The sequence below is a fragment of the Citrus clementina genome, unplaced genomic scaffold, assembly GCF_000493195.1.
Source record: "Citrus clementina cultivar Clemenules unplaced genomic scaffold, Citrus_clementina_v1.0 scaffold_6, whole genome shotgun sequence".
Taxonomy (NCBI): domain Eukaryota; kingdom Viridiplantae; phylum Streptophyta; class Magnoliopsida; order Sapindales; family Rutaceae; genus Citrus; species Citrus x clementina.
Genome location: NW_006262139.1, coordinates 427,825 through 496,100, shown reverse-complemented (window position 1 = coordinate 496,100; position 68,276 = coordinate 427,825). Strand labels below are relative to the sequence as shown.

The 68,276-nt window shown below is 34.8% G+C and overlaps 3 protein-coding genes across 3 annotated transcripts; all 3 read left to right on the top strand.

Annotated features, from left to right (window-relative positions):
• Window positions 1-12,171: 12,171 nt before the first annotated feature.
• On the top strand, window positions 12,172-14,022 carry LOC18039228 (pentatricopeptide repeat-containing protein At1g73400, mitochondrial). The gene has a single exon (XM_024182167.1). It carries the CDS (start codon window positions 12,187-12,189, stop codon window positions 13,849-13,851), a length of 1,665 nt encoding a protein of 554 aa, XP_024037935.1. The 5' UTR covers window positions 12,172-12,186; the 3' UTR covers window positions 13,852-14,022.
• Window positions 14,023-21,540: 7,518 nt separating this feature from the next.
• On the top strand, window positions 21,541-22,242 carry LOC112097209. Its single transcript, XM_024181821.1, has one exon. It carries the CDS (start codon window positions 21,541-21,543, stop codon window positions 22,240-22,242), a length of 702 nt encoding a protein of 233 aa, XP_024037589.1.
• A 36,774-nt stretch (window positions 22,243-59,016) lies between these two features.
• LOC18039227 (phenylalanine N-monooxygenase) lies at window positions 59,017-61,222 on the top strand. The gene is made up of 3 exons (XM_006428203.2): window positions 59,017-59,208; window positions 59,582-60,463; window positions 60,578-61,222. The coding sequence occupies exons 1-3, from the start codon at window positions 59,017-59,019 to the stop codon at window positions 61,220-61,222; spliced, it is 1,719 nt and encodes a 572-aa protein (XP_006428266.2).
• The last annotated feature ends 7,054 nt before the right edge of the window (window positions 61,223-68,276 follow it).

The following is a 68,276-nucleotide window of genomic DNA, read 5'->3' as shown; positions in this document are numbered from 1 at the left end:
TTAATCGAAACAAAAAATAAAAAATAAAATCTCTAGTAGTCAAAATAATGATACGTCCCATTGTCCCGAATGTCCAAATATAATTTTTTTTTTTAAGGTGGAAAATTTTAAGTTAGATTTGATGTTCAACTACTAATTGATTTTTTTCTTTTTTAATTGACTAACTTCATCAAGTAACAGGACCAATTTTTGAAGATGGCCATGTCGAATTGGCGATTAATCTTGTTTAAGGTAGGAGATAAAAGATATTGACAAAACTTATAAAGAAATAATTGAATAAAATATTTTAGAAAAAATATCAACAATATTTTACTTTACTTATATTTCATTTTACTTTTTAAAATAAAAATAATTATTCAAAAGTATCATCTTCAATGCCCTCCATTAACCTCGTGTTTTTTATTTAGAATTGACAATCAAAATGTTCTGATCATAATTAGTCAATATCGATCAGTACTAACTATTTAATAAGGATAAAAAAGAATTATACTAAATTCCATACCAACTTTTAATCAAGACAAAAAAAATCTCTAGTAGTCAAAATAATGGTACACCCCATTGTCCCAAACGTCCAAATATAATTTTTTTTGGCTTAATGTTATTTTAATTTAAATTAACGAATCAAACAAATGTAAACCATAATTTTGTTAGTGATTGGGGTGTAGGAGTATCGAAAAAAGCATTGGGTTGAATTTTTCCCAAATTTGAAAATTTTCTATTTTTACGCATTTTAATTAAAATAATTTGTTATAATCGGAATTCCTATCGGCCGATCAATCTCGACTTTTGAATGGGGACTGTTTAGGGAATGAAATAGGGTGACCAAGATAAAGGTGTTTGCTCATACATTATCGTGCTCTCCTCAAAGTAAAAGTGAGCAAATGGTTGAGCAGATCATCTCGACCAGAAAAATATGTGGTGACCTCGAGCACATCACCTCGACTAGGATGTTATTGGTCACCTCGACCAGGAAGTCACCAAGAAGCACGTCATCCGCGAGACCAATTTCCTACAAGAAGCATAAAGTCATTCCTGCTATATTCTTGCTAAAGGTTGATTCGAGGAGACCCGGTCAACGACAGTTGGCGAGGCATGCTCTCCAGTCCGAGAATCTAGGCACGAAGGCCACGCAACCACCCATGACTACGGAAATGGAGAATCCACGTTCGAGAGGTGGGAGGATAACAGACGTAGGCTGCGAAAAACTGGGATTCAGAGGAAGCCTATAAAAAGGTAGCCAACGAAGGTAAAAGGGTTAGCAATTTTGATTCTAAAAGAGAGAAAACAACCTAACAGCCATAAGATTTGTGGCAAGCGTTCCCCGAACCTTCATATCTGACTTGAGCGTCGGAGGGTTTGCGCCGGGAAAACAACCGGCGTACTCTGACCTGTCTGTGTGCGCAGGAACCTCTGGAGAAGAAGCTTTACGAGGAGAGATCCTGGTCGTGGTGAAGTTGATCGAGCAGAGACCCTGGTCGTATAACGAGGACAACCAGAATCTCGCATCAACATTTTGGCGCCGTCTGTGGGGATCAGTACAAAAAGTCATATTGTCTCTACCAATTTGGATTTGGCCGAAGCAGAAGTAATCTGCAAATTAAATTGTTGGGAATGATTCTCGATTAAGCACTGCCCAGAGCCCAATGACCAAATTCGGGTATTAAAAGAATTTGCTCATTTAATTACAAGTATGAAGGTTTTCACAGTGACAATGAAAGGAAGCTCAGAAGCTGTAGGGGAAGTATAGTCACAACAATAGAGCAGAACGAAGTTCACAAAAAAAAAATTTACCAAAGGAATCAGACAGCTCATTTTCATCTGAAGAATATGCAGGGAATTCTGTTATGCAATTTCACTACAAAATGTCAATTTTGATACATTTGCGAATGAGGCAAGCTATGCACATGGAAGGAGACATTGATGCAAAAAGTTGCATCTTAATCAGGTCAGAAATTTTAACAAATTTATGTCTTGATATCTACATGAAAACATGCATTTGCAGCCTTTATTTGCAGCTATAGTATTTACCTACTAGTAATTTATCAGATGAGGATAGTTTGTACATGTCAAACTGATAGAGCTCATATTAAAGCTAGTGATATAACTCAATCAACTTGATATCTGGAAAGTTGCTCAATATGAGAATGATTTACGAAAGACCAGCAGCTAATCTAGTAAGGCAAGAGAGTGCCCGCTTCTGCTCGGTCAAACGAAAGACCAGTAGCTAATCTACTAAAGCGAGTAAGTGCCTGCTTCTGCTCGGTCAAACGAAAGACTAGCAGCTAATCTACTAAAGCGAGTAAGTGCCTGCTTCTGCTCGGTCAAACGAAAGACCAGCAGCTAATCTACTAAGGCAAGAAAGTGCATGCTTCTGCTCGGTCAAACGAAAGACCAGCAGCTAATCTACTAAAGCGAGTAAGTGTCTACTTCTGCTTGGTCAACGAGAGACCAGCAGCTAATTCTACAAAAAAATCTAGTAAGGCAAGAGAGTGCCCGCTTCTGCTCGGTCAACGAGAGACCAGCAGCTAATTCTACAAAAAATTTGCTAAGGCAAGTAAGTGTCTGCTTCTGCTCGGTCAGCGAAAGACCTGCAGCTAATCCTACGAAAATTCTACTAAGGCAAGAAAATGCCAGCTTCTGCTCGATCAACGAAAGACCAGTAGGCAATTTTACGAAATTTCACCAAGGCAAGTAAGTGCCTATTCCTGCTCAATCATCGAAAGACTAGCAGATGATTCCATGAAATTCTACTAAGGCAAGCAAGTGCCTATTCCTGCTAGGTCGCCTAAAGGACCAACAGGCTATTTCGTAAATTCTACTAAGGCAAACATGGGCCAACTCCTGCTCGGTCGTTTGAAGGACCAGCAGCCATATCTTGCAAAATTTGCCAAAGTAAAGATTTGCCCAAACCTGCTCAGTCGTGTGAGGACAATTGGGCAAAATTCGCAAAAACAATTCCTAAGGCATACAAAGGCTCACCAAAGTTTCAAAGCTTGTTTTATGGCGAGACAGAAGCCAAGCATGCCAGGATCTGCTCGGCCACGAGAAGGCGAGCAGAATCCCAATCCTTGAAGAATCAAAGGCATGCAAAGGCTGAAAGTCCCAAAGCCTGTTTTATGGCGAGACAGAAGCCAAGCATGCCAGGATCTGCTCGGTCACGAGAAGGTGAGCAGAATCCCAATCCTTGAAGAATCAAAGGCATGCAAAGGCTCAAAGTCTCAAAGCCTGTTTATGGCGAGACAGAAGCCAAGCATGCCAGGATATGCTCAACCACGAGAAGGCGAGCAGAATCCCAATCCTTGAAGAATCAAAGGCATGCAAAGGCTGAAAGTCCCAAAGCCTGTTTTATGGCGCGACAGAAGCCAAGCATGCCAGGATCTGCTCGGCCACGAGAAGGCGAGCAGAATCCCAATCCTTGAAGAATCAAAGGCATGCAAAGGCTCAAAGTCGCAAAGCCTGTTTATGGCGAGACTAGAAGCCAAGCATGCCAGGATCTGCTCGGCCACGAGAAGGCGAGCAAAATCCCAATCCTTGAAGAATCAAAGGCATGCAAAGGCTGAAAGTCCCAAAGCCTGTTTTATGGCGAGACAGAAGCCAAGCATGCCAGGATCTGCTCGGCCACGAGAAGGCGAGCAGAATCCCAATCCTTGAAGAATCAAAGGAATGCAAAGGCTCAAAGTCTCAAAGCCTGTTTATGGCGAGACTAGAAGCCAAGCGTGCTAGGATCTGCTCGACCAAGCGAAGGCGAGCAGACTCCCAAACGTTGTAAAAATTTACTAAGGCATGCAAAGGCTCACCAAGTCTCAAAGCCTGTTTATGGCGAGACCAGAAGCCAAGCGTGCTAGGATCTGCTCGACCAAGCGAAAGCGAGCAGACTCCCAAACGTTGTAAAAATTCCTGAGGCATGCAAAGGCTCACCAAAGTTTCAAAGCCTGTTTATGGCGAGACGGAAAGCCAAGCACACCAGGATCTGCTCAACCAAGCGAAGACGAGCAGACCACTAAAGTTTCCAGTCTTGATTCGTTTCACTCTCAACACTAGAAACTTGGGGACTGGTGTTTAGGGAATGAAATAGGGTGACCAAGATAAAGGTGTTTGCTCATACATTATCGTGCTCTCCTCAAAGTAAAAGTGAGCAAATGGTTGAGCAGATCATCTCGACCAGAAAAATATGTGGTGACCTCGAGCACATCACTTCGACCAGGATGTTATTGGTCACCTCGACCAGGAAGTCACCAGGAAGCACGTCATCCGCGAGGCCAATTTCCTGCAAGAAGTATAAAGCCATTCCTGCTGTATTCTTGCTAAAGGTTGATTCGAGGAGACCCGGTCAACAACAGTTGGCGAGGCATGCTCTCCAGCCCGAGAATCTAGGCACGAAGGCCACGCAACCACCCATGACTATGGAAATGGAGAATCCACGTTCGAGAGGTGGGAGGATAACGGACGTAGGCTGCGGAAAACTGGGATTCAGAGGAAGCCTATAAAAAGGTAGCCAACGAAGGTAAAATGGTTAGCAATTTTGATTCTAAAAGAGAGAAAACAACCTAACAGCCATAAGATTTGTGGCAAGCGTTCCCCGAACCTTCATATCTGACTTGAGCGTCGGAGGGTTTGCGCCGGGAAAACAACCGGCGTACTCTGACCTGTCTGTGTACGCAGGAACCTTTGGAGAAGAAGCTTTACGAAGAGAGATCCTGGTCGTGGTGAAGTTGATCGAGCAGAGACCCTGGTCGTATAACGAGGACAACCAGAATCTCGCATCAACAGGGACAAAATTTAATCCCAAATCACTATCAGTTATTTTAAATCAATTTTTTCTAGAACATATAACGAATCTCAGAATTCAGAAATTAGATCGAAAATCGCTTCTTTCAACCAACATCACTAATTTCATTACACAAGAATCAAACAAACTAAACTCACCGTTTTGGGATCATCAAATATGATTGATCTTCTATTATACTACGCTCTAAAGTCTAAGCATAGCAGAATAATCATCACCGTGATGTAACTAATAGCCTCGTCTATTGAGGATTTTGAAAATTTTGTTATCTTAATGATTATTAATTAGGCAAAAAATAGATAGCTTCCTAAAAATTTTAATATAAACTAAAAAAAAAATAAACTTCTTTTAAGTACCGAGTAAATAAGTCTATTACTATCAACTTATTATTATTTTGACAATTCATTGCCAATATCGAGTAAATAAGTAGGCAATATAATTAATTAAATTATTGCCATATAAAAAAGGGCCATTAATTAATGGGAAATTATCATTTGTATACCCTTAGTTTACTCCATTATCAAAAATAGTACAACACTTTGAGGGTGTATCAATCGTCTACCCTAAGTTGACAAAATGTATCAGTCGACCACCAAACCGTTAGTTGCCGTTTAAGTATGATGACATCAGAAGGGTAATTTGGTCTTTTCATATGATACAAGTGATAATTTAAGGGTATACAAGTGATAAAAAGAGAATTTAAGGGTATACAAGTGATAATTTTCAAGGGTAAAATCGTCAATTCACTGTACTTCCGTTAACTTTCAAACGGCAACTAACGGTTTGGTGGTCGGCTGATACATTTTGTCAACTAAGGGTGGACGATTGATACACCCTCAAAGTGTTGTAGTATTTTTGATAACAGAACAAATATAGGGTATACGAATGATAATTTCCCTTAATTAATTAATGTATGGCCCTGCCGACACCGTTAATTCCAGCCAATTGCCAGATATAGCAAAATGTTTGTATATACACATGTAAGGTAAAGATAAATGTGCCGAGTAAAGCAAACCAGCAAAGAGCTGGCCCATGTTTGCATATTGCACATAAAGATGCCAGCAAATAGCCAATTGCAATCTTAATTATTTTATTTTTATGTTTATATTGTTATTGTGTACTTATTGATTTGACTTGCCTCGATGATTCTTGTTTTTACCTTCACTAATTTATTTGATTTGCTGCCTGTTTTGGGTACCGTACATAACATACATATATCTTACTTCCTTAGGGAGTTTTTTTTATATCTTTTTCAGTTTGTTTAGATTTGACCAACATGTTAAATGTGCAAATTGGGCATGACTATGCTACTAAAAATTAAGCATCAAGCTATTTGCTAGTATTAATTTCCCTAACATCATTATTTTCTAGCTAATTGAACCCTCAATAATTTTGTTTTAAAGTTCCCAAAAATATAATTCAAATGTTTTTTTTCCCCAATGATTTAGGGAACTTAAGAGTTATTTAAAGTAGCAACGGTTATTATTCTATAGTCAATTTTATTTTATTTCCTTAGTATAATTCAACAGCAATTACATTATCTTATCATTCAATTAATCAATACCGTATTATTTAGGACAAAATTTTAAAACGTGCACTACTACGCTACTCATTACAAAAACCGTAAAGTAATAGAAATTTGAATAGGATTTTGCTATGTTACATTGAATGTACCATACACAATCAACAAGAACCACACAATTATGTGGGTCCCACAATTATGTGGGTCCCACAATTTATGTGGTTCTTGTGAATTGTGTATGATACATTCAATGTAACATAGGGGCTCCCATTTGAATATCGCTATTTTTATTAAAAAAAGGTTTTTTTTTTTCAATGGATAAAATGGGTTAAAAATTTTGAAGCAATTATTAAAGGGAATATGCCTAACACGCTGGTGACACAGGCAATCCACCAAAGTCCAAACCCACCCAAAGCTTGGGGTCACAGTTACGCCCGCGCAGTAAATGGTTGGTGAAAGGATAATTCGACATTAAAATATAAAAATACCCATTTTCAATTGCATTTTTTTTTTCTTCCATAAAATCTCAAAGCTATATGGTTCACGATTAAATTTTATAGAATTGTTATATGATACTGTATGATTTTTTTACAATATTGATAATGTGTTCTATTCCAGACCTTCGGATTTGAATATTTTAATTTTCACTATTAGTTTAGTTAAGTAAATAAATAATTAGTTAATTAATAAGTAATAGGTAATCTTTAAAAGTAAGCTGATAAATTCAAATTAAATAAAGATATTTATGAATTCAACGCGAAAAGAGAGAGATTGTGATCCATTATAATTCTCCCCCCCCCCCCCCCTCTTTTAACTTAGAGATAATTTTTTAACCAATTTGTTAGCTAATTCAATATGTCTAAAGAATTTATATCTTTTTAACTGTACAAATATTTTATATTGTTGATCAAAATCTAAAGGTGCACATTTATTAAATTATTAGTGTCAGACAAAAAAATAACAGTATTATAAAGAGATCTATTATTTTAATTATTAGTATCAATCTTATGTGAAGAAAAAAGTAAAAATTATATAAAGACATTTAAGTAAACTCGTAATGGTAATATAATTAATTTAGGGGTTGTCCGTTAAACATCTAAAATTTAAAATTTTATTAATTTCAAACTTTTTTAAAATTTATTTTTTTATTTTTGTAACTTATATTTGATTTTAAGACATTTACATCTGAATAGAAAAAGTAAAATTTTGTAACTTTTATTTGAATGAAAAAATGTATGAATGAGAAATAAATATTATATTTCAAAAATATCTCTATAAAATATATTAATTTCCTAAAATATAAAATCTAATCTCTTTTATTGTTTTGATTTATAAGGACATAAATGTCAATAAGCATGCTTAACATTTTTTAACTTTATAAAAACAAAAAAAGCCACTTATATTCATATATTAAAAAAAATCATTCAAATATTCGTATTCATATATATCTAGACTTCAAGAAAAATTTAGACTAATTTAGATTTCATATAATAAAATAAAGTCCACTTTAATTTAATAATCAATACTTGTTAAAAAAATCGTATATAGAAAATACTCTCTTTAGATGCTGTGAGACTGAATTTTTTTTTTTTTCCTTTAAGGGAGGCGGAGCTAAGATCGAGATATTTAGTTTTCATTTTAATTGAGATTTTTAAACAAGAAAAATGATTATGCATATAAAAGGTCATAGTTAATTACGTTTACATTGCTAATTTAATCATGGATGACAGGCTATACCTATACTCGTTTATATTTCAATTACAAAAAGGAATTCTTAAAAAATTCCGGATAAATCTTATATATCAGAAAAGTCGTTTTTAGTATTCTATGAGAGTTTTGTGATGATTTAACAAAATTTAAAAGAAATTTGTAACGAATCTTGAATTCAACCAAAAATTTAATGATTTAACCAAATCTCATTGAAGGAACTGGATTATCATTAAAATTAGTCAATATGGAATATGCACCTAACTTGTTAACTCAATTAGTCCATTTCTTGCTCTTGACATTTCAATTTGAATATGAGTTAATTAGCAAGGTAAATATTTATTTACTCCTTATATTTTGAATTAAATATTTATTTGGTCCTCATACTCAAAAAAAAAAAAAAAAAACAGAAAACCACTTTGTAAAATATGTTACACTTTGACTGTTACTTTTTCTTTCTTTTTATAGTAATACCCTTACAGCAATATTTTTAGGGATATTAATAAAAAATTATAATTTATCAAATTAACCTTAAAAATAACATAAAAATTTACACAAATATTTTTATTATTATATTAATTTTAAGATTAATTTGGTAAGTTAATTTTTTATAAAAGAATTATTAGTAAGATTGTTGCACGGTACAAATAACCACACTAATATTTATTGGTTAGTTTGCTAATAAATAATTATTAGTTAATTTTTAAATATATTTTTTATAGATTAATTAATTAATGTCAACAATATTTTTGTGATGATATTATTATAAAAGGAAAGAAAAAAATAAGGGTAAGAATGTAACATATTTAATTATAGGGGTGTTTTGAACTTTTTTTTAGAATATAAAGACTAAACAAATATTTAAATTAATATATAAGGACTAAACAAACATTTATTCTAACTCATTCTTATTACACTTGTATAGAATGAAGTGTTTAGATTTCCTTAAAGATACTTTTTTTAAAGATTTTCTTAAAAATACTTTAGTATTGTAATTTCTATAGATTAATGATACAAATTTATTTTGTACAAACTGATGTGGCGTTAATTCATTGGTTAAATTAAATATCTCTTGGTCCACAGAGTTTATTTCTATTATTTTATATTTTTATTCAACCAATGAATTAATGCTACATCAGTATGTACAAAATAAATTTATATAAAAATTTGTGGGTATGCCATCACTCTTTTCTGTATTATCCATTTGTAATTGACTCTTATTATCTAATTAAAAAGCAAATGTAGCCACCTTAAGAATTTCAATTCACGTTTTGTTGTTGAAAAGTAAAATTGTTAGACAATTCAATTCAATTTAAAAGTTTTAAATTTTGATATCTAATTGTAACTCATAATCTTCAATGAAAATGATTTTTCTAAAGTCAATCTTGGGGTACTTGGACTTGACTTCTAATTTTCAACATTTGTAAAACGAGATATATTTGCCCTTAAAAGCTACAAATACAAAATTGCCAAATCACCAAGGAAAAAAAAAAATTGACGTCAATCAAGGTAACCCACATAAGGTGATTGATAATGAGACATTTGGAATTCAGGTTGCTTACACATCATCAAAATGGAAGTGGTCCAACCTACCCCCTTTTTTTATCAACAAAATTATTGGAATTAAGTTGATGGTGCGATGATAGAAAATTATTATATTAACATGTGGTTTTATATAAGGAAAACGATCAGCAGCCTCTATCTGGACATTAGTTTACATTGGCTTAAATTTAGGAGAACAAAGCCATTGTGTAGGTTCCATATTTTAGAAAAGTATAATGTTTTCAGTATTTTCTTAATAATATTTTAATTAACAAACATTTTATTTTATGTTGTATATTATATAAAAGTCTATTTTAAACATCTCTCTAATTAGTAATTCAAGTATAATTAAGAATTGTTTTTATATAGAAAATCTATATTTAAGAATTTTAGTGTTAGAAAGATATAATTAATAATATTATCCAACCACCATCAATTCTTTCATCATCTCTCTTTTGAAGAAAAAAAAAATTCTTTAAATTTTCAGTTTTCTAAATAACTTAATTGTTTAACGTCTTAATCTTTGGATAGTAGATGGAAAATTTTTTACTCCATTCTCTACAAAAAAAAAAAATTTATTACATTCATTGACTCACTTAAAAAGAAAAAAAAATTATTATATATGTCACATCATACACTTAATTTAATTTAATTTAATTGTTAATACTTTGCTAATGACTCGCTTTGACTTTGAGAGATGATATAAGTATTGTGAATGTGAAAGACTGAAAGTTAAAGGATGAAAAAGTGGTGATTGAGAGAGTACTTTGGCAATGAAAGTTTAAAGTTTATTTTTTAATATGTGCCGATTTCTAGATTATTGTTGAACTTTATTATTTTAATTTTAATTATTATTAGATTTTATTATATTGGTTATTATTTATGGATTTCTAGATTATTTTTAGAATTTATTATGTTAATTTACTATTGTTAGATTTTATTATGTTGTTTATTGTTTGCTAATTTATAGACTCAAGATTATTGTTGTATTAATGGTGTATTATTATTTTATTGAATAATGAATATATAAGATAAAACCAAACCAAATCGAACTGAACCAAATTAATTTGGTTCGGTTCGGTTCTATAATTTAGTTTGCATTTGGTTCGGTTCGGTTTTATAATTTAGTTTGCATTTGGTTCATAAATTCATGAACCATTTGGTTTCAGTTTAGTTCAATTCTAGGGCTAAACCGAACCAAACTGAATAGTGCCGACCCCTATTTGTAGGTGCTATAATTCTAAATATTCTATTTGAAATTAATATTGTTCTTGTTTTACTCACGCTTATGATGGAAGTAATAAAATTTCTTCTAGACTTATCATTTTTAAGATTTTTTTTTAAATTTTTAGAATCTTCTTGATTATTATTGAAATTCGAAATATGCTTAAAGCCGAAACAAATTATGAGCTCCTTTATATTTATTTGAGTGTTGAAGTTGTTAAATGAAATGAGGTCTTATGGAAAAAAATTTGTTTAAGGCCATAAATACTCTATAATCGGCCCTACAATGATAAGTTTTTACACTGATTGCAAGTCTTTAGATCATGCATGAATGAATGGCTATAATTAGATAGACAAAATATTGTCTAAGCTACATTTACTGTAACTCAACCAGACAAAACAATATAAAAATAAGTAACAAAACAATAGGGTTAGGTGGGCCAATCGATGAATTTTATATAGTTCTAAGTTACAATAAATGTAACACAAAGACATAGAGATATTGAATGACATATAACATTTTCACACTACTTTGTTAGTTTTTTTTTCCATGTCTTCTCTCTTTTTAATGTGTTTCCTATTATTTTTTGAGAAAAGGATAGTAATGCTCTTGTGGTTTGGCAAAATAATCATGAAGACAACATTATTTTTAGAAATATTCACATTGATGAGATGAAATACAGTTGAATTGTTATAGTCAAAATACATAATTGCTCTAGAATGAGTCTAAAATGAGTCACTATGGCCATTTGAAGAAACAAAACAGGAGGATTTTCGTCACCATTTAACCAAACCACGGAAGCGTCGTTATACCGTCTCAACCTTTCGAACTTTAACATTTCTTGATGAAAAACATGTTTAATTTAGTAATTTTTTTTTTTTTTGGTCAGCAACAGGGAGCCTCATAATTTGTTGGATATCAACCTCTCTAACCAATAGCCACTTGGGCTTGAAGTCCTCCCATGCTCATGACCTTAGCCCATCTCGTAAGTCCAACTGAGGCCCAATACGCTGTCCTTGTTCGGGTCATCCGAACAAAAAGCCTTCAAAGCTACATCGGAAAGGTTCCAAGTTTAGTTTGCAAGGTGTTTGATGAAAGTTCTGAGTGAGCAGAAACAAGATTTTCTCCCTTTTTTTTTTTTTTTAAACTTAACTAGGCCCGGGTTAGTTTTGGTTTGCTCCATTAGCGTAGCCCCTTTCCTTTTGAAGCTTTCTGGGCAGGGCAGTAGCTCAAAGTGGAATAAACGCAGATGGGGTTATTAAAGAAGCTTTATCCGGAATTCATTTGAGGTAATTCTTGCTGATTTGTTTTTTCAATTTTGTTCTGTCTGTAGCTTTCTTTTTTTAAAAAAAAAAATTTGAATTTTGCTGAAATTTTAATGCAGATTTATAAAATTTTCACCAAATGAGGAGATTCTGCACTTACTTATTTGCTAGAAAAAATTCATGCTATTCAAATGTTATGAGTACATTGGTTCCTCTCACTGTCACTGTCACTCACTCTTCAACTCATCATCACCAACTACGATCATCAGTAACAGTCCCATCTTTCAGTTTGTCGCCACCCACTTTTTCAGTTTCTTCGCAATTGGATTGCAATGTTAGTAGTGATGTTAGATACTGGAGTTCCAGTTCTGTGAGTGATGTTGCTAAGTTGTATGAAGCTATTATCGATAATTCAAATGCATATGATAATATGGAGAAGGCACTTGACAGTCTTGGTGTTCCGCTGACTACTGATTCCGTTGTTGGGGTCCTTCAAAGGTTTCAATTTGAGGAGAAAATAGCGTTCAGATTCTTTATGTGGGCTGGTCATCAGGATAACTATGCCCACGAGCCTCAGGCGTATAATCTTATGATTGATATTTTGTCTAGTACTAAGTATAAGGCCAAGCAATTTCGATTAGTTTGTAGTATGCTGGACTACATGAAGAGGAATAACAAGGTTTTTGTTCCCATTGATGTTTTGCTAATGATTTTGAAACAATATACTGAGAAGTACATGACCAGTGTTCAGAAATTTGCTAAGAAAAAAAGGATTAAAGTGAAGACACAGCCGGAGATCAATGCCCTTAACTTGCTCTTGGATGCTTTATGTAAGTGTGGTTTGGTTGATTATGCCAAGACCATATGTAAGAGGGTCAAGAACAAAGTTAAACCCAATGCTAATACCTATAACATTTTGTTTTTCGGGTGGTGTAGGGTTAGAAATCCAAATAGAGGAATGCAGACGCTTGAAGAAATGATCCAAATGGGTCATGCTCCTGATAATTTTACGTATAACACTGCCATTGATACCTTTTGCAAAGCGAGGATGGTGACAGAAGCGGCTGATCTTTTTGAGTTCATGAGAACAAAAGGTTCGACCATCTCTTCGCCAACTGCAAAAACCTATGCAATCATGATTGTGGCCCTTGTACAGAATGATAGAATGGAGGAATGCTTTTCACTTTTGGGACATATGATAAACAGCGGTTGCCTTCCTGATGTTTCAACATACAAGGAAGTACTTGAAGGGATGTGTCTGGCTGGAAAGGTTGAGGAAGCTTACAAGTTCTTGGAAGAGATGGGCAATAAAGGTTACCCTCCTGATATAGTTACTTATAACTGTTTTCTTAAGGTCCTATGTGATAATAAAAACGGTGACGAAGCGCTTAGGCTTTATGGAAGAATGATCGAAGTGGGTTGTTGGCCAAGTGTGCAAACTTATAATATGCTGATTTCAATGTATTTTGAACTGGGTGAACCTGATGGGGCATTTGAGACCTGGCATGAGATGGATAAAAGGGGTTGTGCTCAGGACGTTGATACTTACTGTGTGATGATTGATGGGCTTTTTGATTGCAGTAAAGTGGAAGAAGCTTGCTTTCTGTTGGAAGAGGTTGTAAACAAGGGATTGAAATTGCCGTATCGGAAGTTTGACTCCTATCTGATGCAGCTTTCTGTGATTGGTGATCTTGGGGCAATCCACAAACTTTCAGATCATATGAGGAAGTTTTACAACCCTGTTATAGCAAGACGTTTAGCACTGAATCAAAAGAGGGTTAGAATAAGCTTAAGAGAGAAGTAGGAAGATAGAAATTTAGAATGAAGAACATGAATGAATCAACGAGAATATATGTACGCACCCTGATTAACATTCATTCATTCGTACAGTTGTGATTAATATGTTCATTTATAAATTTCGAGAGGATGTACATTCTCAGGTATTTGATGTAAAACCAATGCGAACGAGAGAAAAGACCAGAATTTTTGTTTAATGTTAGTGTTTTTGATTAGTGTAGCTTTCTGATAGGTTCACAGCTTTATTGTTTATGAGTTATTGAATTTGCCAGCTGTAATTGTGATTTTTTTTGGGAAAATGGCGAAAATGGCCTTATGATTGGTGTATAATTTTTTTTTTTTCACAAATTTAACTTAATTAGTTGTTGAAGCAGTATTTTCATTTGGAAAGAATTTGACTGCTGTAGGAGAGAGAAACTTACGAAAGGACTCTTGCGAGTGCGAGCTCTGGAGAACATTTTTGTTTCTGTAGCTGTGTTGCATATGCATGTAATTTGATTTAAATTTCCCTGACCAAGTTTTGGTTTATCTAATTATTCATGTTGCTGCAGACTTATCCATGTGGCTGGCAGGATAGACTAGGCCCTCCTTTGTAGTGCTGTTATATTTTCCATATTTCTAACATGCAACTTTGTGACCTTGCAGTTATAGATGATAGATTTATCCAAACAAAGTGATAGGCATGGGATCCATTTATGGATTTTGGAGGCAACTAGAAAGGAACGGAATATAGCCAAGCAAAGATACATCAAATGTTTGTCAACGAAATGTTATGTACTCTCCAGCTTAGGAATCGGTGAGTCAAAATCTCGGAAACCAAATATTGCTTCTGGCAATGTTTTGCACGTCAAATTCAATCTTTTATATAAATTTTGCACACTTATCGTTAGTTCTTTGTGGTTTTTGTTTCTATAGGTTTATAAGAAGTTTGTTTTATAAGTGATAATGGGTGATGTGACATATGGGGGGATATGTGTTGACACCACCGTTTTGTGTTTTATAAGTTTGTTTTAGTATTCTTGCTCAAATTTGTGTTTCCAATATTATTGGGATTAAAGGTACTGCCTTGATTTCCAGAGTTGGTAGGACGCTGACCTTGGCTTCCTTTATTGTTTTGGAAGTTCTTTGCGTCAAATTGATTACCATTTTTTGAGGAAGAGAAGCAGGTAATGTTAGTGATGATATTTCTAAGATTTTCAGTAGAGCAAAGTTCCTCTCGTTTGAGAAATGCTTCATATTTGCCAAGTTTGTTGTGAAGTTCATCAAAGCTGATCATGATTTCTCTCGCTCGTACGGCAGTTGCAAGTTCCTTGAATTGAGGACCCACCCGGTTGAGAGTGTGAGTAGTGAGGTATTGATCCGGAACAGGTGCTCCAATTAAAACCAATTTATCAGCAAGAGATTCGACTACTGGTTGTGAACCTTGACTGATGAGGCTGAGCTGTTTTGCTAACGCCATGGTTCTTGAGGATGAAGAATTCCTCGGCATGTCCAGGATTCAACAGAAGTTTTGCGTGGGCTAACCATAGTGACAACTCTGTGATTGAGAGAGCCAATGATGCCAAGCGAAGTGAGTTTGTCTTGTCTAAAGAGTATATTCAAGATTTAAGACTTTATTGCCATCGGTTTCAATTTGTAAGGGAGGACAAGGATTTGTTCCATCAATATACCCACGTAAATCTTACCCATAAAGCAAGACATCAAACTGTGATTTTTATGAATCGTAATCGAAAGAGTGAACTCTAATGGAAGTTGATTGACCACATTGATGGCTATAAGGTCGTTTCGGTTTAGGGATATGTTGGCAAGTGTTTGGATTGAAGAAGAAGCTGTTCAGTTTTCACTGGTCATGGTGAAAGTTAAAAGCTAAGAATCGAGGAGTCTTGTGAGCTGTAAAATGCTCTGATAGCATATAAAGTCAGAGACAAGGATTAAGAAAAGATAATTTCATTCCTCTAAAACCAAGCTATTATACACACTAGTACCTGAAACTGAAGAGGAAAGAGACAAAAGATTCCTTAGCGTAAGGGATTATAGGGATTACTCTAAAATTCAGGCACCGTCACTTGAATCATCTTGGTTTAGGGAGGGGATTGATTTTATCCTTTTTAAGTCTATAATTCTTTAGTCGTAGCATTTAGAGTACAATACTTGTTGCACCTAAATGTTATTTCTACTTACTTTCAATAGTAAAAAGATAATAATGGTATAAATTAAATGCTAGGTTTTCAACTCCAAATTATTTATTTATTATTATTATTATTATTTTTAAGATCAAAGCTTGCGCATACCATGAAGAGTTCGCTCTTAACCAGGTGAACATAGGTTTTAACTAAAAAAATCTTTACCTTTTACCTTAGAGAAAGAAACTTAATTAAATGTGAATTATATATCCTTAATAATTTCCAAGAAGAAAGTTGTTTTGCTTAATTAAATATACGCATTAGAGAACTCAGCTGCCAAGAAACCAACTTTCAATAAGGTAGTACATACACCAGACGGGTATTAAATCTAAAATATAGGGATTGTAGACAAGCATTTACCCGTTATTTTATAGCAGTTACAAATATGAATGGCAATTTGACCTAATTTTGGCCCAACTGATCTTACCTTAATTTTTCAAGCTTTAATCCAAAAATTCGGGTTTCGGGTCAGGTTCGGGCTAAAATTTTTAAGCCCGATCAAAATTCGAGGCGGGTCAGATCAGGCTTAAGTCGATCCGACCCGACCCTATATTAAAAAAATTAGCACATTAAAAAATTATATTATTACATTATTTGGTTGTTTTGTGAATTATTACTTAGTTCAAAATATTATTACATTAATTGGTTGTTTTGTGAATTATTAATCGGTTGAAAATATTATTACATTAACTGGTTGTTTTGTGAATTATTTTGTGATTAATTGTATTGTATATTTTGCCTTTGTGTTGATAATTATTTTAAGTTAGAAAAATCATTTCTTTTGGTTTATATTCATGGTACTATAACTAGAAAGAGAACAAAAATTGAAAAGCAACATGAATGAAATTGGGATGTGGTCATAAAATTACAAAATATTGACAAAATAATGCAACTTAAATTTATTAATTCTGAAAAAAATTATGGTTGGCCTGAATCGGGTCGGGTGGAATCACAAATGGTGAGGTTTTTCTTAGGGTTGGGCTTTTATTTTTATTGATCGGGTTTTTCTTATTCTTCTCAAGTTTTCTGGTTCAAATAAGTATTCTTCTCAAGTTTTATGGTTCAAATATTTTTCTCATTGTTCAAATGATTTTTTTTTTCAAGTTTTCTAGTTCAAATAAGTATTTTTCTCAAGCTCTCTGGTTCAAGCCAATATTTCCTTCTTTGTCTTGACTCAAGTATTTTTCTCAAGTTTTCTTTGCTTTTTGGTTCAAATAAATATTTCTCTCAAGTTTTCTGATTCAAATGAGTATTTTCTCACTTTTTTTATAAGGGTGATGTTTTGTATGCAGAAGCAGAGGCAACAGAATGGGGTGTTGGCATTGCTAAAGAGGCAGGTCTGCTGTCAGTAATTTTGGAAACTGACTCTCAAGTGCTAGCTGATTTGATCAACAACAAAGGAGGCAATATGACAGAGATACACTGGATCATTTCAGACATTCAAGCCCTAATGAATCATTTCAGTCGCTTTGTAGTAAGATATGTTCCTAGATTGTGTAATACTAATGCCCATTTATTAGCAAAAATGGCGTTACGAAAGACTGATCTTGTTGTTTGGAAGGAAAATTTCCCTCTAAAGTTTAAGCATATATTTTCTGTATTGGTTTAATGAAAGCTACAATTTCCTATAAAAAAAAAAGTAAGTATTTTTCTAAAGTTCTCTTTGTTTTTTGGTTCTAAAAATAAGTTTTGTGCTTCCAAATTAAGAGAAAAGCAAATAAAATGTTTGTATGATTCTATTTGTGCAATCTTTGATTGATTTTAAAAAATTTGATTGTGTCGCGCTTTCATACGGAGCTCCAAATATGAAGAACTGGATGCACGGATACCATGTATTGGCCGAACCTTTGTAATCTATTCTTTTCAAAGAATCAACTCTCAGTACTATTATTTTATCAAAACCTGTAATTTCATAGTTATACTAATTAGGATTTCATAGGTGACTCTGTTCATTAATCTTAATTTTTTTTATCAGAATGTGTTGGGACAATTGCGGAATGATATATTTCCAGTTACTAATTGCTGCTGTGTGATATGTTGGTGAAAGGAAGATTTGTTCTCCTTCTCATTTTCATAGTTTGTAGTAAATTAGTATATGTAATGTACTCTTTTTTTTTTTGAAACTGCAATGTACTCTTTTTTGTTAACAGATTGTGGTTCTTTTTCTAACTTGTTTAAGTTGATAATCCTCAATAGGAAAAACAAAATTTTGGTAAAGAATATATAGAACACCTAGTGCACATGGAAGTACATATTCTCAATGTGCACATGGAAGTGTACATTTGTTCTCCTTCTCATTTTCACAGTTTGTAGTAAATTAGTATATGCAATGTACTTTTTTTTGTTAATAGATTGTGGTTCTTTTTCTAACTTGTTTGAGTTGCTAATCCTCAATAGGAAAAATAAAATTTCGGTAAATAATATATAGAACACCTAGTGCACATGGAAATATAGATTCTCAAGGGATTAAAGCCTGAGATGCATTATGTGAGTCTTACTCCCATATGCTTTCTGAAGTACTTTCTTAGACAGATCTCAGTGGGAGAAAATATCCAATTTAGAATCCATGAGATTATCATCCAAGCACTAGGAGGTTAGATACCTTTTCAAATATAAGTTGATTGTGCAACTATTATTCCATACTGGGTTTATGATCTCTAATTCTCAGTTTGTTAGCATAAAATGCTACACATAATATAATTTTGATGATAAAAAATATGTGTCTTAAGTGATTTGAAAATATTATATTTCACATTTTCACTAGTTCTTGAAGGATAATGTTTATGCAAGTGAATCAAGTGAAATTAAGTTCAAGATATTCAACAGACAACGGCGTAATCAAGAATAAAGTTTAGAGTTCAATGGACTCATTATTGTTACAATTCTTGTAAAGCCGGTATGATTTAATATACGAATGGTCTAACATTTGAGAAGCCCAAGATTTTGTTTAATAAATCATTATTTTTTCATAAATCAAATGTTTTACAAGTATAAGCTAAGTATTTTATGAAGTTAGTTATTTTTCAAGATGTGGACTAAAATAAAAAATTTTTGCAATCTTTGATTTAAATAAATATTGTTTTGAATTCGGGGGTTGGACTTATTTGCAAACATTTGAAACTTTTTGGGCCATACCATAATTTATGAAAGTTTGAGAGCCTAAGTGTAAATATCTTAAGTGTACAGAGAGTTAGTGGCTAGCCGCTTGAGGAAAATTTCATATTTCTAAATTTTGGACTAAATTAAAAAAGTTTTGAGAACTTTGAAATCTACAAGTATTTTGTTAAATTTTAAAAAGGACTTCTTTGAAAAATATTATTATGTATTAGGCATATCATAATTTTAGAAAGCTTTGAGAATAACAAGTATTATTCAGAAATTCAGAAATTGGATCTTTTTACAAAGTTCTATGACTTTGGGGCCATAGTATAATTACTAAAAGTGTTGGGTAAGAATGTAATTTTATGAACAATATTACTGTAGCAAATTCGAATTTAATGGTAACTTTATTGTTCTGAAGTAGGGAGCCAGATAAATTAAGTGGCTAACCACTTACTTGCTGGAATTTGCTTATAACAGTTAGTTTTTGGACTTTAGCTATAAAAACTCAACTCCAACTTCAATTTTAAGACTTTTGCAAGGATAAACAAGTGCGAACAATATATTTTGAGCTTCCAAATTTGAAAATCATCATAAATTAAATTTTCATTGAGCTATTATTTATACATTTACTCCAAAAGAGAGTTCCTTATTGTAATATTTATTTTATCATCAAATTTGTGAGTGTTTAAGTGTGAGAAACACTTGAGTGAAGAGATTGGAAGATAATCTCTTGGTTGTAAAGGTTTATTGACACCTTAGAAGTCAATTGTAAAGAACTTGAAGTCTTGGGAGACTTGTATAGTGAAATCCTCAAGCGTTTCTCACACCACGTAAAAATTATTGTGTTTGCTCTCTCTTCCCTTACTATTTTATTATTGTGCTTTATTGAATTTATTGTTTTTGATTTGATTAAGGTAATAGATAAAATTGTTGTGTGAATTATTTAACATAAGTTATAAAATTCCAATTCACCTCCTCTTAAGTTGCATAACTTACATTTCACAGTTTTCATAAGAGATATTAGTTTTACAAGATTCAGGCCCTCAGTGATTGTTGCATCAGCAGCTCTTACTGCCAATGAGCTTCTGTCATGTGACAAAATATCTATTGTTAGTGACAGGGATCCTGTGTTTACAAGTAAGTTTTGGACGGAGTTGTTTAAACTGCAAAGGACACAACTTTGTATGAGTTCGAGTTATCATCCTTAAACCGACGGACAAACCGAAGTGCTGAATCGTACTCTTGAACATTACCTTCATTGTTTTACTGGAGATCAGCCGACTCGTTGGATGGATTGGATTGCTTGGGCTGAATATTGTTATAATACATCTGTTCATTCATCTACCAAACTCACTCCATTTGAAGTTGTTTATGTAATCAAACCTCCATCTTTACTTTCTTATACTCCAGGTGTTACTAAAGTTCAAGCTGTGGATGACACACTTAAGTCTAGAGATGAAATTCTTAAGTTACTGCAGCCAAATCTCCAGCTCTCACAAGATCGAATGAAGTTTCAGGTTGACAAAAATCATACTGAGCAAGAATTTGCTGTTGGTGATTGGGTTTTTCTTCGTCTCCAACCATATCGCCATTCGTCAGTTACTTTGCGAAGAACTCTCAAGTTAGCACCCAATTTTTTTGGTCCTTATCAAGTTCTAGCACGAGTTGGTCCAGTTTCTTACAAATTGGATCTTCTGGTTGGCTCGAAGATACATAATGTATTCCATGTCTCCAACCTGAAAAAGAAGATTGGCAATCTAACAACCGTTGCGCAACAGCTTCCTGCCTTATCGGATAATCTTGAGGTAATACCCCAACCAGAAGCTGTACTCGATACTAGAGTTATCACTAAAGATAAATATCGACCCAAGACTGAGGTTTTAAGTAAATGGAAAGGTTTGCTACTTGAGGATGAGACTTGGGAGAACAAATGGCGATTTTCATGGAGTTACCTAGATTTCAACCTTGAGGACAAGGTTCATTCCAAGGGGGTGGAATGATGTAAGCTTAATTAATTTATGCATGTAGTTTATGTGTGAGTTGGCTGCCACTTAATTTATTTATGCATGTAGTTTATGTGTGAGTTCGCTGCCACTTAATTTATTTATGCATGTTGTTTACGTAAGAATTGGCTAAGTGTTCCATTAGTGTTGAGTTTTATTAGTTGAGTCAGTGAGTTGTGATGGAAGTTAATTTGTATTTTAATTACTATCTTCTAACTGTTTCATTCAGTTATTGTAAGTTACATTGTCATGTAACTTGTGTTGTATTTAAACTAGAAAAGTGAATGAATGGAGGTGGTTATTCACTGAATAAATGCTTCTTTTCTGGAGAGAACGGTTCTCTCGAACAACAGTATTTTTCGTCCTTCTTTATTGCTTTTAATACAACTTAGAATATAACATCATTCCATGTGTAAGATTCCTTGGCTCATGCTTCGTCTCAAAACAGATTCAATCACTTTCTTCAGTGTTTCAAACGGCTTCAGTCGCCATGTAGATTTACCTAAAGCATCAAATAGGAGCAGCAGGTGCTTCACTTCAAAGAGTTGGCTTATTGAAATTGAATCCGTGAAATTGACTATCAGTCTTTTGCATCCCTTTTCTCTTCGTCAACTTCAACTGCCATCCATCAATAGCTTTCCATATTCTTCCAATGATTGGACTAATGATATAAATGATACTGACGTTGGTATTTTTATAATAATCAGATGTGTTTTATCATCATCATTCTGTCCAAATTCAGATTCTTCGCAAGTCCAAGCTATGCTTATTTATGGAAGAAATAGGAAATTGGCCTACGCTAGACCTGGTGATAAGGTTTGGACAAGAGTTCGTAACAGCAATTATTTTGATATCATCTACTACATAGATCAATTTTATGCTATTAATGGTTTAGGGCAAATATTTGCGATCAAAGGTGATTTCCCGGTGCAAATTGCTAAGCCACCTACTGAATTTATTCAAGTCGGTGATCATGTGGAATGTTTGTATTATTTGGTAGAGTCAGATGGAGCTTTGTTCGTTGTTTCAAGAAAAGAAGTACTGAAGCCAGAAAGACTATCTCCTTACACCTGTACAACTTTGGGATTTAATGTTTTCAGGTTGATTTAAGTAATAATAAATGGACCAAGATGGAGAGTTTAGGATGTAGATCCTTCTTTTTAGGGTTGAACTCTTCGTTGTCAATCAATGCATCAAATAATTCTTATTGTAAACCTAATTGTATATATGTTACCGACGATTATGTGCACGTATATTGGTACAATATTGATGAAAGGACCCGTTGAGCCCTTCTTGATGGAAGTAGGATTTGAAGATATCGGAATTTACAACATGGAAGATGGACGCATTGAGCCGTTGTATCAAGGAAATCTTGATCATTGTTTTGTTCCACTTATGTGGATTGAACATAGTTCTTAATATTGATCATATTTATCAGGTGAGAGATCTTCTCTTTGTTTATTTATGTATAAATATTTTTTGATAATAATTATGCGTGTTGAATGTAATTGCATCTATTTAAATACTAATTTGATGTGGTAATCCTATTGATACATCATAGGGCAGATGTACATTATATGGAGGAAGAGAAGTATTGGAAATTTTCAGCATGGAAGATGGAAGCATTGAGCCAAATTAGGGAAATTCGTTTCTTCATCTTAACTCTGGAGCCACATTATGTTTAGTACTCATCATCGTTCCTTTCAATAACAACTTTGATTTTCAATAATTGGTTAACTAATTTAGTACTTTGTGTCAATTTCATTTGAAATAAATTTTGGGATATAGTTTGTTATGTTTGCTTTCTTTGATGACTTTAATGTTTGGATCGGTGGAATTACTTATTGTTAATTTATGGTGGGTTTTTAGATGGATACTTGTTTTTTTTTCTCAGATATTATTGCGTTATTGTTTTGTTTTTAACATTTTTTAATAAGTTATTCACTTTTATTTAGGGTAAGTTATGGGTAAAGGTTAAATTATTTTTTTTATAACACTACAAGAAAAATAGCCTGAGAAAATTATGTGGTACTTAGCAGTGTCATTCTATAATTGTAGCCTGAAATTTTATTCAATTAGGCACATTCGACAACATTTAATGCAATTTAGAAAAATTTAAATAATAATATAAAACGTAACTACTATTTTGTTTTATAAGTATTTTTACTATGACAATTGTAAATATGGCACATTTCAAATATGGCAAACATGACTTAACTTAATGCCATTTCTAAGAGGATCAAAGACCGTATCGCTACCATGGATATATATATATATATTTATATATTACAAAATTAGAAATACTAGTCAAATGCAGTTAGCTTTACCCGCGGCAACTCAAATGGAACGATAGCTTGGAAATGTATTCTGAGATATAGTAATGCATGTTCTATGACTTCTCCAAGAGTTTTTATTCGTTTGAATGAATTTCCGTACATAACTTCTGTTACTCCACGGAATTAAAAGAAAGGCGAGCGAAGGTTACATAATACATGTACAAGAGCTGCCACTTGAGCTTCTCTTCCTCCTAAAACTTGGACATAACTGAAGATGAAAGGGTTTTTACAAGAGTAATAAGTTAGAAAAATACGTACCAGCGGAAATTCTATACCCATTTTGTCTAAGCAATCGAAACTGAAGCGAGTTATAATAGAGCTCATCATTTTCATTATCACAAAGATCACAATCTTGATAAGCCTCATGTATCTTTCCCAAGATTTCATCAATCTTACTTTCAAAATGGTAAGACACTCTAAAAGATGAATTGCATCAATCAATTCACGTGCATGTGAAGGCCTGTTGACAGCTTTTAGCATTCTTGTAATTTCTTTCTTCAGCTCTTGATGCTTTACACTGCCATCATCAGTTTCCTAACGAGGAAGAAGTTTGAAGAAATGAAGCTCTTAGTAGGGGGATGGAAACATTTTACACCTTGTATATAGTATCCTATATCTCGACCCAAAAAATATCATATTCAATACTATTATTATGTTGTCACAGTACCAACAACTCCTTAGTCGAATTGATTGACACCTCCTCTATATATATACATGAGAAAGGTGGAAAAAAAAGAGTGAAAGTTGTTAGAGTAGTACTACTGGAGAACTGTAAGTACTGATACATGTGCAACTTTAATGGTGGGGCGAATATCATTATGAAGAATCATTTTACCTGGGAGTCACAAGTCTATTGAAGAAAATGATCCCCCCAAATGCTTGGATGATAATTTGCAGAGCGACGAGTAGAATCTTTTCTAGCATTTTGGATAACTCTAGCAGGAGCGGCTGAAACTTGTAAAGACATTTAATTTCTGTTGCTTTCTGAAGGCTTTTGAGTTTTGAGAAAAAAAAGGTATTGCTAAAGTGGCTGGTGTGAGTATTTGGTGCCTTTTTGCTTCCGCATTTTATAGACTTGGCTGACAGAAGACACAGTAATAGCAATTTTTAACATTTATATCACTTTAATTGTTGAATCCAAATCAATCACTAAGACCAATTTGTAACCCCCAAGACCCACTCTAAGAAACTTGATCTTGTTCTGGAATTAATCACTAAACTAAATTTTTTCAAGAACCAAGAATACCTACTGAAAACAATCACACAATCTAAGAAAATCAGATCACACACTTTACACTAGAATTATAGTGGTTCGGCCAGTTTCTTGCCTACATCCACTGTGGAAAACGAAGCAACCCTTCTACTGATTTCAGAGAACAAGTTACACATTTCAAGAATGAATACAACTCAATAGAATAGTATTAGTAACAGAGCCTAGGATCTTTTATAGTCCTCTCAGAACTAAGTGAAAGAGCCCCCAGAGATCAGCTCACGTTTCTGGGTTCCCAGCCAAGATGATGAATCAGCTGTCTCCCGCGTGATCTAACCGAATTAACCAATTCTTGAATCTGCTCTGGGACACTTGTCAAAAGCTCATGCAATCTGCTAGCTAAAACGCAGATGTGGCTGCCGTTTGAATTAGTGAATCATGTGATGAATCACGTGCATTACTAATACATCCAGCCGACTTAACGTTTATTCCATTCAGCTTCTCTGAACTCTAATGTACGACAAGTCGTTATGTTTCATGACAAACAATTGACATGTCATACATATCCCCAAGTTCAGATTTGAGCTTCACAACTCCAACATTCTCCACCTTGAACTCAAACCAGTTATTCCTCAGCTTCTGTCTCCCACTTCATCCCAGCAGTTTTATAGCCTGTAGATTCCAACTGAGTTCATGCAGAACTCCAGCTTGGTTGCTGGTACAGCCTTTGTCAACATATCAGCAAGGTTATCATCTGTGTGAACCTTTAACAGCTTCACCACACCTTTAGAAACCTCCAGCCTGACAAAGTGCAGTTTAATGTCAATGTGCTTTGTCTTTTCGTGATGCACTTGGTTCTTGCTTAGGCAAATTGCACTTTGACTGTCACAGTGAACAGCCACCTGTCTTTTTTCAAATCCCAATTCTGGAACCATTCCCCTGAGCCATATTGCCTCCTTAAAGGCTTCTGCAGCTACAGTGTACTCAGCTTCTGTTGTTGACAGAGCAACAACACTTTGCAGTGAAGCTTTCCAGTTTATGGTGCAGCCACTGAGTGTGAACAAATAGCCTGTCAGAGACCTCATTTTATCTAGATCCCCTGCATAGTCAGCATCCACATACCCTTCAACATCAACTTCTGTACCTCTTTTTGCACCATAGATGAGGCCATAGTTAGCAGTCCCACTGAGATATCTTAAGATCCATTTTACAGCTCTCCAGTGCTCCTTTCCAGGATTAGCCATATATCTGGAAACTATACTTACTGCATGGGAGATATCTGGCCTTGTTAAGACCATGGCATACATCAAACATCCCACAACACTTGAATATGGAGTTGTGCTCATCTCAGCTTTTTCATCTTCAGCCCTTGGACATTGGTTACAAGACAACCTGAAATGAGCTGACATTGGAGTTTGAACTGGTTTTGAGTCCACCATTTCAAATCTCTCAAGTACTTTCTTTATATAGCAGTGCTGTGATAGCTTTAGTATTCCCTTCTTACTATCTCTTAGCAATTCTACCCCAAGGATCTTCTTGGCTGCCCCAAGATCCTTCATCTCAAATGCATTCTTTAACTGCTTCTTTAGTTCATTTATCTAATCCATGTGGTACATGCTATAAGCATGTCATCAACATATAGCAACAGATAGATCTTACCTCCATCTCTCAAATCTTTGTAGTATACACAGCAATCATAAGAGCATCTTTGAAAACTGTTCTCAACCATGAATTTATCAAATCTCAAATACCATTGTCTCGGGGATTGCTTTAATCCATATAGAGACTTTCTCAAATGACACACACAGTCAGCTTTAGCTGGATCCTCATAACCCCTTGGTTGTGCCATTACAATCATTTCTTCCAATTCACCATGAAGGAATGCAGTCTTGACATCCATCTGTTCCAGGTGCATGCCATTTACTGCAACCAGTGCTAACAAGATCCTTAAGGAAGAGTGTCTCACCACTGGGGAAAAAACCTCATTAAAGTCAACCCCCTCATTTTGTGTGAAGCCTTTGGCAACCAGCCTGGCTTTGTATCTAAGTGGTTCAACTCCTGGTATGCCTTCTTTGATCTTATAGATCCACTTGCAGCCAACTACTTTCTTCTTTTCTGGTTTTGGAATCAGATCCCATATATGGTTCTTGATCAGTGATCTCATTTCTTCATCCATAGCTGCAACCCACTTCTTTGAGTCCTTACTACTGACAGCTTCAGTGTAAGTCTTTGGTTCATTTTCTTCTATTCCCTGTGCTGCTGATAGTGCAAATGCAATCAAGTCTGCATATGCATACCTCTTAGGTGGCTTTGATTCTCTTTTCTTTCTATCTCTCACCAGCTGATAATTTCTGAGGTTATCATCACTTTCTGATTCACCTTCTTGTTCAGGCAAATCTATTCCAGGTGCATTCTCAGGCCTTGCCTTTTTGTCAGCTTCTGCGCTAGAGCTTGGAAGCTCCACCTCAAGAAAACTCTTCTTGTCACAATCTGACTCTCTCTCAATGGTTTGATTTTCAGTAGCTGAGTTTTGAAACATTTCATGTTCATTAAACACCACATCCCTGCTGATTATTGCCCTTGGTGGCTTCATGTCTGTACACCACAGCTTGTAACCCTTCACACCAGCAGGATATCCTAAGAACACACACTTAAAGGCCCTGGGCTCTAATTTCCCTTGTTTGACATGAGCATAGGCTGGGCAGCCAAATATTCTTAATTTAGAATAGTCAGCTGGTTTGCCAGACCAGAGCTCATATAGGGTTCTGAAATTGATTCTAGAAGAGGGACTCCTGTTTACTATGAAGCAAGCAGTATCTAGAGCTTCAGCCCATAGACTCATGGGTAGTTTAGAGTGGATCAACATACACCTAACTTTATCTATTAGGGTCCTGTTCATTCTTTCAGCTAATACATTTTGCTGTGGTATGTGTCTTACTGTTTTGTGTCTAACTATACCATGTTTTGTACAGAAATCATCAAAGTCCTTATTGCAGAACTCTAACCCATTATCTGTTCTCAGTCTTCTCACCTTTCTATTAGTCTGTGTTTCAACTAATATTTTCCAGTTCTTAAACTGATCAAACACTTGGTCTTTGCTCTTCAAACTAAACACCCAAACCATTCTTGAGAAATCATCAATAAGAGATAAGAAATACCTAGCTCCACCTAGAGAAGCTGTCTGTGCAGGCCCCCACAGATCAGCATGAATGTAGTCTAGAGTCCCCTTTGAATTATGGATACCAGTACTGAATTTCACTCTTGAAGATTTTCCTAGGACACAATCTTCATAGAATTTCAAAGGCTTTATCTTATCTACTCCTAAGACTCCCTGTTTTGATAGTTCAATTAAGCCTCTTTCACTCATGTGGCCTAACCTCATATGCCACAACATGGTTTTATTTATTTTCTGGTTTGACACAACAGCATCCCCTGTGACAGCTGATCCCTGTAACACATACAGACCATTGCTCATGTTCCCTTTCATCACAACCATTGACCCTTTCAAGACCTTTAAAGTGCCTGACTCAAGTTTAACTAGGCATCCTATTTTATCCAGCATTCCTAGGGAGATAAGATTTCTTTTGAGATCAGGCACATGTCTGACATCCCTTAGTTCCCTAATCATGCCATCAAACATTTTCAACCTAATTGAACCTCTGCCAACCACTCTACAGCTCGAATCATTACCCATTACTACTATCCCACCATCACAAGTCTCATAGTTTGTGAATAAAATTTTATTAGGGCACATGTGAAAGGAACAACCAGAATCTAAAACCCAATTACCTTTTGTTTGAGCATCAGTTGCTATTAGAACTCTAGCTAAGTCATAGCCATCAGATTCTTCAAATTCTGATGCAACAGCAGCATCTCCACTCTTCTCCTTTGCATTATTCTTCTTGTTTTTAAATTCAGGGCAATCTTTCTTGAAATGGCCCTCCTTATGACAGTGAAAGCATTTCAAGTTCTTTAGCCTGGATTTTGATCTCTTCTTCTTGTTCTTGCTTGTCTCTCTATTTTCAGTTCTTCCTCTTGCTGTCAGTCTTTCTCCATCCCTGGTTTCTTTCTTGATTGTAGCCTTGGAACTCAGAGCTTCCTTTACATCCCCCATAGCGAGAGTCTGTCTCCCATACATCAATGTATCCACTAGATTCTCATAGGAACTTGGTAGAGAGCAAAGCAGAATCATGGCTTTGTCTTCATCATCAATTTTCACATTGATGTCTTCAAGATCCAGGATGATCTTGTTGAAGGTATCAATGTGATCAGTGATTGATGATCCTTCTCCTATCTGCAAGGTATAAAGCTTCTTCTTGGTGGCTAGTCTTTTAGCCATTGACTTCTTTGTGTATAAGTCTTCAAGCTTCTTCCATAGTCCTGCTGCTGTTTTTTCCCCACCCACCTCTCTGAGTACACCATCCCCAAGACTTAGGATTATTGCACTGTGTGCCTTATCAAGTACCTCAGATAATTCTTCTTCAGTTCCTTTCATTGGCTTCTTGGATGATGACTCATCATCAAGTGCAACATCCAACCTCTGATGCACCAGTAAGGCTCTCATCTTGAGCCTCCATAGGTGGAAATTATTTTCTCCTGTGAACTTCTCCACTTCAAGTTTAGTTGATGCCATTACAGAGACCAAGAAACTAGAGATAAGCTCTGATACCAATTTGTTGAATCCAAATCAATCACTAAGACCAATTTGTAACCCCCAAGACCCACTCTAAGAAACTTGATCTTGTTCTGGAATTAATCACTAAACTAAATTTTGTCAAGAACCAAGAATACCTACTGAAAACAATCACACAATCTAAGAAAATCAGATCACACACTTTACACTAGAATTATAGTGGTTCGGCCAGTTTCTTGCCTACATCCACTGTGGAAAACGAAGCAACCCTTCTACTGATTTCAGAGAACAAGTTACACATTTCAAGAATGAATACAACTCAATAGAATAGTATTAGTAACAGAGCCTAGGATCTTTTATAGTCCTCTCAGAACTAAGTGAAAGAGCCCCCAGAGATCAGCTCATGTTTCTGGGTTCCCAGCCAAGATGATGAATCAGCTGTCTCCCGCGTGATCTAACCGAATTAACCAATTCTTGAATCTGCTCTGGGACACTTATCAAAAGCTCATGCAATCTGCTAGCTAAAACGCAGATGTGGCTGCCGTTTGAATTAGTGAATCATGTGATGAATCACGTGCATTACTAATACATCCAACCGACTTAACATTTATTCCATTCAGCTTCTCTGAACTCTAATGTACGACAAGTCGTTATGTTTCATGACAAACAATTGACATGTCATACATATCCCCAAGTTCAGATTTGAGCTTCACAACTCCAACATTAATATAATTGATTTCTCTTTTTAAATATGTGGATTAATTATATATAGCAGTATCTTGATAGATCGGTTTACGACTTTAATAATTCAATACCAAAAATGGAACCTAATCCAGACAAAGATTAAAAAAAAATGCAATTGAGAGACTGATTGGTAAGAATAATTCAAAATGAAGGGAACAAATAGTAAACATTCACCCCGCCCCCAAAGTTTTAAAATGCATCAAAACCCCTTCTGATGTGTCATATAATTATCAATGCTTTTGTATTTTTATTTGCTACGATCTGTGGTTTATTAATGAGATTGGTTTGTTTCGATTGGTGGTTAAGTCAGACTTTAAGAGTTATCCAATTGCTGCTGAGTAGAGTTTCTAGACGTAGAGAACTTTTTTCGAGCATTTCTGAGGTGCAGCAGTTGATTACACCTAAGTCTATAAAAGTTTTTCATGTGTTAAGAGATGCTGTAATTTTGCGGCTGCATTTAAACGTTTGGCAGGAGAAATGTCCCAGCCAAATTATATGTTTTCATTGAAGTATTCCCCTTAATTATATTACCCTTTATTAGGGGGAAAAAATAATTTGCTCCTCGTGATATATCAATAATAAGAGCAGTAAATTTAAAAGTTTTAGAAAATAAAACTAACGGAATATATTTAAATACTCTTTTTTCTTATATATTAAATTCTAAAATTTTTCAATAAATAATGTAAGTATTTGTGTAATAAGATATATCTATTGTATACAAAATAACATCTAATACTTTTTAATAAAACTATGTCCCATGAAAAATTTATCCATTATATCCCAACTTGTACTTTTTCAATACTATGTACAATACAAACACTACAAGAAAATGAGTTATTTCCGAGGGCAAATACCCTCGGAAATACTCAAAACCTCTCGGAAAAACCCATTTTCGAGTGGGACATGCTGTCGATCCTCGTTGTATTAAGTCTTATCAGAAATGTAGAATTTCCTATGAGTCGTCGAAGAAAAAAATTATTTCCGAAGGTATCGCCGTCGAAAATAGAATTAAAAGCCCTCAGAAATAAGATAAGATAAAACTAGTAGAATTTATTCTCAACTGCAACTTGCCCTCGGAAATAAAATACACACGGTCGGAAATAATCTTATCTTGTTGTTTAATGACCCCCTTATTTAATTCAATAATATTATTTCATTAATTTTTTATTTTTATCATTGAAATATCTATAATAGGAAAATAACGTAATAAACATAATAATAATATACAAAATATGCTAAATGTAACTTCATTAATCTCAAAAATTCATAAAATCACATTCATCATTCGAAAATACAACAAAATTATCAATTTTAAAGTATCTTTTACGTAAAAAAAAATCACAAATGTGTTGGATCATAAACTTGATCCAAGATGAATAAATCAAGCCCAACTCATGGAAGGTTCCATGAGTAGGTATGGTTGGTGAGGTTTGAATTATTTGTGTTAGGTGTGTTAGGTGTGGTTGGTGAAGTTGGTGAGTGGTAGGTTTTAATGGATGGTGGGGATTTGTTTATTAGTTGAATAAATGAATGGTTATGATTAGTTTGTTTCATGTATAAATACCCCCTCTCCCCTTTGGTTTAAACATCAAGTGAAGCAGCAAAATCTCTAAGGTGTAGAGAGTGAAAAATAAGAGTTGTAATTGGTGAGGAGTGTTGTTGAAGAAATAAAATAGTGTGTTTTTTGTGTGTTTTAATTGTTAATCCTCCAACAAAGTGGTATCAGAGCTAGTGCTTGATGTTATATATAGTCATATAGCATATCAAATCGAAGATCTCGACGAGAGGAACGTGACGTCGCAAAACTCATCCCGATCCGAGACCGGACGCGCCCACACTTGCCGCCGGAAGTTTTCTGTCCTGAAGCTGAGTCGACTCACCGAGTTGAACCAAGCTGAGCCGAACTGAACCAAGCCGAGCCGAGCTGAACCGAATCAAGTCGAACCGAGCCAACTCGAACTGAACCAATCCGGACTGAACCGAGACTACCAAGCCGGTGTTGACCGTTGACCGACGTTGACCGTTGACCAGCGTTGACCGTTGACCGAAAGTTGACTCGAGTCCTTCCCAAGGTTTTTCGACGTGCCGGATCCATCTGTGCATTCAGAATCTCCAAATTCTCACTCAATTTGTGAGTTATGGCAAATGGTGGTATGATGTCATTTCAAGTTCCACAATTAAAAGGAAGTAAGTTTGACAATTGGAGTATTAAAATGAAGGCTCTATTGGGTGCACATGACGTATGTGATGTCGTGGAGAAAGGCTTTATTGTGCCAGAAAATGAAGCCACTTTAACTGCGGCGCAGGAGGAGAATTTAAAAGACTTGAAGAAGAAAGAGAATAAAGCAAAGTATCTCATCTTTCAATCATTAGATGAAGATGCTTTTGAAAAGATTGCTGGTACAACCTCCTCAAAAGAAGCATGGGAGAAACTAGAGACCTCTTACAAAGGAGCGGAGCAAGTTAAGAAGGTTCGTCTTCAAACATTACGAGGAGAATTTGAGTCCTTACACATGAAGGCGTCGGAGTCAATTTCTGACTACTTTACTCGAGTTGTGACCGTTTCTAATGAATTAAAAGAAATGGCGAGGAGTTAAAAGAGGTAATGATCATTGAAAAGATACTTCGATCAGTAGACTCGAAGTTTGATCATATTGTTGTGACAATTGAAGAAACAAGAGATCTGGAGGATATGACGATCGAGCAACTTCAAGGAAGGTTGCAAGCCTATGAAAAAAAATAAAAAAAGAAGCAAGGAATCGAAGAACAACTTCTCAAGATGGAAGTCAATCCAAAGAAAAGAGAAGAAAGCTCCGAGAACGAGAGAAGGCACTATGTCCGAGGTAGAGGTCGAGGACGAGGTAGAGGTCGTGGTCATGGACGAGGTTGGAATTTCAACAACAACAACTCCAATTATGCCAAAGGAGAAAGCTCAACCAGAGGATGAAGCAGAGGCAATTCAAGATCAAGGTATGACAAATCCCAAGTACAGTACTATAATTGTCAAAAGTTTGGGCATTATGCTTCAGAATGCAGAGCTCCAAGCACCAGAATTGAAGAGAGAGTGAACTATGCTGAAGAGAAAAATGGTGAAGATGGCACACTTTTACTAGCACGCAATGACACAAGTGGAGGTCAAGAAAATACATGGTATCTTGACACAGGTGCTAGCAATCATATGAGTGGAAACAGAAGCATGTTCGTGCAACTAAGTGAATTTGTGAATGGCAGTGTCGCTTTTGGAGATGATTCAAAAGTACCAGTGAAGGGTAGAGGTAACATTCTTTTTCGTGCAAAAGATGGTAGCCACCAAATAATTTCGAATGTTTACTATGTGCCCAATATGAAAAGCAACATTCTTAGTTTAGGTCAACTTTTAGAAAAGGGCTATGATATTCACTTAAAAGATTATAGTCTTTTTCTAAGAGATGACAAAGGAAATCTAATTACAAAAGTGAGAATGTCAAAGAATAGAATGTTTCCTTTAAATATTCAAAATGATGTTGCAAAATGTCTCAAAGCCTGTCACAAAGATCAATCCTGGACTTGGCATCTTCGATATGGGCATCTCAACTTTGGAGGACTGGAGCTACTATCTAAGAAGAACATGGTGAAAGGCTTACCATACATCAATCACCCTGATCAACTTTGTGAAGGATGTTTACTTGGCAAGCAGTTCAGAAAGAGCTTTCCAAAGGAGTCAAACTCAAGAGCTCAGAAGCCACTCGAGCTCATTCATACTGATGTGTGCGGTCCATTCAAGCCAAACTCCCTTGGTAAAAGTAACTACTTCCTTCTTTTTATAGATGATCTTTCAAGAAAAACTTGGGTGTATTTTTTGAAGCAAAAATCAGAAGTCTTTGAAGCTTTCAAGAAGTTTAAAGCTGCAGTTGAAAAAGAAAGTGGATACTAGATTAAAGCCATGAGATCTGATCGAGGTGGAGAGTTCACTTCCAAAGAATTTTTAGAGTTTTGTGAAGCAAATGGAATTCAACGCCCTTTGACAGTTCCAAGATCCCCCCAACAAAATGGTGTTGCAGAAAGGAAGAACAGAACCATCCTCGACATGGCAAGAAGCATGCTTAAGAGTAAGAGGCTACCCAAAGAATTTTGGGCTGAAGCAGTTGCATGTGCAATCTACTTATCCAATCGATCTCCAACAAGAAGCGTGTGGGGCAAGACGCCATAAGAAGCTTGGAGTGGAAGAAAACCCAGCATCACCCATCTAAGAGTTTTCGGAAGCATTGCCCATGTACATGTACCAGACGAAAGTAGAGCCAAGCTGGATGACAAAAGTGAGCAGTTCATCTTCATCGGCTACGACAACAACTCCAAAGGATACAAGCTTTACAATCCAAACAACGGAAAGATCGTGATCAGTCGAGATGTAATTTTTGATGAAGAAGGAGAATGGGATTTTGGCTCTGGTGTGGATGACCTCAACCTCTTTCCCATTGAAGAAGATGATCATACACAGATAAAACAAGTAGACGAACAACAAGAGCCTGCCACTCCACCTATCTCACCAGCACCAACCACATGCGGGAATTCACCGCCGTCTTTCTTAAATGAAAGAACAGAAGAACGTACAAGGAGTCTTCAAGATCTCTATGAGGTAACTGAGAGACATGATAATCTTACTCTCTTTTACCTCTTTGCTGATTGTGAGCCAGTCAACTTCCAAGAAGCTGCACTAGATGAGAAGTGGAGAATTGCAATGGATGAAGAAATCAAAGCCATTGTGAAGAATAATACTTGGGAGCTTACTACTCTTCCAAAAGGTCACAAGGCGATTGGTGTCAAATGGGTGTATAAAACAAAAAGAAATGCGAAGGGAGAAATTGAAAGGCACAAGGCGAGGCTAGTTGCAAAAGGCTATAGTCAAAAGGCTGGCATAGACTATGACGAGGTATTTGCTCCTGTAGCTCGACTTGAAACTATTAGACTTATTATTTCTTTGGCTGCTCAGAACAAGTGGAAGATTTTTCAAATGGATGTGAAGTCTGCTTTCTTGAATGGATTCCTTGAAGAAGAAGTTTACATCGAACAACCATTAGGCTATGTGGTGAAAGGACATGAAGACAAAGTTTTGAGATTGAAGAAAGCTCTTTACGGGTTAAAGCAAGCACCAAGAGCATGGAATAGAAGAATTGACAAGTATTTTCAAGAGAAAGGCTTCACCAAATGCCCATATGAGCATGCTCTCTACGTCAAAGAAAATGATGGAGATATTTTGATTGTGTGCCTGTATGTGGATGATCTCATCTTCACTGGAAGTAATCCAAGCTTGTTTGAAGAGTTCAAGAGAGTAATGATCAAAGAGTTCGAGATGACTGACATCGGATTGATGGCATATTACCTTGGCATTGAAGTCAAGCAAAAGGAAGAAGGCATATTTATCTCCCAAGAAAGCTATGTAGAGGAGATTCTCAAGAAGTTCAAGATGAATGATTGTAAGCCTATAAGCACGCCAGTGGAATGCGGAGTCAAGTTATCCAAACATGATGAAGGCGAAGATATAGATCCAACATTCTTTAAAAGTTTGGTTGGAAGCCTACGTTATTTGACATGCACAAGACCAGATATCCTTTATGCTGTTGGACTTGTGAGCCGATACATGGAGAATCCAAAGACCACCCATTTTAAAGCTGCAAAAAGAATCCTTCGCTACATCAAAGGTACAACTAATTTCGGCTTGCTATACTCATTTTCTAATGACTACAAGCTTGTTGGATATAGCGATAGCGATTGGGGTGGAGATGTAGATGATCCAAAGAGCACCGCGGGATTTGTGTTCTTCATGGGAGATACTGCTTTCACATGGATGTCAAAGAAGCAACCAATTGTCACGCTATCCACCTGTGAAGCTGAATATGTAGCTGCCACATCAAGTGTTTGTCATGCAATTTGGCTCAGAAATTTGCTAAAGGAGTTGAGTTTGGCACAAGAAGAGCCAACTGAGATTTGTGTTGATAACAAATCAGCAATTGCCCTATCCAAGAATCCAGTCTTTCATGATCGAAGTAAACACATAGACACTCGCTATCATTTCATAAGAGAGTGTATTGCAAGAAAAGAAGTGCAAATCAAGTATGTAAAATCACAAGATCAAGCAGCTGATATCTTCACTAAGCCACTCAAGCAAGAAGACTTTGTAAGATTCAGAAGTTTGCTTGGTATCACAGGATCAAGTTTAAGGGGAGGTGTTGGATCATAAACTTGATCCAAGATGAATAAATCAAGCCCAACTCATGGAAGGTTCCATGAGTAGGTATGGTTGGTGAGGTTTGAATTATTTGTGTTAGGTGTGTTAGGTGTGGTTGGTGAAGTTGGTGAGTGGTAGGTTTTAATGGATGGTGAGGATTTGTTTATTAGTTGAATAAATGAATGGTTATGATTAGTTTGTTTCATGTATAAATACCCCCTCTCCCCTTTGGTTTAAACATCAAGTGAAGCAGCAAAATCTCTAAGGTGTAGAGAGTGAAAAATAAGAGTTGTAATTGGTGAGGAGTGTTGTTGAAGAAATAAAATAGTGTGTTTTTTGTGTGTTTTAATTGTTAATCCTCCAACAAAATGTATATACAAAATGATATCTTCATATCTTAAATATGTTCAATCATCCTCCAAAACAACTTCTTTAAATTCTGAATCATTTGCCTCAACTTGATCATCCTCATCCCCATCGTCATCTTCTTCCATCAAAACAATATCCTAGGTGAACGAAAGAATTTCAATCATTATTATTACCAAAACAGAAACTGTTATACTATATAACAAAGATGCTGAGATTAATGAGAATCAACTAAAAATAGTATAATTAAAAACAACTCTATATATAGATGCATAGTCTCCATTTCAAAAAATCTAATAATTATTCCCTCCACCTATATTATAAGCTTGTCCATAATCACTTAAGATCATTTCCTCATCTATAATTCATCAACTAACAGAGAAACGGCAAGTCTCCAATCATTTTTCAAAAAATATATTTGGACCGAAGAGAAACAATTGTCAAGAAACCCTGTCAATTTGGGCCGAAGAGAAACAATTGTCAAGAATATATTTTAATCAACATTTTTTTCTTCAAAAAATAACATGTTAAAGATGGCTTGAATTATTGCAATTTTCCAACAACCGAGATGATTTGGTTAATAATTATTATATAAACTAGTAAGAAAATGACAAGAGATGTTTTGTACTCAATTTTCTTGCAAACCCAGGCAGATGCATTTGTCTTTTTTGAGGTTAAAATAAAATAAATTTAAGAAGTTTCAAAATAATGAAACCAGAACGCAACTACTCCCACTTCTAAAGTCAAAAATTCAACTAAAAATTGGCAAGGAAACGCAACTTCTCCCACTTCTAAAGTAAAAAATTCAACAAAATATTAAATCACCAAGAACAAATGCAGCGAGCCATAGCTAGAGTCTAAATTTGGTAGAAGTAAAATAATTAATGTTATAATGAGTCACTGAGTCAGAGAAGAATCTTTGTTCAGGGGAGACAATTTAATTTTAACACTATAAATTTTATCATAATTATTTTTATTAATAGCTCCACTACAACAGATAAGAGAAATTAAGTGAGAAAGAGACTAGTTTATGAGTAATCGTCACCTATTGAGCATAATGAATAAATTCCTAAAACTCATCAGTTGATGGAAGCCAAAACCTAATCCCTAAATTAATTTGAAAAAAAAAAGAAATCAACTGCAGAATTAAGAGATTGAATAATTGAGAAAAGTGACAACAATGGGCATGTAAAAACATAACATAGTCGGATTGAAAGAAAGATCTCTATTTTTCCAAAGCATCGTCGGACTAAAAAGTGGTTGGAGATTGAGGGGGAGAGCTATTATCATGTGAATGTCTTCTTCTCTCTCTCTCTCTCTTTTTTTAATGAAATCAATATTAAAAAGTGATTGGAGAAGCTCGAGCAGTGGCGTCAATGGAGGGCCAAGCTAAATTGTGAAGTCTCTCGAACCTAAATTTGGGTTCACGTTTGAGTGACTCCGGTTCGTAATGACCGGGTCTAAACATTTCCTTAAATTCTAGTCACGTTTGAGTGATTCCAAAAACCAAGACAAAAAAAATGAGCAACTATGATTCATCTCCACGACCCCACCAAATACTTCCTCTTAATTCACCTGGTTACCAAAAAAAAAGGAAAATTTAATTGAGGGGAAATGATTTCAATATTATGATAGATTACATTATATATATATATATATAAAAAAGGACTAAAATCTCTTATTTGGCCAAAGTTTAACAATTTGATATATTTATGAGCAGGTCTCTTCTATTGGGACTAAAATAAATGAGTTATTTTTAATTGTTGGAAATATATGTGTTCTTATTTAATTTTTTAAGCAAGCAAAAATAAGACATTATTAAAGGTTCAATTTATAATAATTTAATTAGTCACTAAGGTTATGTTTTAGCTTTTAATTAGGCAAAGCCCATACACTCAAAGCCTTTATCTTGTTTTTAACTTTACAACAATAATGTATTTTCAGTATTACTCATGTATTTTCTGACCAATATATTTTTTATCAGCGAGGGTAATTTACCCTTGAAAAAACTAATGACTTTTTTAATGTATATCCGACAGCTCGACTCAGCCTTTGTAAAAAGTACCGATTATCGAGGGTAAATGAAGCCCTTGGAAATATCTCGTCGATAATGCTATTATTTATTGTAGTGAAATAAAGTTCAATAAAAAACTAAGTTCCACCAAAAGTCTAGAATAAGAAATAAATAAAAAAATCCCAAGAGTTGAGCACCTCCATCTTAGAGTTAAAGAGAGAAGTTGTCGATATATTATAAATTTTCAAAGTAAAGTATGATAATTTAATTAAAAATAAACTTTGACAATGCAACAACGGGTTTTTTTTTTCCTTAGGTCTGAATTTTACTTATTTTCATATATTTAATGTTTTTAATTTGTTTATTTTTTATTCCTTATTTCTGATTATAAGATGCTTAGATCTTAATTGAAAAGAATTAAATATTCTGACTTTTATCTAAATGGCAAAACATCTGAATAGAACTTTAATATTTCTCTCTCATTAATAACCCTATTAAATAAATTTATTTCCTATTATACAAATTATTCTTTTATTATTTTTTATCTCTTTTTTTGGTTATATGTGTGCATTCAATTATTAATTTTTTTAACGAGAATTTTATACATAATCGAACTTTAGGTAAGTTTGTTTTATAAGAGGTTCATCTCTTTGTATTAATATTTACTATTCTTATAATAAATTTTTAATTTTATTTAATACATTAATTTTAATTCAAATATTTAAACAATCCTTGATTTGACTTATGTAATTAACAAGAAAAAATATCATATAATAAACTAAAAATAACATTATAAATATCATATATTAATGTAAAAAAAATGTGTTCAATATATATTTTATTTTTCATGCTTTTAATGTCAAAATTATCAATTTTGTTTTTTTTTCATAAGAACTATGTTAATTGGCATTTGGTGGCGGATATATTAAGAAAGTGCGTGTCATGAGGAATTTTATGGACTCAAATATTCTTTTACAATTTTGAAAGCTATTCAAAGCTCTTTTTAAAATTCAAATTCAAAATGATAATTAGAAAATCAAGTTATTTGATAATCTTTATGAGCTTAACAAGTATATTTTAAGTTGCTTGTCAAAAAAGTGATTATTTAGTAATCTAGTACAATCATGATCTTTTCAAATTTGCAAAAAAAAATTCAAAGAATCAATAGTGTATTGTGAATTTGTAATGCATTCAGAAATTTCTTTTCTAAAATTTAAATGATTTTATCTTCTATTTTAAAGATTAGCATTTATAGAAATAATGAGAATAATGCTCTTTAATCACAGTCGAAGAAATTATCAAGACGGCAAAGGGAAGGAGAAAAGTTTGAATGTTGTTGAATAAAATTTACGGGCTGATGTTGAGAGAGAAAAATAAACTAAAAAGTAAATTATTGAGCGGGCTATTCAAACCCCCTCATTTGCATAAGAAAACCCTATTTATATTTTGACTCTAATTACTATTTTATCTTAAACAAAATTAACAAATGAAAAAAAAAAAGTCATGAGCGTAATTAAAGTTGGCAAAAAAGCCAGGTTGGCTTGGACCCACGTGCTTTAGGCCCGACCTGTATTGTGAGATCCTGAGTAGTGAGTATGGGTTTAAATTTCTTAAGTCTATTGTCAATGAGTCTAGTCAACGGGCTTATAGAAAAAATTCAGGCCAAGCCCAAATAATAATAATTTTTAAAAAATTGCAAAATGAAAACAATTTTCGCAAACCCAAAAATTAAACAATATTAAAGAACTTTTGTTGGAGAAGAATTGAAGGATGAGCAAGAAGATGGCCCACATTTATTCGATTAATTTGCATTGGATATTAGTATTTGTGGTTTATTATAAAGTTATATTGTTAGTATTTTGTGTATTGGACTATTAGTTTATTATATATTGAATAATCCTATATAATACAATTTAGAAGATTTTACTGATAATATGCAATACCACAATTAAAGTCAGCTTAAGATCGGGAAATAAATTTAGGTTTAAAATTCAGGATGTGTCTACAACATTATAAATTGCCTTTTTCACAATTTCTAAATGTATACGGTAAAAAGAATCAAATCGGAGAAAAAAAGAAAGAAAGAAACTTGGTCTTTTCGTTTAATATTTGTTATTACACATGCTTTTAATTTTTAAAGTTCTTCAATCTTTATTGGGTCCACTTCTTTCAACTAAAAAAATTTACTTAAATCATGATTTAACTTTTATTCATTTGATCCATTCAGTCTAATTTGGGAGATTGTCAATTTCTTCATATTAAAATTTATATATAACTTATCTTCTAATTGTTTTTATAATATCTAGTAATCCCCATGGCACCAGAAATTTAAAGAAAAAGAACAATAAATGGAACATTTGTTTGATATTTGAACTTGAGCATATAAAATATATATTTATTATAAGAGAAAATATTTAAAAAATAATAAAAAGTAAAAGAAAAATATCTTATTGTTAAATTTTTATTAATACTGAAACCTATATTTCTTACTTTTAGTATTTAAAATTTTTATTTTGATTTCAATTTATATGATTAACTTAATTTATAATATATATGAATAAAAGTACATTTGAAATTTGAAAAGTGTTAGAGATTTGTTTGATATTGTGAAAATAATAGGGGATAAGTGGTATATATTAATTTCAGTAGAAGATATAACATAGGATGGTTGCATAAGATTAGCATATTATTTTCTGGAACTTATAACTTGGGTTACAGATATTCATTTTGGGCGTATAATATACTATTTTGAAGCTTTCGAATCTTATTAAAATTTCAACATTAAAACAAATACACAAAATATATTAGTCTAACATAAAATATTACTATTGTGGGTAAATGATCATCACTAATATCAATACTTTACTTTATCTTTTTATTCAATATACAAGTATTATTAATAATATTAACAAGTGAATTTTATACAACTATCGTTAACAATTGATTAAACAAATAAAAACCCAACTTTAGTAAGCAATCAATAGATTCAAGCCATTAAGGCAAAATTTTTTTTATCAAATTAAAATACAATATCAGTAGTATTAAACTTGAAAATTATGAAATTTGTACTTATTAAAAGCTTATTGTGTGTGTGTATATATATATATATATATATTTATTTATGATTAAAATTTTTAATGTAATTTTATGATTAATATTAAAAATTAAATAATTAAAATAAATAATGCGGCTCGATTGATACCCGCACCGGTATCCAACATATTTTTTTTCACTACCAAACCCACCTGCAACCTGCAAAATTACTTGTAGCGGGCGAGTTTTTGCAGACAGGTTTGGGTGGATTGACAGGTTGGCGGATAATTTTGCCATGGGTGGGGCTATTTGAACCCACTAATTTACTCAATAAATCCACTTTTAAAAATATTTTTTTATCATTAAAATACCCCTAAATTAAATTACAGTTATGGACACTAGAATATAATTAAAAAAAAATCATCTTTATATTCAACATAGTTTTATAGAACCCTAATCAAATTTTCATTAAACTCTAATCAATCAAGATGTGTGATTCTTCTCTCAAGCCATATATTTTGTTAAATAGGCACATGTGATTTAATTCAGAGTAATAAAATTAGTTGTTATTGATTTGATGGATATTGATTTTATGGAGGAACAAAATAATACTGACAATCATGAACATGTATGATTTTTTTTTATATTTGATTTTTGTTTTTTTTTTCTTTTTTCCATTCGAAATTGATAGACAATGTTGACAAATTTTCCCTTTGTTAAATCATGAACAAAGTTGGCTGTTCTTTTACTTTTCGTCCCATTGCATAAATTTTCCATGCTTGCAGTTTAAGAGAGGGGTTAGCTACAATTTTTAAACTAAACAATTTCATAGTATTCGTTAGAAATATATATAATATTCTTCATATCATGCAGGCGGGTCACCACGTTATTCCATCTTACAAGATTTTTCTCACCACTATAATATAACTCAAAAAAATAATTTCATGATGACAACTATTTTCTCCATTTAGAATGTTTTAATTCATTTGTCCTTAAACGAGGGCCATTCACTCAAAATTGATTATTAAATTTCCAATTAATAATCAATTTCCAATCTAATGGGTTTATAAATGAATATTATGGGTTTAATGAGTAAAATCACTATTATTATAAAAACATAGTTTAGAAAAGGTATATTAGGTATTTTAGTGGGTTTACTGAGTAAAATTTAAAATTTAAAGGTGGGTTTATTTAGTAAATAGGTTCAAATAGCCCCATCCTTTTGCCATCCTTAGTTGGATGGGATTATCCATGGTTACAAGCAAAAAATTCTACAGACTTTTCAATTTATTTCACAAACTCCCACTTTTCAATTAATATTTTTATTCTATCATTGGCCTTATTAAGAAATCAATATTTTGTATTTTTGCTCTCAATATTTTAGTAGATTTAACTTCTCATCTCTCACATCCTTCTCTTCCTCCCCCCCCCCCCCTGCTCTCCTCTTTAGTGATCATCACTTGATCAAATATTAGCTTTAATCAAATCCTAAATTGAAATTAAACAAATTTTTAGGTTACCACACAAATCAAAATCAATATCACTAAGAACAACAAAACCCACCACTTATTAATAAAATTCGATAAAACACAACATTAAAATTCATCATATATTGGTGGAGGTGATGGATTTGCATGGCAGATTGAAAGTGAAGAGGATAGGAACAGGTGGTGGTGATGAAATTGTTGATGAAGATAGGAACAGGTGGTGGTGATGAAATTGTTGATGAAGATAGGTGGTAGGGATGATGGTTATGCTAAACAAAGGGTTAGAATAAAATATCTTTTTATTTTTAATAAGAGTAATTTTAGAAAGTAATAAGATAAATTAAAAAAGTAAGTGTTAATGTGATAAGTTGAGAAATGTCATTAAAAGTGGGGCAGATGAAACAAGTTGAGGGATCCTATATCATTACTCATACAATGTAACTAAAGCATCTATAAATGTTCAATGAAACCCCCAAATACAAGTGAAGCCCACCAATGCCCATGATAGGAAATCAGAGAAAATACCACACAACCACGGGGAAGCTTGAATTTTCATCTCAGAGTGAGGAAGTACTACGTAATCCAAATAAAAAGTTGTTGGAAAATTTTTTTCTTGTTATTTCTACTATAAAAAATTAATAGATTAAAGGAAATAATATACTATGCATGAAAATAAAAAATTCTAAATGGTGAAGAGGCGTTTTTTGATTGCTATTGATGAGAATTTGACTTCACTAACTCGAAAAATAATGAAATATTCTTTTCTCCCTTGCTCTATGACTCTATCCATCTTGTTTATACGAAGCTAAGAAACATACAAGCAAATATCCTACAAATAAAATCGAAACTTCTGAGAATTCAACATTGGCTTCTATGAGATGGAACCATGCATATCATGTGAAAAGATGAAAGATTAATTTTTTTTCCTTATCATATGAAAGAAAATAAAATAGTGCATTTAACTAAGTTAGTTTGCCAATAACTCCTTAGTTGATTGAATTGATTGGGATCTCCCCCCTTTATCCACAAGATAGAGAGCGAAAAAAAAAAGTTAGTATGTATCGTTTCAAATATTCAAGAGATTATATCTTATATGAATTATGGAGTTAATTACACTCTAATTAAATGATTTTCTTTTTCACTTAGTTTAGATTTGAGTATTAAAGATTAAGAAAAAAATTGTTTGTGGATAATTTAAACTTATGTCTATGATAATTTGATGCACACACTTCTTAAACTCTCAAAATGCTCTTAACATCATAATTTGTCAAACACATAAGGATGCTTCTTCATGAAGTTGATTGTTTCTTTAGCACAACAAGAAAATTATTGCACAAAAAATAGATACTTTTTTAATCTACAAGTTGAACTAATAACCTAGTTTGTCTTTGTAATTTTAAAAATTACTCAAAAGGTCCATGTTTTGTGTGTGCGTGTGTGTGTATTTGTTAATAAATACTTTATTATTATCTATTTGTCACCTGTCATTGTATGTCAGGTTTATTTGAATTTTAAGTTATATAAAAATATAATTTCTATTTTACAATTGAAATGTTTGATCAAACAGTTATGAAGGAAACGATAGCGTATTTTGGATGAATTTTTTAAATATAGGGACCAACTGGATAATTTAATCAAAATATAAGAATTAAAAGAGCATTTATCCCTTAACAAATCACAAAAACAATTCCAAATAGGTTTTTCTTTTAACTAGTAGATTTTGGATTACCCTCTCATGAATTAACTATTTTCGAATTGCCCTTCTTTTTTACTTTTGAAAACCTCAAATTACCCTTATATTTGGTCAAAAAATAAGGGAAACACGGGGGTGGGATGATTTTTTTTTTGTCTTGTTAACAAAAATGGGAGGTAAATTCACATTTTCAAAAGTTAGGTTGTGATTTGAAGATAATCAATTCATGAGGAGAATTCTTTAGGTAGCCATCTGAATTGGAATTCTGGAGAAGTGGTAAAAAATTTGATTTGAAGTTTTGTCGCTGCCGTGCATTTTTTAAGGAAAAAATTAATTGTAAAATCAAAGTATGATCTATATGAGTTAGATTTCACCTTTAATAAATGCTGAAGAAGAGGAACTGCAAATCATATATAAGGGTAATTTTTGGCTGAGTCTTTATTATTTGTCAAAAAAATTAAGAGACTATAAATTTGTACAATGAATCAATTAAATCCTTTCAAATTTGAGGTTATGTCATTCAAGTCCTTAATTTAATATCTTTGTTGAAAGAGACAACATCCCCAAGTTTAGTTGTACAATGCCTCATCATCTGGATGGTATTCTAATAGATCAGTCACATAGAATGTATAAGAGATATTCCAGTTATCTGGTGGTTGGAGTACATAGGCGTTCTCATTAATCTTCTGTGCAGCACGAAACAACCTATACTCGCGGTTCTCCAAATTTAGTGCGAATACTAGGAAAATGATTTCACCGCAAATGCGCTATCACCAAATCACTGTCAAAACACCTTCTTACGTTGATACTTGTCTACCCTAGCCTTGTACTTAGTATTGGCAACCTCCAAATGGGCTCGTACCTCGGCATGAATCAACAATGCCTTTTCTACCACATTATCTGTTATTTTACTCCCTCCTACTGCTGCGGTCATGAAAGCCAAATCACAAAGCTATCATGGGGAATAAGTGTAGACAATCTCAAAATGGGTCTTGATAATAGATCAATTCACCATATTATTGTAAGTAAACTCGACTTGAGGTAAGGCAGCTTCCCAGCTCCGTTGATTGTTGATGTGTTGATAATTTATTTATTATTTTAATGTTTCCATAACTTAATTTTATGTTTTATTATGTTAATTTTATTTTAATTTTTATATTTTATTATTTTAGGTACAATATGGGATTAAAGAAGAATAAATCGGAACATTCAGGAGGAAATCCACTTAAAGGAATAAAAAAGAAAAAGAAATAAAGAGAATTAATTGGAACAAATCACAAAGGATTTAATTTAATTAATCATTAAGCATGCATGCAACACGTGGAGGAAGCATTGAAGAATTCATTTACAAAGAGAATATGGCATGCAACACGTGGAGGGGCTTTTGCTTTTAATTCTGATTGGCTTAGGAATGAAATAGGCGGTTGGGCTTTTGTTTTTAATTCTTTTCATTTAAGGATTCATGGGCTGGATTTGCAATCATTTTCCTTTAAGGATTTGGAAGAAACCACAACATTATAAAAGGGAAGAAAGGCAGCCGCACAAGGAGAATAATAGCAGCCAAGAGAAAATAAAGAGAAGAGCAGCAGCCGCAAGTTTTGAGCAAAATCGAGAGCAGCATGAATAATTTGGAGTAGGAGGAAGACGCATTAATTCTTAAGTTTTTCTTTTCCTCTTCTCTATTATATTGCTTGAATGTTTCTAATTAAATTAATGAATTCTCTTTATATTTTCATGAACTAATTTATTTTACTAGGGCTACGATGTAGCCTAACTATGAAGATTTAATTCCATAAATCTATGTTATTTTTAATTAATTATTTCATGATTGAGTGTTCATTATTGTGCTTAATGCTTTTAAATATCTGGCCAATATTTGAATGATTTGAGGATACATAATGAGACCGAGAGGAGATTTATGTATTTTTGCTCTGTGTAATGGATGCCATGAATTGAACGAAAGACAGAGATGTGCCAACGTGATTCGTGCAGTTTTATCTAAGAATTTCCATAGAACTTAATGAATTTTTGCATATTTTAATTCACATAGAGATATAGTGGGTTGATATGTGGAGATATTTTTGATATTACTCGAGATAGGATATTGAATAAATTAGGAAAATTCACTGTCAACATGGGTAATAAACTTTAATAGCATGGATGGAGGATTAAATTGGATTGGTTATGTTGAAATCGAATATCCTAGTGTTTTAATTTCTTGGTGATTTCTATTACTGCCTGCGTCTTCATTTAATTTTTAATTATTTTATTTTATTTAACTTTAATCTAAATTCGTCTAATCGATTGTTCAAATAAAGCAGGGTTAGAATAATTTCGGTAACTAATAGGATATACAATCTCTGTGGGACGATACTCTACTCTTCATTATATTACTTGTGGCAACTAGTACACTTGCTAATTTACGCATCAATTGTCACCACAAACACAATGCAATATGTTGCCCAAAGTACGATTGACCACCTCTGTTTGACCATCTGTCTAGGGATGTGTTTGACCATATGTCTAGGGATGGAAGGCACTACTAAACTGTAACTATATGCTAAACTTATCCTAAGGGTATTGCCAGAATTTACTAATAAACTTCACATTCCTATTAGAAGTAATAGTCTTTAGAATACCATGCAAACATACTATCTCACAAAAGAACAAATGCGCCAGTGAAACAACATCTTCCGTCTTCTTACAAGCAATAAAGTGCGCCATCTTTGAAAATCTATCAACCACCACCAATATTTAATCACAACCTGAAACGAACCGCCCCGAATTCCCCCAGGTGAGTCAATCTAGTCTCATCAAAACAGACTTGATAATAATCTAATTAGTAAGGATTCTGCTAAAAATTTGGCAGAGTCTCCTTTATACATATAACACTCTCAATCTACAAATATGTAAAACAAACACTCCCAATATAATTCAATATACAACAAACTCTAGTGATCAACATCCTCAACCAAAATGCTAAGTTTTATATCTCCAGAGTCTCAAAAGATAATGTTATAACTAATATTAATATCTCAGTTTATTCTTAATCCCAAAAGAATAATATAACAAAATTATACAATCCCAAAAGAACGAGATAACCAAGATGTCCTAACAAAAAAAACATATATATCTTCTAACACCATCACATGGCCAAGACTCAAAATATATTTATAGTCGCTGGGTCGGTTTGATGTACCTGCAACCTCCTAGTGAGGGGGGGGGAAATATAATAAAAATGGGGTGAGTTTAAAACTCATTGAGATCAGTGAGTGGATAGTAGTTTTGAAAATTAATTCTTACTTTAAAAGAAATAATCATATCATTTCCAAATATGATTTCATCAAACCATATTCGAGAAACCAGTAATAAATCATTTAACATTTAAATCATATTACTAACCATGTAAAACATATATAATATCGTACCAAATAACCATAGAAATCATATCACAATATCAAATAGAGTACACAAATCTGAAAACCATCACCAAACAAGTACCTAGGGAAATAATCTCGTCATATCTAGACCTCAACGGACAGGCAATGACGTATCTGGGTACCGTCACGCTCCGGAGCTACACGGATAGACATGGAAATACCATCTCATATCTCATCATATCTGTGCATGCATAATCTAGTCCCCAAAGGATAAAAGCACCCAAGCACACGGCCTAAAGCCTCTGTGTGTACTCAGAAGGGCCCCAAAGACCTGTATCTCATAAATATCATCTGTATCTTAATATCTGTCTATATCTCATAACTGTATCTATATAATCATCAATTTAGGGGTGGCAAAACAAATAAACGAATCGAATCGTAAATGAATTGGGTCAAGATTCTATGGATTCGAATTTGATTAGTGTTTGGGGGATGATCTTCGACGAAGACCAGCAATGATAAGCAGACATCTGGCAGCAGAATCCTGCGAACAGGTATATCTGGTAAGAGTCCGGTAACAGGGGAGCAGAAGCAGGAATATTCTGCTCATCCACGAATACATCATTCGCGAGGCCAATCTCCTGCTATAGCGTAAAGTCATTCCTGCTAAAGGTTTGAGTCGAGGAGACCCGGTCAACGATAGTTAGCGAGGCGGGCTCTTTAACCCGAGGATCAAGGCACGAAGGCCACACAACCATCCACTATTACAGAAATGGAGCATCCACTTTCGAGAGGTGGGAGGATAACGAGCGCAAATGAGGGGAAGGTCTGGATTCAGGAAAGCCTATAAAAAGGTTGCCAACGAAGGTAAAAGGGTTAGAATTTTTGAGATTAGAACTAAGATAAAGAGAACTTTAAAGAACGGATACTAGAAAAAAGGCCATAAGATTAGTGGCCAGTGTTCCCAATAGCACAAAAACCTTCATTTCTGACTTGAGCGTCGGAGGGTTTACGCCGGGGAAACAACCGGCGTACTCTGACCTGCTTCTGTGTACGCAGGAACTTCTGGAGAAGAAGCCCTATGAAGAGAGATCTTGGTCGTGGTAAAGTTGATCGAGCAGAGATCCTGGTCATGGTAAAGGAGAAACCAGAATCTCGCATTAACATTTTGGCGCCGTCTGTGGGGAGCTGATAAAAAAGCTTCTGTTGACTGCAAGAAGAGGAGTAAAACGAGGGGAAAAATAATGGAGGCAGGAGGAAGTAGTGCACAAGGGGGTGATATGAGGCTTAACGATTCCGTGACGCTGAGGGAGATAGCCAGTGAAGTACGGGAAAAAGCCATGTTTGACCGGATGGAAAAGCAGATGGAGATCCTGAAAATCATCTTACATGAGCTGCGGAGTGAACGAAGGGGAACCCAGGAGGAAATGGTGAAAGGCGATAGAGTGACACCAGGTCACGATAGTACGAGGAGAAGTCAAACCACCAGGAGATTTGGTGGTGAGAGAGATAACTTATCTCTGCGGGGAGAAATTCATAGAGAGGAAGAGCAATCCCCAGCAAGACAGATTTTTGATGAGGATGACGGGGTGGCGAATGCAGAGGAAACAGAACTCAGGCAACACTTACATGATGTAGAGCAAGAGCGGGATTAAGTTGCAGCACGTGACCCTGGTCGTGCAGTGCAGCTGGAAGAGGAAGTGCGTAGACTAGCGCAGGTAATTGATGACATGCAAGGAAGGAGCAGAGCTCCCGGTTGGAGGATAATGCTAGACGAAGAATCACCGCTTGCGGCAGAGATCATGAGGGCAATCATTCTAAGAGATTTTCACCTCCCAGACCTTAGATATTCGGGACGAACTGATCCGTTGGTGCACATAGAGCGCTTCAACCACATAACCGGGGTGCAAGGATTATCTCAAGCCCAAAGGTGCAGGGTGTTTCCACTATCCCTAGAGGGACGTGCACGCGAGTGGTACAAGAAACTTCATCGGGGGAGCATTAAAACCTTCGAGCAGATGTGCTAGAAATTTACAGAGCAGTTTCGTGGGGCAATGACACCAGAAGATGACATGATGGAGTTGAAAAACATGAAGTAGTGGGAGCAAGAAACCCTTCGGGAATTCATCAAGAGGTTTTATCGTGCTGTCCTCGATTTGGGAGCCTTCAACCATCCTCAGGTATTAAGGGGATTGAAAGAAGGGGTGAAGATAGGAAGGCTGTGGTATAATTAAAGAAGCCCAGTTATTCAAACGTATGCAGCTGTATACGAGCAGGTTAAAAGGGACATAGAGATTGAGGAAGAAAAGGCAACACGGATTAAGACAGACCAGCTAGAATGGTTGGGAAAGAAAGAGAAGAGAGCATTACCAGGGAATGGACCGATTAGGAGGAGGGACCACCAGGCCTCAGGTAGTGGTGCAGGAGGTCGGGTAGCCACTTACCAGCCCCATCAGAGGCTACCACAGTATCAGCGCAGCAGGGCGCAACCTTCTCGCTCACCAGTTAGGGAGCCCTGGAGAAGGCATGACTCGGCATATGGTGGTCTTCATCCACACTCCCACGGTAGTAGAGGGAGCAGACCAGAAGCACTGCCACCGCCTCTAACTCAGAACGGCGCAAATAGAGAAAGGGCAGTGCACATGATCGACCAGAACCAGAACTATAAGCGGTACATTTCCTTGAAGATGCCCCTGGACGAGGTGTATGAGGCCATAAAGGACCGGGGACTACTGTACCTCCCTGCCCCAATAACAAAGCTACCCAGCAGGAGGGATAGGGGACGCTATTGGAAGTTCCATGGCACTCATGGCCATACCACTACAGAATACAAAGATCTCAAGACCTAGGTTGAAGATTTGGTGAGAAATCGGTACCTGGACGAGTTTATAGATGGGACTTTCCCGATGGTGGGCTCGACATGTGAAGGGGAGCAGAGTGACAGAAACTTGAGGCGCGAGCAGCCTACAGTAAGGGTGATAGCTGGGGGCCCAACATTGGCCGGAGATTCCAACAGATTGAGGAAGAATTATGCTAGATATGCCATGACCAGTAAAGAGTTATTCTTCAACACCCCAGCAGCCAAACGAGCAAGAATCAGGCAAGTGCCAATCATGTGGACAGATGAGGATAAAGAAGAGATTCTATACCCCCACGAGGATGCTTTAGTTATCAAGGCCACTATTGCTAGCAAGAAGTTTGACCGAATACTGATAGATACAAGGAGCTCAGTTGATGTGTTGTTTAAGTCAACTCTGGAGGAGATAGGAATAGCAGACCTGAAGTTGGAGTACACTAATACCTCCTTAAAGGGGTTTGGAGGAGGAAAGCTGGTCCCTCTGGGCGTGGTCGAGCTGCCTATCACGATTGGGAGCTCCCTGAAAAAAAGGACTATGATACTGGACTTTGTGATGGTGGATGAAGAAGGTCCTTACCAAATGATCCTAGGTCGGCCATTTCCGAGGATGAGCAAAGCGGTACTGTCCAACCATTATCTAGCTCTCAAATACTAGGTGAATGGGGTAGTTGGGGTGGTACGAGGAGACCAGAGAATCGCGCGAAGCTATTACTCCTCGGCAGCGAGGGAAGCAATGCAGATAACATCCCTTGATACCCGAGTGAAAAACAAGAATGGCAGGCAAGAACCTGTAGAGGAGCTGAAGACAGTAAGCCTGGGACCAGAGAATCCGGGAAAAACGATCAGAATCGGTTCGAGACTTAAAGAAGAGCAGAAGCAGAAGTTAGTGCAATGCTTGCGGGCTCATACAGATATGTTTGCTTTGACACATGAGGACATGCCAGGGATCAATCCTAAGGTAGCATGTCATAAGCTGGCAATAAAGAAAGGTGCTCAGGCAGTAAGGTAGAAAAGGAGGTGCTTTAACCAGGAGAGGTACGAGGTTATAAATGGCGAGGTGGAGAAGCTCTTGAAAGTAGGGTTCATTCAGGAAGTCAATTATCCTGAGTGAATATCGAATGTAGTGTTAGTAAAAAAGGCTAACGGCAAGTGGAGGATGTGTGTGGATTTCACGGATCTCAACAAGGCATGCCCGAAAGACATCTTCTCCTTACCAAAGATTGACCACCTTGTAGACTCGACAGCTGGACATGGCCTGCTCAGCTTCATGGACGCATTCTCAAGATACAACCAGATCCCTATGTTCGAGCAGGATGAGGAGAGCACGACATTTATTACTAACCAGGGTCTGTTCTGTTACAGGGTAATGTCGTTCGGTCTTAAAAATGCGGGGGCCATGTACCAGAGGCTGGTGAACAAAGTCTTTAAGCCGTTGATTGGTAAAACGATGGAAGTGTACATGGATGACATGATAACCCAATTCAAAATCCCGAAGGAACATGTCGAGCATCTCGAGGAGACATTCAGACTTTTGAGGAAGTACAAGACGAAGCTCAACCTGGAAAAGTGTGCTTTTGGGGTCGAGTCAGAGAAATTTCTTGGATTCATAGTGAGTCATCGGGGGATCGAGGCAAATCCCGAGAAGATCCAGGCAATCGTGCAGATGAGGTCTCCTTGCAACTTGAAGAAGATGCAAAGCCTTACAGGGAGATTGGCGGCATTGAGCCGATTCATATCTAAGGCTACAGATAAGTGTCAGCCATTCTTTCAAGTGATAATGAGAGGAAAGAAAACAGAGTGGACCCCAGAATGCGAAGAAGCCTTCCAAAACTTGAAGCAATACTTGCAGCAAGCACCTCTGCTGTCCACACTAAGGGATGGGGACAAGTTATTTCTATATTTGGCGGTATCAGATCGTGCCGCAAGTTCTGTTCTGGTGAGAGAGGAAGAAGGGGTTCAGTACCCGATATCCTACACCAGCAAAGCCCTGCTCGATGTCGAGACCAGATACCCACCGTTGGAGAAATGGGCACTCGCTCTTATAGTCTCTGCTCGGAAGCTGAGGCCGTACTTTCAAGCATTCCCCGTCTCGGTAATAACAAACCAGCCGTTGCATCAAACCCTACACAAGCCGGATGCCTCTGGTCGGCTCGTGAAATGGGCTATAGAGTTGAGTGAGTTCGACATTGATTACAAACCCCGAGGAGCGATAAAGGCGCAAGCAATGGCTGATTTTGTAGCAGAGTTTACGGAGCCTGAAATATGTTCGGACTAGCTGGATATTGCTACAAACAGCAGCGAAGCCCGAGTATGGCAGATGTCTATAGATGGGTCATCAGGGGAGCAGGGATCAGAAGCAGGAATTGTCTTGGAAGGCCCAGAGGGGGAGGAGATCTCTTATGCTGTAAAGTTAGAATTCGCAGCCACAAATAACCAGGCAGAGTACGAAGCCTTGATAGCAGGTTTGGAATTGGCTAAGGCAGTGAAAGCAGATAGAGTGAAGATAAAAACTGATTCTCAACTGGTCGCAAATCATGTTAGTGAAAGATTTCAACCGAGAGAGGAGAAGATGGAGCAGTACCTGAAGATAGTTAGGCAGATGATGGGGAAATTTGAAGTGGTTGAAGTGATACAAATCCCCAGAGAGCAGAATAGTCGAGCAGATATTTTGGCCAGGATGGCATCAATAGCAGACATCTGGTAACAGAATCCTGCGAACAGGTATATCTGGTAAGAGTCCGGTAACAGGGGAGCAGAAGCAGGAATATTCTGCTCGTCCACAAATACATCATTCACGAGGCCAATCTCCTGTTATAACATAAAGCCATTCCTGCTAAAGGTTTGAGTCGAGGAGACCCGGTCAACGACAGTTGGCGAGGCGGGCTCTTTAACCCGAGAATCAAGGCACGAAGGCCACGCAACCACCCACAATTACAGAATTGGAGCATCCACTTTCGAGAGGTGGGAGGATAACAAGCGCAAATGAGGGGAAGGTTTGGATTCAGGAGAGCCTATAAAAAGGTAGCCAACGAAGGTAAAAGGGTTAGAATTTTTGAGATTAGAACTAAGCTAAAGAGAACTTTAAAGAACGGATACTAGAAAAAAGGCCATAAGATTAGTGGCTAGTGTTCCCAATAGCACAAAAACCTTCATTTCTGACTTGAGTGTCGGAGGGTTTACGCCGGGGAAACAACCGGCGTATTCTGACCTGCTTCTGTGTACGTAGGAACTTCTGGAGAAGAAGCCTTACGAAGAGAGATCTTGGTCGTGGTAAAGTTGATTGAACAGAGATCCTGGTCGTGGTAAAGGAGAAACCAGAATCTCGCATCAACAATTAGTTTATTAAATGAATTGAAATTTCAAGATTCGGATTCGATTCGTTTACGAATATTCGGTTTGATTCGTTTATTAAACGAATATTCGTTTTGATTCATTTAATTTATTCAATAGAATTGATAAATGAATATAATCGAATCCGAATTCGTTTATTATTCGTTTATCCTTAACGAATTGAACCGAATCGAATCGAATCAGGATTCGTACGATTCGTTTAGAAAAATATAATTAATAAACAAAATTAAGTAAAATAAAATATAAAAAATTACAAATTTAGCATCCCAGAACAAAATACAAATAACTCAAACCATATTATGCAGCCATCCAAATACCAAATTATAAATCCCTAATAATACAACTAACAATAATTAAAATTCAAATTATAAAGTAAGGTAATTTTTTGATTCTCTTCATTTGTCTTTTTCACCTTGAAAACAAAAATCCTACACCAAAAAGTAAATAAAATGTTATTAACATATATAAACAAAATAATCCAAATTAATTTTTAATTTTTTAACAATGATATAATTGAAGAATATGAGCAAGAAATAAAAAAGCTTGCACTAATATTATATATATATATATTTAAATTTTTAACAATGACATAATTGAAGAATATGAGCAAAAAATAAAAAAGCTAACAGCCTAGCACTAATGGACTCTTTGAAATCGTCTTGATAGAAAAAGCTAAAAGCATGCATAGTTTACAACATATCTTTCAAAATGAAAAAGCTAGCATTTGGATGCAAAAATAATAAAAAAAAAAGGAAAAAGAAGTGGAGCTTACTTTGGTGGTGACTGCTGCTGGTTAAGTGACGTTGATAAACTATGAAATCAACCTTGAATTGCTTAGAGATGAAGGGAAAGAGATGAAGGTAAAGAGATGTGAAATGTAAGAATTAAGATTAGGGCCGGTTGCTTTGATTGCTTTGACTTTGCTTTAGCTTAAAATTACAATATTAACCTCCAAATTTAAAAAGTTTTCAAATAAATTTAGGGATACAAAAGTAATTTAATTAACCAAATGATAAACGAATATTAAACGAATTGATCTGTATTCGATTCGTTTATGACTCGTTTATTAAAAGAATCCTAAACGAATAAACGAATCAAAATCTTTAAACCCGCATTCGATTCGTTTAATTAGCGAGTCGAATCAGATTCACCCATTTATTAAACGAATCAATTTTTTCAAACCCAGACCCATTTAATTCGCATCGAATTGAATCGAATAAACGAATCTAGACCCATATTGCCACCCCTAATCATCATACCACATGCATATGCCCCCAAAAGGCAAAAGCGCCCAAACACACGACCCAAAACCTCTGTGTATTCAGACGGGCCCCAAAGGCCTTTCGTCTCATCTGTATCACATGTATCTGGAGGGAAGGGTATTATCTAATGATTTAAAAAACAATCACTATACTCATATTCACGTACTTTTTAACTATACTTTAAATCATATCACATTTGAATCCACTTTTCTTGTCTTTAAAATACTGTCATGCTTTATTCAAAGTTGATAAGCAAAATCATTAACCAAACATTTAAATAAAATACCAATGTATGAATAAAATCTATTTCGAGGAAATCATTAAATCAGAACATTTAAAATACTTATTTTGCAAACATGTTTTACTATCACAATTAACTATGAAAATATATTTTGTATATTCCACTCACAGTGACGATATTCACGCTCGGTTATAGTCCACGTCCGCGGACCGGTTCTCACTCGCGGATCCTCCTAAATCAAGGAAACGACATAATTATTTTCCGTAAATTGAAATTAGGACTAAATTTTACGCAATAAACTCGAAACGAACATCTATCCATAATTTACAACTTATGTGTCCATAAAATTACTAAAATGCCCTTGAGTCCGTAAATCATTAAAATGCTCTGAAATCGTAAATCACCGAATTACCCTCGAAATCGTAATTGCACCCAATCCTCAATTCTAGGAATTACTAAAATATCCACAGGCTCAGAAATTACAAAATTGCCCTCATAGTGTGAAATTACCAAAATGCCCTTGTCGGTCAATGATCACCGAAATTTGGTCAATGCTGGCTAGGGAGCTCAAATTTGAAAGTTTCAATCACGCTGAGTTCAATGGTACCGGCGGTGAGCTCCAACGCGTAGCAACGATGTCGGAATCTAGCTCGGCAACTGTGAATTCCAACAATTGACCGGCGGCAAAACAGTGACTCGGTGGCTATGGATGGTCAAAAATGGAAGAGGGAGTCATGAGGAACAAAATCCAACCGGTGTGTCACCCAAAACCGGTGAAAATCCCGGCGGAGCAAAGCGAAACAGTCGCGGGGTTTCAAGCTTCGATCGCCGGCATTCCGGTTGGTTTTCAGCGGCGAGGATGGTAGGGGAACGACGGCCAACTTTTAAGCTTCAGATTGGTACCAAGCTCGGCCAAAACAGTGGCCAGAAATGGGAGATATGGCCGGGTCACGTTCGCGGGTTCCGGGTCGGGTTTTCGGTTCGGGTTGACGGCTTCTCTCTCTCACTCTCTCACACACGTGTGGATCTGTGTTGCTCTGTTTTCCAGCTTCTTCTTTTGTTAACTTCTTAACCGCCTCTTTTTATTCATTTTAAATTCACATATGTTACACAACCAGTCCTTGTGCATGGCAATCCCAGTACAAAATCCATGGATAGGTCCACCCAAATATTGTTTGGAACAAGTAATGGCGTGTATAACCCTGTGTTCTGTGCATGTCCTTTGCCCTCTTGACAAATCTGACACCTTTACACAATCTTGTTCATATCCTAGTCAATTGAGGACAATCATACTGCTATTCTACCAGCTCATTTGTCTTATCTCGACCAATTTGTCCGCCCAAGCCTCTGCCATGCAACTCACGAACAATCTGCTCCCTCAAGGAACTCAAAAGTACACACAACTGGTTATCCTTAAATAAATAACTTTCTTGAATGAGAAAGTCATCTGGATTCTGATGATGAACACAACGATCCCATATTTGTATAAAATTCTCATCCTCCGCATATAACTTCTTTAAGCACTCAAAACCAGTAACTTCATTGGTTAAAATTACTAGTAAAGTTGCTAGCCTGCTCAGCGCATCCCCCATAACAAAAATGAACTTTTTGCATATAACTCACCCATCTTGCATACATTTTGCTCAGACTAGGGGTGGGTAAAAAAACCATAGTCTTAAAAAAACCGAACCGAACTGAAGGTTTTTTCTAATTCGGTTCGGTTTTTATTTTTTTAAAAAACCGAATATACTGTTTGTAAAAAAAACCGAAATGTCGGTTCGGTATTCGGTTCACTCAGCTGAATTGAAAAACCGAACCGAAAAACCGAATTATTTTTTGAATTTATTCAAATCAAACATGTGTTAATAATTTTATTCAAATCAAATATGATTTTATTCAAATCAAACATGTGTTATTTCTCTTTATAACATTATGATTATGTTTATATAGATGGAGTATTGGAGTTTCGTTATGTATTTTGAAATTTTAATATTTCATATTTTTGGAGTATCTTATTAATAGTTAGTAAGATATTAGTGATAAAATGTGTTTTGAATACTTTGTATTTATTGTTAATATTTGTAATAAAATTATGATAAATTAATTATTGAAAAAAATTATTACATTCATGAAGGCCCAATGGACTAAAATTTTAAAAATTCAAAATAGGCCCAATAGGTCCAGAACCGAAAAAACCGAACCGAACTGAAAAGAACCGTTTGAGTTCGGTTCTTATTGAGTTCGGTTCTTATTCGGTTCTTTTTATAAAATAACCGATTTAAATCGGTTCTACTTAATTTCGAACCAAACCGAACCGAACCTAACCGTGCTCACCCCTAGCTCAGACTCTACTAGTTGTTAAAGTACTTCAAAGCTTAATGATCACTAAAGCACGAACTCCTTTTGAATCAAGTAATGCTCACATGTCTTCAACACTCTGAATTTACCAAAATGAGCTAGATTTGACCATTAAGTTTCAACCAAGACAAATGGTACATAATGATTAAATTTGAAATTAACCCTTCATTCATATATATAATTAAGGATTAAGATGTTTTCCTAGTATTTTTCTCTCCTAGTTTTCGAAATCTAGTTGAAAAAATTGGTATAAATGTAAATAAAGTAAAAAAAACTGGTGTAATTTTTAATATTAAAATTTAGAATTCAATCTTAACCACTTATTTTATTAGAAGAGAAAAAACAGAAGAGAGAATGCTTGCCTTGTAATTCAAATATTTTGTCTGCATCTACTCTTAATTAATTAATTTATTTAAAAAATATCTGAATGATCAATGAAGAAAATCAAAGTCTATTCCATATACGAAGCCGTATTCTTAGTAGGTACTGACAAAATAAATATCAACTTCCACGAGCGCGGACGTAATGAGTTTCAACACAGATAAATGAAATTTCGTGCATGACTAAATGTGACATTAAAATATCTATCCGGTTGGTAAACTAGACAACCATCTCTCTTTATAATGTTATAAATATACAGCCTCAGCCTCCTCCTCGTTCAGTCGAGAATTGCCTTTTGCTTTGATAGTCGTACGTTTTGCTATTACTCTTTAAATGGATAACCTCAGCCTCCTCTTCAGTGATTTCCTTTCTCATCTTGAAAATAATCCCTTTTTGGCATCCATTGTTTTGGTGACGACACTCGTTTCCCTTGTTGCACTAGCAAGCTTTCAGCTGAGTCCTCAAAATCGTCTCCGGAAATTTGTGAAGGATATGTTTTCAATTGTCCAGAATCAACTATTCAAGGTATAAGATAAAATCTCTTTCAGTATATATATATGTATATATATATATACTGATGCAAGTTACATAAAATAATATCATATGATGAGCATATAACATTGTTTTCTAACTCACATGAATTCGCATAGGTATTTAATTTTTTATCTATTCGATTCTTTTAATGATGAAAAATTAAGTCGAAAAAATTAGGAAAAAATAATGATTTACGCTTGTGTGTGGCTACCTCTATCATGCTCACATGCGGACAATGCTGTAAACTCTTTTACAGCTATATAAACTCCTATATGATGCTGTAAAATATTTTTGCAAGGTTGTAAAAAGGGCGTGTCCTGAGCCTTTTCGTAAATATATGCTTAACATTTTCTTCAAAATCCAGGGATCCGAGAAAAAACTAAAGCGGCTAGCTCTGCCTCCGGGCCCTTCTCCATGGCCAATAGTTGGAAACCTTCCGGATATGTGGAGGAAGAAGCCAGCCTTCAACTGGATACATGATGTGATGAAAGAACTAAACACGGATATTGCTTGCATCCGTCAGGGAAATGTTCATGTTATTCCAGTGACTTCCCCAGAAATTGCCCTAGAAGTTCTAAAAGACAACGACTCAACTTTCGCAACACGGCCGCTTACTATGGGGACAGAGTATTCTAGCCGAGGATTCTTGTCAATAGCTGTTGTGCCATTGGGTCAGCAGTGGAAGAAAATGAGAAAAGTGGTTGCTTCTCACGTGTTATGTTCAGCACGACTTCACTCTTTACTCTTTAAGAGAAGAGAAGAGGCTGACAATCTTGTTAGATTCGTTTATAATCAATGCTGCAAAAGTGGATCTGGTTCGGTCGTCAACGTTAGACATGCGGCCCGTCAATATTGCGGAAACGTTATGAGGAATATGATGTTTAACAGGAGATATTTTGGTGAAGGTAATGAAGATGGAGGGCCTGGATTTGACGAAGAAGAACACGTTGAATCACTCTTTATTGTACTCCAACACCTTTATTCATTCACTCTATCGGATTACCTTCCCTGGATGAGAGTATTCGATTTAGAAGGCCATGAAAAACTTATAAGTGATGCTATTAGAACTGTCTCGAAATATCATGATCCTATCATAGAGGAGAGAATACAACAACGGAGCCATCATCATGGTAATTACAAGAAGGGAAGTGATGATCATCAGGATTTGCTGGACGCCCTTATTTCAGCAAAGGATGAAACCGGGAGGCCATCATTATCAGTAGATGAGATCAAAGCTCAGTGCATGGTAAGATATCTAGTATGTTTAATTAGGACATTTGTATGCTTTAATCTCCTTATTCATGCTCTTGAATTTGATGACAAATTAATTTATGAATCTACATATCTACTGGACTTGTAGGATCTGATGCTTGCAACTGTGGATAATCCATCCAACGCTGTAGAATGGGCCCTGGGGGAGATGATCAACCAGCCTGAAATTCTTAAAAAAGCAAAAGAAGAAGTAGATATGTTTGTTGGAAAAGAGAGACTTGTTCAAGAATATGATATCCCACAGCTCAATTATGTCAAGGCTTGCTTAAGGGAAGCGCTTCGACTTCATCCCGTCGCGCCATTTAACCTACCTCATGTGTCAACTCGTGATGCCACAATCGCCGGCTACTTCATCCCCAAAGGCAGCCACGTTCTGCTAAGTCGACTAGGGCTTGGTCGGAACCCTAATGTTTGGAAAGACCCCTTAAAATTCATGCCGGAACGTCACATTGGTTCAACTGATCATCACCTTCAAGTTGAGCTGACCGAACCAGAATTAAGGTTTGTTTCGTTTGGCAGAGGAAGACGTGGCTGCATGGGCGTGGCACTTGGGTCTGAGATGTCTGTAATACTACTGGCAAGGCTTCTTCAGGGGTTTGATTGGAGCCTGCCATCACATGAGGAGAAGATTGACCTCGCTGAATCAAAATATGATCTCCTTATGGCTAAACCGATGCATGCTCGTGCAAAGCCTCGATTGGCAGCTGAGTTATATACCCAGCTAATTAAATGAGAACTATGATATCGGTTAATACAAATAAAATTTGAATTGCTGGCTAGGCTTCTTTTATTTATGTAAGAAAAATGATAAAGAGCCTAAAAGGGATTGTACGGAGATAGAAATAACAGTAAAATCATATAGTATTATAGTATTAATTGAAAAATAGCACTCTTTTTTTACTTAATACTATAATTACACCATATGGTTTTATAGTTTTTGGTGTTATTGTGTCATATACTCAGATTCTTCGGCTCAAATATTAATACTCTGTAAGATTTTATGTAATAAATCTCATTAGTAATAAATAAATTAATAAATCATGTCGATCAAAATTTGATGCTGAGCAATAATTCCTTTTTAGTTTAATTACTATTTTTTTTACTAAGTAATTTTTAAAATAAATATCAAGAAATGTGATCATTTGAAAACCACGACCACATCAATCCTTCCCTTTTTTTTAAAAGAATATTTTTTGATGTAAATTTTACCCGAGCACATGTACAAGTTAGTGAACAATTATTAATATATATGGTGTGTGTGTGTGTGTGTGAAGATATCATCCAAAACTTTAGAAAGTTTACATTTACAGAGCTCCTAAATATTGAGTGGTGCTAGGATTATAAACTCTCTTTATTCCGGATATCATAATCACTTAACTATTAACAATTTATAGATTTAGTTAATTTTTGGCTGTTTTATTTGGTTATTCTTTGCGTTGTATGCTTTTATCATTTGTCATGGGGCTAATTTTAATTAACAATATCAAATAGAAATTGTCAATAGTTAAATTATTATTATTGGTCTAATACTAAACTCCATTTTATTAAAAATAGTTTCAGTTAGTTATGCTTTTAAGCTTTTATTAGTGATCAACTTCAACGTTTTTTTTTTGGGGGGGGGGGGGGGGGTAATTGGCTTGGACTTAATTATTAGTTGTCGCTGTAAATCCCGTTGGTTTGCATGCCTCTCCTAGCTTAATTATAGTCAAACCCACATCGATTTTTTTTTTAAATCCTTTTACTTCTCCATGGTTGGAATTTGAGTAACCAACTAAAGAAAGTTACTTAAAAACCTCTGCATCAAGTCTTTGGGACTACTCAAAATCTTAATTAGCGCCTATGCAAGTGACAAGAACTTAGAACAGTTAGATGTGAGGAATTTGAGAAAGAGAAATATGGTGCTTGGGATTTTCCTCTCTGCATGGATTCACTGCATAACACAGACATGAAGGATATATTTCAGGATAATAGAGAGGACTACACCCATCTTTTATAGATCCTAACATTCTTATAAGATAACAAAAGAAAAAAAAAATTGAAGTAAATTTTACAGATGTTTTATAAGAAGCTGAACATGTAATTCGCTAACTCTTGTACACCATCAATACGTAACAGAAAATGCTCCTGACTTCCACCGCCAGAGTTTTCAAATGAGTAAAATTTCTAAAGTAATAACAATGACAATGATAAAGTAAATTTCCAGCCACATGCGAAGTTCGTAGTTTGCTGTTTTCTCAAGTCTTCATTTAGCGGTTGGGCTTTTGAAAAATAATTTGTCATATCATTTCTTTTGTCCAGGCGTGGGTAAGTTAGACAATATGACTTCTTTTTCATGTTCCTTTCTTTTAATCTGACAAAATGGGATTACCTCATTTTCTTAATGCTTGTTTTTTGTGGAAGTTCCTGCGACTTGCCGTGGGCGAATCCTGAGTTTTCTTCATGCACGTTTTGAAGAAATTCTTGCGAGTTGACTTTAGTGTTTATTTGCAAACTTATTTTGTCAATCCCACTGAGCTACAGAGCTTATTAGGAGAAACAAAATCATGCTTCAAATACATGCCATTTTCAAGCTTCCCACCAAATGTAAGATCCCGCTTGGGACAGATGTTTGGCTGCTAGCCAGCCGCCAAGGTGTTTGGTAAAGCCTTGGCAGCTGCTCTTTGACAGCTCAGTTGCTTTTTCAACCCACTGTGTAAAATATAAAATACCTATACGTTATTTGTATTATTGTACTAGCAAAACCATTGTGCCTTTACTTGTTCATTTATTTGTAATATATTTGATGAAATAAAATTTAATTTCTAAAATTTATGAGAATAGTGACTGTTACTGGCTGGTGACGTCATTGGCGTACATCACACCACTGGCCCGATTCAGTTGGCAATGCACTATAAATCGCTGTCGGTTGATGGCGGCTTTACTGGCTGGTGACGTCATTGGCGTCCTTTGAATCCAATGTTGTCACTGTTGGATAGATCGCGAAAGATGAAGTCCACGGTGTCGACTGTGACGTCAATAGGTGACGTTTGAATTATCCAGCGTATATAATCGCCAATGGTAATAACACCGACAAGAAATTTTTTCGGTGACGAAAACCATTTCCTTTTTTCTGTTATTTATTTTTAAAATTAAATATATCAATTATTAATAGTTTGAACACATTTAAAAAAAAATTATATGTAGAGATATCATTGGCTTTTATTTTATAGCTATTGAGTTTACTAAACACCTAGCAACTTTTGTTTGACAACTACTGATTTTATTTTATAGCACTTGTAGTTTGTAGGATACATCACCTTAATATCAAATAGGCCTAAATCTCTTGTTTCCTAATCAGTTTATAATTTTGTTCTAACAATTTCTTTTTGTTTTACAATACGAGAAGAATTTGTATCTAGTGCGGAGCTGAGCCATGCTGGAAGTTTCATAATTTTTTACCACGTATGTATTTCAATTTAGTAGTGTATTTTTAATATTTAAATATATATTATTTCTTATTCATAAAGTACTGCACATAATAATTGACCAATAATAAAGACTCGTGAATAAAATGGCCGATACAGCAAAATAGCAAAAAATTGAATATTATATGTCGTCTAATTTTGGGAGATAGAGCCCAACAATTGTTGACAAGGTGAATGAGATAAATCACCTTGTTGAATCCCACGAAGAGTAGTGCAATAGTTCTAAATATAGTCAGAACTACATATCGTTCTAATCCAAAAAACAAAATATTGTGGGATTTTAAATAACACTCAATATCATATAGTTAAAAATGTTAACAAACCCATCAAGATAACACAAAGATAAATAACGTCCTATTTACATTAGGGTGAATACATTAAAATGTCCTATATCAATGGCTACATGAGCCGTTTAACTCAATTAGTTAAGCTTTAAGTTACACTGAGAGAGGAGCCTATAAAAATTAACAAAATGTTATTTTTTCTATTTGTCTAGAGGAACTTATATACATCGGGTGCACCACTCCAAAATGGGAGTCTCATTTGGACAAATCAAGCAAGTCTTCTACTGTGATCCACCAACTATAATTTAATAATTTTTTTACGTAAATTAATGGGTACTATAATAAAGTTTATGAAACTAACTCAAATCGTAAATTTTAATTGATTGAGCACACTATCTCAACAGTTCAAAATGATGACCCTGTTCAAATAAAATTTTTCTCATATCCGCAGTTCACATTTTCTTTATTTTTAAGCTTTAAGCAATGGGAGATATCCATTTCATTTGGAATTGACATAATGAAAAGCTAGGGTAAGAACCGAATCATGAAAGGGCAAGCGATGGCCATTTATTCTTTCTTTTACCTTTCTTTTAATCTAACAAAGTGGGAATATTTCATTTTCTAATGCACGTTTCGTAGAAATTCTTGGGAGTTGCCATGGGTGAATCTTTAGTTGTCGTAATGCACGTTAGAAATTCTTGCGATTTGACATCGGTGTCTATTTCCAAACTTACTTTGTCAATCCCATTGCACAACAGAGCTTATTGGGGACAGAAAATCATGATTCAAAAGCATGCCATTTCAAGTTTCTCTCCAGATGTAAGTCTCCCGTTTCCACGTGAGTTACGATACTAAGATGAGCCGCGTTGAAATTTTATAATCTTTTACTACGCGTGTATTTTAATTTAATAGTGTATTTTTAATATTTGGTTAGTTATTATTTCTTATTCATTGATTACCAATCACAATAATTGACCAATAATAGAGAATCACAAATAGAATGGCCAACACAGCGAAACAGCGAAAGATTGGATATTTCACGTTATCTAACCTTGGAGAGATGAAGCCCAATAGTTTTTGATGTGGTAATTGAGATAAATCACTTCGTTGAACCCTACAAAGAGCAGTCCAATAATTTTAAATAGTACTTAATGTCGTGAAGTTAAAGATGATAATTAGGAATGGCAATGACACCTGCAAATCCGCAAACCCACCCGCTGCAGATAAGTTTGTGGGTTGTGGGCGGCTTTGGTATTATAAATTGAAACCCGCACTAGGTTGCGAGTGAGTTTGGTATTAACTAAATATCCGGCGGATACCCATACGCAACTTCTTTTTAATTATTTTTTAATTAAAAATATTTAAATGTAAAAATATATTTATATACTTATTATAATTTTGATTGAATTTTCTTTAACTTAATACATTGATTATTTCATTATTACAATTTGGTTCTTTGGATTAATATTTAAAAATTGTTATTCTTTAGAAAATATTAATCATAATCATTATTGTAGAACTCGTGTTGGATAGGTGCTAATGGTGATAATGAAATGAAGATCTTCTTTTGGAGCTTGTGGTTAATGATAATATGAAACGATAATTGTCATTCTTAGATACTAGTTTGTGGATTTTTTAATGGATTTGTATATTTTCTACTTAAATTTAAAAATTTGTGTTGGATTGATGTTGAAATTTTAATTTTTCATTTACATTGGTTAAATTTATAATAGAGTATGTTGTGTGGAAATTTAGGTTATTATTATAAATTTATATATTAAACATTTATGAATTTAAATGTGAAAACCCGCAAAAATTCTGACGGATACCATTGCGGATTTGGTAATTGTCAAAACCCGTAGCGGGTAGGTTTTTTTAAAAAAAATTAAACCCACGACAGGTTGCGCGTGGGTTTGGTAATTTAAATTTTATGCGGGTGCGGATTTAGTAATGACAAACCCACTACGGGCAGTGTACATCGCCATCTCTAATGATAACAAACCCATCAAAGTAACAGAAAGATAAATTTAAGATCTCCTATTTATAATAGGATGAAAACACACTAATAATGTCCTATATCAATGACTACACAATCCATATAACACATTTAGTTGGGCTTTGAGATATATCAAGATGAGCTTATGTAAATTATTTTCACCAAATTTTTTCTAGAATCCAAATTCGAACTGATTGGGTAGTTCTCGCAGGATCCAGCTTAAATCCAATCCAAAGAAGTAAATTAATATTTCAGGGGAGTTTGCGCTAAGTTTGGGTAATGCACACTAGGTGATGACTTAAAGTGATTTGCGTGGTGAGTTAAGGTGGTCATATGGAGAACAATATGGAGAGCTCAGTGGAGTTTGCATGAGTAAAATATAAGGAGTTGATATGGGGAGTTGATGTAAGCTCAAGAATAGCTTAGATGAGCTGAGGGTACAACTCAAGTGATCTTGCAAAATACTTATGTTGTGCTTACTTGCTAGAGTGGGAATGAAAAGTGTGGATTCTTTCCACTCAAATGTTTACTTACTTATTTAAGGAGGGGAGTGGAGTCATTCCGTGGGTCCGCTCATTTTTTGAGTGTGAAGTGGAATTCCCACTCCCATCGGGAGATCCTCTTCCTTTTTTACCTTTCTTTTATTAAACATAATATAAATATATTTACTAAAATAAATAATGTTACAATTACTTAAAAATAATAATATTCTAGTTATTTAAATAACATTTTTATAATATTATTTAATAATATTACATGTATTTCAATCGGGATTCCTATCGGGGGTAAAAGCTCGTTTAGTCCCTATATTTTGAAGTTAGTGTCCGTTTCGTCCCTATATTTTTTAAAATACTTCAAACCATCCCTACCATAAAATTATTGACACTCTTGCCATTATCTTTTGTTCCTTTTAACTTATTTTTACAATATTACCCTATTATAATAATTTTTTTAGAAATTATTAAAAAGAAAAAAATAAATTACCAGTTTAACACCAAAAAAAAATTAAAAATATATATATATTAATTTTTGTGGAACACTCTCTTGAGTTAAAATATTAATTTTTCTAAAAAAATTGATAATGTAATTTTTTACAATATTATTTTTTTAGACATACGTGAGCTTCCACAAAAATTAATATATACATTTTTTGTTGTTATTTTATTTTTGAGTTTAATTTGATAATCTAATTTTTTATTAATATCCAAAAAAGAAACATTATTGTAAGAGTGTTATATTGTAAAAGTAAGTTAAAAAGAATAAAAAATAATGGCATGAGTGTCAATATTTAGCAGCAGGGACGTTTTGAGGTGTTTTGAAAAATATAAGGACTAAATAAGCACTAACCTCATAATATAGGGACTAAAAAAGCTTTTACCCTTCCTATCGACCCGATCAATCTCGGCTTTTGAATGGAGACAAAATTTAATCCCAAATCACTATAAATTATTTTAAATCAGTTTTTTAGAACATATAACGAATCTCAGAATTCAGAATTTAGAGCGAAAATCACTTCTTTCGACCAGCATCACTAATTTCATTACACAAGAATCAAACAAACTAAACTCACCGTTTTGGGATCATCAAATATGATTGATCTCTACTATACTACGCTCTAAAGTCTAAGCAAATCAGGATAATCATCACCATGATGTAACTAATAGCCTCGTCTATAGTGGATTTCGAAAATTTTGTTATCTTAATGATTATTAATTGGGCAAAAAATAGATAGCTCCCTAAAAAATTTAACATAAACTAAAAAAATAAACTTCTTTTAAGTACCGAGTAAATAAGTCTATTACTATCAACTTATTATTATTTTGACAATTCATTGCCAATACCGAGTAAATAAGTAGGCAATATAATTAATTAAATTATTGCCATATAAAAAAGGGCCATTAATTAATTAATGTATGGCCCTGCCGACACCCTTAATTCCAGCCAATTGCCAGATATAGCAAAATGTGTATGCACATGTAATGTAAAGATAGTGTGCCGAGTAAAGCAAACCAGCAAAGAGCTGGCCCATGAGTGGGATGCCGA

Bases quoted from the DNA above. Each gene is read 5' to 3' on its own strand.
- LOC18039228 (XM_024182167.1), top strand. From the start codon at position 12,187: ATGAGGAGATTCTGCACTTACTTATTTGCTAGAAAAAATTCATGCTAT.
- LOC112097209 (XM_024181821.1), top strand. From the start codon at position 21,541: ATGTGTAAGATTCCTTGGCTCATGCTTCGTCTCAAAACAGATTCAATC.
- LOC18039227 (XM_006428203.2), top strand. From the start codon at position 59,017: ATGGATAACCTCAGCCTCCTCTTCAGTGATTTCCTTTCTCATCTTGAA. The intron at 59,209-59,581 runs GTATAAGATAAA...TTCAAAATCCAG, and splicing joins TCCAGAATCAACTATTCAAG to GGATCCGAGAAAAAACTAAA. The intron at 60,464-60,577 runs GTAAGATATCTA...CTGGACTTGTAG, and splicing joins AGATCAAAGCTCAGTGCATG to GATCTGATGCTTGCAACTGT.